The 72,089-nt window shown below is 42.7% G+C and overlaps 1 protein-coding gene and 1 long non-coding RNA gene across 3 annotated transcripts; both read left to right on the forward strand.

The window, feature by feature from the left end:
• Nucleotides 1-7,596: 7,596 nt before the first annotated feature.
• Nucleotides 7,597-26,725, forward strand: MGST1 (microsomal glutathione S-transferase 1). Of its 2 annotated transcripts, none has more exons than XM_032796032.2 (4): nucleotides 7,597-7,699; nucleotides 20,985-21,132; nucleotides 22,335-22,429; nucleotides 26,075-26,725. In XM_032796032.2, the coding sequence occupies exons 2-4, from the start codon at nucleotides 21,007-21,009 to the stop codon at nucleotides 26,319-26,321; spliced, it is 468 nt and encodes a 155-aa protein (XP_032651923.1). In that variant the 5' UTR covers nucleotides 7,597-7,699; nucleotides 20,985-21,006; the 3' UTR covers nucleotides 26,322-26,725. The 2 variants fall into 2 exon arrangements, with proteins under 2 accessions (XP_032651923.1, XP_032651922.1); XM_032796031.2 differs by lacking the exon at nucleotides 7,597-7,699 and adding an exon at nucleotides 7,771-7,969.
• A 10,207-nt stretch (nucleotides 26,726-36,932) lies between these two features.
• Nucleotides 36,933-44,451, forward strand: LOC142047339 (uncharacterized). Its single transcript, XR_012656586.1, has 3 exons — nucleotides 36,933-37,234; nucleotides 37,309-37,387; nucleotides 42,111-44,451. It is a non-coding gene; the product is annotated as an uncharacterized LOC142047339 (long non-coding RNA).
• Nucleotides 44,452-72,089: the final 27,638 nt, after the last annotated feature.

The raw sequence follows: 72,089 nt of genomic DNA on the forward strand, positions 1-72,089 counted from the left end.
AATGGGCCAGCCTTAGTGGGCCATTCGGGGAAAAAGACAATGAGAAGATGTGGATCCTGCATCTTCTGGGAGTTCGTTCCTGTAAACATTGCAAATAAACCTGATTTCATGGTTGGTTTGACACTGCAAGAGCAGATGATAATGTCACTTGATAAAAAGTACCACCTTGGACACTGCTGGTACTTTTCCACTGGAAACAAAGTCTAGTCTATAAAAAGAAATAACTGGAACTCTAAGCTACATACACTCTGCAACTTGCCTAAAACAACATTTAGGGTGAGAAATTACATTTTGTAATCTGTTTTTTGAGTGTATTAGGCCTAGTTTGCATGTTTTGTTTTATTTGCTCAGTAACCTGCTTTGTTCTGTTTGCTATCCCTTATAACAGCGTTTCTCAAACAGGGGTCACTGCTTTTCTGAGGGACGAACTGGCTGCCACTTCCAGCAGCTCCCATTGGCCCGGAGAAGCGATCTGTGGCCAGTGGGAGCTGCAATCGGCTGGACCTGCTGGACGGGGCAGGTAAACACACCAGCCCAGCCCGCCAGGGGCTTTCCCTACACAAGCAGCAACCCCTGTTTGAGAAACCCTGCCTTATAATCACTTAAAATCTACTTTTTATAGTTAACAAACTGTTGAGTTTAAAAGTGGGCTGGATGGATCCTTTGTTCTAGAAACCAGACTGGAGCTGGCTGGGAAAGATGCCTTAATGCCACTTTTTTTGCCTTCCTCTGATCAGCCTGTGAGGTAACTTACAGCAGCCACAAGGCCGTATTGCTTATGGCCCCCAGGAATCCCCAAGGCATGGGTTTTCTCTGACCATGCTTCCTTCCCCTAGTAATTCCCCAGCTACTGGGCCTGCTCCAGGGCACCTGGGGAGTCCATGAAACTATTTGAAACAATTCTCATGAAATCAGTGAAATGGGCCTTGTGGCTTCTTTGTGCCACTGGAGTGGAGCAACAGAACAGCGACAGGGCAACGATTTCTTACTGGGGTCAATCTTAGATGATTAAAATGGAAAGATTTTTTTTTTTTAAATCTCCTTTACTTTTTACCATTTTGTTTTTGCAGTTCTTTCAGTCTGAACAATGAAAACAGACTGATCAGTTTCCCAGGAGGAGAGACTTGAACTGGGAATCTCCCTTGTTCTGACCGCAGGCTATTTTGTTTTGGGCACCACTTGTTACTTACACAACCAAACACCTCTGTTGCCCTTGAACTAGATGCCTCCCTGTAGCCTAGACTTAGATAGGGTAACCAGAAAGCAAGTGTGAAAAATTAGGATGGGGTGGGGGATAATAGGAGCTTATATAGGAAAAAGACCCAAAAATCAGGACTGTCCCTATAAAATCAGGACATCTGGTCACCCTAGACTTAGATATCTATCTCAGGGGGGTTGTTGGCTTAGCAGACATCTGTCCAGTGGGGCACCTTCCATTGGCTAGCTGAGGCAGCATCCCACCTGGTGTGTAGGCTTTATGGATTGCAGACTAAGGGACCTGTCTCTCCCCATTTATTATATAGGAAATCTAGACACCTAACTCAGGAGTTGTGGATTGCAGTGTGTTCCTATGGTTTTCTAGGCACTGCAATGCCTAAGTGTCTGCTTTGTTTTGCTTTCTGCCTGGTGTGCATTATCATGATGTGGCAGCATTTTGGCCTGCAAGCACTGTATATTTGAACTTTTTTTAAAAAAAAGGTCTTTTCATTGGATTTTTTTTTTTTTAAAAGGAAAGATGTCTTATAATCTCAGTGTGTGTAAAATCTGTTTTATTAACAATTTGGCCTAAATTGACTTTCCAATGGCCTTCAATGTTCTGAAATATCTTCTCAGAACTCTCAAACTCCAACTAAAAGTGACTGCTCAGTTGGAAGAATGTTGCAGACAGTTGTGGTTGATACCACCAATGTAATTTGGGTCCTCTGGGGCCTGTAATATATCTTTCCATGAATGCTACTGTCAGCTGCAAAGATAACATTAGACCATATGCATTTTTTCTGAATTGAGACAATGACTGCTGAATGTACACTCTGCAAGCCACTAAACAAGGCAAACAGCATCCTAAACATGCATACATACAGAGAAGGCTCATCCTCCCACCTGCCACAATCACACACAGCACTGCTGATGCACCCCCCCCCCCATTTTGCAATGAAATTGGGCATTCCTGGAGAGAATAGCAATTGAAAGGTAGGAATGTGAGTGCTGTGGCAAGGAGAAAGAAGATCCTTTGGTTCCTGTATCTGGAAATGTTCTGCACTAACCAAGCTGAAGCTGCCTTCTGAATTGTTGCTCAATCAAGACTACAAGGGTCAAGTACTATAGGGAAATGATTCACAGATGTTTCCATATGATGGACTGCTTCTTACGATAACCATGTTCTTCTGGATACCTGCCTGTCCAGGCTCTTGATCTCAATTCCAGACATTCCTTACAGCAACTATAGAGCTTGCTAGAAGTGAGCAAACTATTTGCAGTGAATATTTCTTTCTCAGTTTAGCCCATTTTTAGTTTTCAAACGACTAGTAAACAGGCTTTGATTTTTATGAATGTATTCATTACTCATAATTGAACAGATAAACAGTTTGTGAACATATTTCAGCATTTGTGTTTTTTTGCAAACTATTTGCTATCATTCTGTCTTCTACAATTTGCTGTTCATTATTTGCAGTGTGTGATTGTTCACCTAAATCAGAGTATTGTTTCTGCTCCATGGTCAGATGAGTGAAACTTTATAAACCAGCTGAGAAGTGCAAATAGAAAATATCCATATTCATCTGTAAATATCATAAGGGGAGAGGTTCTCTAAACAGCTGCATGAATGAATGTTTGCTGAAAAGCGAACAAGGGCACAAACGTGGTCAAACTGAATGCCTATTAAGGATCAGAAGAAACATTTGTGAATATTATTGTTGTTTATTTTTGCATTACTGTAGTGTCTAGAAGCTCTAGGCATGGACCAGGTCTCCAGTGTGCTAGCTGCTGTACAAACAGAACAAACAGCTGGTTCTTGCCACAAAGGGCTTACAATATACATAATACCGTTTTGCAGTATTCACTCACCCTGCTATGTGGCAGCATGGAAAATGAATAGGACAGACTGAAGGAGGTAAGATGAATATGAATATGCTTAATGTTTTTAGTGCAGCTTCTTGGTGATGTTCCCTCATTTTGTATTGGTGTTTTCGCTTCCTGAGTTTCCTGTCTGACTGGCTTTACATTTATTTGTACCAAACTTCACCTTCATTGTGGGCAAGTCTCACTGTTCTCATCTCTACTGGCCTCTTTGCAGTTTGGTTCTGTCCTCCAGTGTACTGGTGATTTCTTCAGTTTCGATGTTGTTCTCAAATTTTATCATGATTGAACTGACAAGAAAAGAAACCCTGAACAAATACATCAAGCATCCACATATGGGGCAGAGAGTCACTTGGCTGTTTTTGAGCTATAAACTGATCCCAAAAGCCTCTCAACTCAAGAACAGGCCTGGACCAGGCTATGACTAATAAGAAGCATCATTAATTGAAGACAGATACATCAGCAATGTTTCAGAAGCAACTCCACAGAGTACCTGGATGGCAGACTGAGATCCTCTGAAATAGGGGTGTGTGAACCATAGTGAAATTACATCTTTTTCAACATCTTATGTGATGGCAGTATTTTTTAACTAGAGGGAGTAGGACTGCGCACTCAAGTAAATGGAGCTGTGCCAGGGATGAATTTAGTCCATTATCAAATATTTTTGCAACAGTTTTATACTCATTTGGAATTACAGTTAGTAAATATTTTGACTTAAGAGCTGAAATACTGAACCATACAGTTTTCATGATTCATACTATTTTGTAAACTATTTGTTTATTTGTTTTAAAATGTAGGAAAGATTGGCTATGTCTACACTCTGAGACTTCTGCCAGCATAGAAAATGTTCCATTCAAATTTAATTCTAAGAGTGCGAAAATAATTCTATGTATTTTTGTTTCTCCATTCTTGGGGGGGTGAGGCAGGAACTCTTAGACCTGTGGGCCCAGTTCTGCTACCCTTACTTATTGCTGAGTGACACTTACTGGCTTGAGTATTTCCATTGACTTCAAAAGGGAGTACTTGACAGAGTAGGTGCTACTCAATGTGAATGAAGATTGCAAGACTCACCCTTGAGTATCAACTTTAACAACAGGACTGCTGACTCTGCAGTCTTTTCTCAAGTGAATAGTTCCATGATTGGGTAATCACATTAGGGCTGCAAGGGCAGGTATTTTATGGGTGTAACAAGGTATACATGTGTTGCAAGGTCAGTGAATCACTGAGTACATAGACCAGCTTTTAAAGGTCTTTAGGCACCTAAACAGGTAGTTAGATACCTAAATCCACCACGTAGGCACCGCTGGCATTTTCAAAGTTGTAGCTCAGGTGCTGCCTACCCTTCCAAGATTTCCCTCTGTCCGCATTTTCAAAGCAGCCTAAGCGCTGCTGCTACCCTGCAACTAATGAACTGCTCAGAAGCCAAAGCCCGGAGGCCCAGAAGCAGAATTCTTAAACACGACAGGGTGGCTTATCTTGCCAGCAGGACTTTGTCCTGTAGGCATGCTCTGTTATCTATCGGACTTTGCAGCACCAGGGCCAGATGCAGGCCACAGATAGCTGCTGGGGCAACATAGTATCCCCACAAAAGACAACCAGGGCTTGGGGAAATATAGGGTGAATGTGAGAGGGGAGTTGGAGTTGGAGATAAATATGGGAGTGGAGGGGTTGGCTCCTAGGGCATGAGATACCTAAGTGACTTACCTAGTTTAGGCTGGTTTGTGGCTGAGGATCACGAGAAGGGGGAGGTGCCTATCTCTGGTCCATTACACAGGCGCACCAGGCCTAAGCCCCTTTCCTCTCCTCACCCCTTTCTATGGCATTTTACTCCTGGCTAGCTTACACAGCTCCTGACTCATCTGGCTGACTTCTGAGGATCCCTTTGCTAGGCGCTTAACTACCCCCATGAACTTTATAAGGAGCCTTGGTGGCATGGAGATGCCTAATTCAGGGCTGAAAATTCCACTAGGTGGCAAGCTTCCTAGGAGGTAAGCATTGGTCTGCTCAGTCCAACAACACCTAAAGCCCTTCAAAATCAGCCCCTATTTGCCTAGGACAAGTTTGACAGCAATACTGGCATTTTACGCAATGTGTCCATTTTGTACCTATTTCTGATCTGCCACATGGTGGTGAAGCTGCTTTTGAAATCTTTTTCTCCCAGAGTTAGTTCTTCTTTCTTTTTCAGTTCTTGATAGGTGGATAGACTGCAGTTTTGTTTCCTTGTTCTGACCTGGTTAGTCTGAACGCTTTGGCATAACAATGATCAGAATGACACAGTCACAGGATCATTGTCACTGATGTTGAGGGAAAAATGGAAATGAAGTTTCAAAGTCCAGTTTCTCTCTTTCTTCAAGTCCTAGTGCGCTGGCTGATAAAATCCATGGCACATGCTGAATCTCTCTTCTCTTTTTTAGTACAAGCCTTTCACTTCCTGCAAAAGCTAATTGTGAGCTACCTGTTCACTGTTTTATAAAGGAAACTTTTGCTACTGGGCAAGCTCAAGTCACTTTTGAAAATGGCAATTATGCTTCTCACTCACTCAGGGTCTTTTAAAAACATTATCCATTGTGTATTTGTAATGGAGATGGGCCCAAATTGCACCTTTTGGATTTCAACAGTCTCCCAAAATCCAGGATTGTTCAGACTGGTGTTCAGAGGGTATGATTCAGGCATCGCTCTCAAGAAACAAACTGTGAACCTCTTTATTCACACTGCAAAGATATCACTAGCTGGTGTAGTTACACTGAAGTCAGTGAGACTGCTTGTGTAGGCACCTGCCCACCAGTGGGAGTAAGGGGTTCATTCACTATATGGCATGGACTTGTAACCCAAGCATAATGGAAACATTCCCAAGGCCTGTTAAAATGCAAGGAAAACTCAAAACACCATTAACAAACTCCCAGAGAGGAATGGTGCATGCTATTGGCCAAGTGCCCGGAGAAGGACCGGGATACTATTCAGGAAGATCTGGACCACCTTGTAAACTGGAGTAATAGTAATAGGATGAAATATAATAGTGAAAAGTGCAAGGTCATGCACTTAGGGATTAATAATAAGAATTTTAGATATACGTTGGGGACGCATCAGTTGGAAACGACGGAGGAGGAGAAGGACCTTGGGGTATTGGTTGATAGCAGGATGACTATGAGCCGCCAATGTGATATGGCTGTTAAAAAAGCAAATGCGGTTTTAGGATGCATCAGGCGAGGTATTTCCAGCAAGGAGAAGGAGGTGTTAGTGCCGTTATATACGGCGCTGGTGAGACCCCACCTGGAATATTGTGTGCAGTTCTGGTGTCCCATGTTTAAGAAGGATGAATTCAAACTGGAACAGGTTCAGAGACGGGCTACTAGGATGATCCGAGGAATGGAAAATCTGCCTTATGAAAGGAGACTCAAAGAGCTTGGCTTGTTTAGCCTGGCCAAAAGAAGGCTCCGGGGGGATATGCTTGCTCTATATAAATATATCAGGGGGATTAACGTTAGGGAGGGAGAGGAATTATTTAAGCTTAGTACTAATGTAGGCACAAGGACAAATGGGTACAAACTGGATATTAGGAAGTTTAGACTTGAAATTAGACGAAGGTTTCTAACCATTAGGGGAGTGAAGTTCTGGAACAGCCTTCCGAGGGAAGTAGTGGGGGCAAAAGACTTATCTGGCTTTAAGACTAAGCTTGATAAGTATATGGAGGGGATGTTATGATGGGATAGTTTAATTTGGGCAATTGATTTTGGATTATCGGCAGATAAGTCTGCTCGATGGTCTGTGAGGGGATGTTGGATGGGATGGGAACTGAGTTACTGCAGAGAATTCTTTCTTGGGTGCTGGCTGGTGAGTCTTGCCCACATGCTCAGGGTTTAGCTGATCGCCATATTTGGGGTCGGGAAGGAATTTTCCTCCAGGGCGGATTGGCAGAGGCCCTGGAGGTTTTTCGCCTTCCTCTGCAGCGTGGGGCATGGGTCGCTTGCTGGTGGATTCTCTGCAGCTTGAGGTCTTCAAATCACAATTTTGAGGATTTCAATAACTCAGTCATGGGTTAGGGGTTGTTATAAATGTGTATGGGTAGGGTTTTGTGGCCTGCCTTGTGCAGGAGGTCAGACTAGATGATCATATTGGTCCCTTCTGACCTATGAGTCTATGAGTCTATGAGTCTAAGTTTCCTTCCTAACCTTGAAACACTGGACCTGTTACAAAAGATCCACAGCCTGCCTCTTCCCTACTTGCAACACACCCAGGGGAGTGTGATCCTCAGAGCTAAGGGGTAATCATGCTACGAAGTGAGGGAGCGGGGTGGAGGGCAGCAGGAGAACGAAGATGGGTGGAAGGGAAGGAGAAAAGGTGATAACAGGAAAGTAGGGAAGGAGCAGATCAGAGTGGTGGGGAAGAGGTAGGGAGCAGGGAGCCGGCCGAGGAAAGTATCTAGGGGGGAGGAAAAGTTGGCTGGAGTGAAGGGAACAAGCCAGGCAGGGGGGCCAGGCAGAAGGGGTGGGGAATTTAGCTAGGGGCGTGCCAGGAAGGAGGGCGAGCTGCTCCAGTGGGCGGGCCGGCCGGCAGCTGCGAGCGCAGAGCCAGAGCCGGGTCGGTGCCTAGGAACCTTTCGCCTGCCCAGCCGATCGGAAACCAGGTGCGTTTAGTGCGCCCCCTGGGCCGGGGCGCGTCGCGGGGGCGGGCAGACGGTGCGGGGTGTCTCCCCGTTGCCACTTGTGTGCTGCGGGGGCTACATGCCTCACGGAAGCCCAGCAACGCGCCTTCCCCGCATGGCTCTGAACTCCAGCCCGAGAGTCAGAGCTGGGCCCCAGGCGCAAAGTTCAGCTTCAGAGCGCAACTTCCTTCGGTTCGGGGTCCCTCCGGCCCGGCGCGAGTGGATCCCCAAAGTGGATCCTTTTGGGCCGTGGTTTGTAAGAGAAAGGGCTAGGGAGCAGCGATGAGTGAATTGTGCCGTCGCGAGACACTGATTGGCTTTGTGTTCTGCAAACCAGGCTGCTGTTTTCTTAGGGGATGATCGTGTTATCTTGTGACTGCCAGTAATGCTTTCTATCCCTGTGCACGCACTCCCATCCAGATGAAGGGGACTCCTCCTGTGTCCGATAATTTTAATGAGGCTGTTTTGCATGGGCAAAATTGCTTCCTTCCCTAGGTATTTGCAGGATTGGGACTCATGTTTGTATATTTCAAAACATAACAAACATCTAAGGTTGTGTGGACAAACTTGAAATATTTTAAGGCGATTGCAAGCTGCTTACAAATATTCAGCTCTGAAATAAACAGGGCCCCAAATGATTTAAATTACTTAAAAAACAAAACCCTCCACTGAGGATTCATTACTCACGTGGCCTGCCCCCAAATTAATTAAACTAACTTTGAAAGCTAGTGTAATTACATGTAAAACTTTGACCTGAGGAAGAACTCAGTGCTTGGGATGTTGTCAAGATGCAGGGTAAGGCAGTAATTCTTCTCATTGCTTTTTGCCATGAATGAATTACTTGTGTATTTAAAAAAAAATCAACCAAGTCAGCATGATTGTGAGTACACTGACCTATCCTTGTGCCCACTGTGTACAGGGGTGGTGCAAGGAAAAGGCTGGTAAGGTTCATTAGTATGAAATTGCAGAGTTATGGCCCTGGGCAAGTGAACTTCCTCCTTTGGAGATAAGAGGAACTTGTCAGAGCAGGAGTACTGTGCTAGAGTTGTGAAATTCTTTAGACAGATGGTAACTGTAGTGAGGTATGTGAAGTCCTTTTTTGTAGATCCATAGAATGAAAAAAGATTGAGAATCAAAATAGGTGGTATGAGGAACTGCGGGGTTGAGGGAGACCACATATCTTTATCCATGTTTGCAAGAGAGGAAAATGTTGAACCACTGCTCTTGAGATGCTGAGGCCATGTTGATATTACATGTTAAAATGTTTTTTAAATTGATTTAGATATAAAACCCACATCCGGATACTCTTAAATTAATAAATGTGTTTATCTCAATCTAGTTTTAACTGATTCTTTATTAATTCAAGATCAATTGATATAAGCCAATTTTAAACCAATTTAAATGTGTCCACACTGTGGTTTTGCCCTAGTTTAACTAAATCAAGGGTTCTCAAACTGGGGGTTGGGACCCCTCAGGGGGTCATGAGGTTATTATGGGGGGTCTCGAGCTGTCAGCCTGCACCCCAAACCCTGCTTTGCATCCAGCATTTATAATGGTGTTAAATATATAAAAGTGTATTTAATTTGAGGGGGGGGGATCACACTCAGAGGTTTGTTATGTGAAAGGGGTTGCCAGTACAGACGTTTGAGAACCACTGAACTAAATGATCTTTAAAAGAACACACATAGTTAAACTAGTGCGATATGGGTCTGATCTACATGACACAGCTTACATGGACCTAACTATGTTAGTATACACACTGCAGCATTGTTCCTGCTGATATAAGTGCCCTATGACTCCGACATAGTAACTCCACCTCCATTGAGAGGCGTAGGGATAGTCAATTTAGTACGGCAGTGCTGTGGTTAGTCTACACTATGGGATTATTCCGATTTATAAACTGGTTTTGTAAAACAGATTGTATAAAGTCGATGCACACGGCCACACTAAGCACATTAATTCGGTGGTGTGCGTCCATGTTCCGAGGCTAGTGTCAATTCTGGAGCGTTGCACTGTGGGTAGCTATTCCATAGCTATCCCATAGTTCCCGCAGTCTCCCCGCCCCTTGGAATTTGGGTTGAGATCCTGTGCCTGATAGGCAAAAATCATTTCGCAGCTGGTTCTTGGGTAAATGTCGTTAGTCATTCCTTCCTCCGGGAAAGCAACGGCAGACAATCATTTCACCCCTTTTCCTGGATTGCCCTGGCAGACCACTAGCACGGCAACCGTGGAGCCTGTTCAGCTTTTAACATTCACCGTATGTGTACTGGATGCCGCTGACAGAGGCAATACTGCAGTGCTTACACAGCAGCATTCATTTGCCTTTGCATGACAGCAGAGACGGTTATAAGTCGTTCTGTACCATCTGCTCGTCCTAAAATGACTGAGAGACGGTTATCTGTTGTTCTGTACTGTCTGCTGCTGCATGGTGCCCTGGCTGAGGTCGCTGGAGCACAAAGACAAAATGGGAATGGCTCCCCAACAAACCCTCCTTTATGGGATCTAAAAAATAGAGTCAGTCCTGCTAGAATATGGGAAAAGTGTACTAGAGAACCAGTGTATCAGAGAACCAGAGAGCACAGCTGCTCCGTGTCAGATCCCGCAGAAATGATGAGCTGCGTGCCATTCCAGGGGTGTCCCTGCAACAACCCCAACCGTTGCTTCCCTCCTCCCAGAGACCTTCCTGGCTACCGTGCAGTGTCCGCCCCTTTGTATGATGAAGTAATGAAGAATGCAGATAAGAAACACTGACTGTTAGTGAGATAAAATGAGGGGAGCAGCCTCCAGCTGCTATGATAGTTATCCAGGCAGGACGTTAAGCAGTAGTAGGGAGAGGAGCCCAGCATCCGCTGCTATGATAGTCCAGGCAGTACAGAATCTTTTCTTTACATGTGAAAGGGAAGGGCTGATGGAGCTTCAGCCCCCAGTTGCTGTGATGAGGACGGTTACCAGCCGTTCTGTACCATCTCCTGGAATGACCGGGAATCATTCCTATTTTTACCCAGGCCCCCCAGCCGGCCTCACCTGAGGCTAGCCAGGAGCACTCACGGGCGTCATGACGGGACGGCTATCAGTCCTTCTGCACTGTACCATCTGCCACCGGAGAGTAGAGAGAGAGCTACTGTTTAGTGCTGCAGCACCGTGTCTACCAGCAGCATGCAGTATACATAGGATGACATATAAAAGTCAAGAAACGATTTTTTCCCCTTTTCTATCACGGAGGGCGAGGGGGGGTAAAATTGACGAGATAGACCTGAACCCCCCAGACTATGTGTTTGAGCCCACAGGCACTGGGAGCTCAGCCAAGAATGCAAATGATTTTCGGAGACTGCGGGGACTGTGGATAGCTGGAGTCCTCAGTCCCCCCTCCCTCCCTCCATGAGCGTCCATTTGTATTCTTTTCCTTTATGCTATGCTACTTGCAGCATTGTGCTATGGACATCTATCATAGCCTGGAGATTTTTTAAATGCTTTTCATTTCGGCGTCTTCCTTTAACGAGCTCAGATATTATAGAACAGATTTCTCCCCATACAGTAGTCCAGATCTCAGCTATCTCCCATAACGAGTCCAAAGCAGGACGCTCATTTGATTGATCTTGAGGACGTATGCCAACCGTACCTGATCAGAGCTCCAATGCTGAGGTTAAAGCAAGGTAAAAATGAAAATTCGGAAGTTGCGGGGCTTTCCAGTCTACCTATGGCCAACTTGTGGCCTCCCTTCGACTTCAGACTTGCCTCCTCGAGTGAGTACCAGGCTGCAGCAGCTGCTGGGAGTCAACTCTGTTTGACGAACAACCGCGCTCCGACCGAGGCAATATCAGCCCTGCGTTGACAGAATGTTCTCTACATGAAGCTGGCCAACACTTAACCCCTATATGCGAAGTTTAATAGACCAAGATTCCTGATAAGATAAACAAAATGAGGTTGCTTGATTGCTCTTATGCTACTCCTTCGCCGTGTCGTGCAGGCAGCACTAGGTAGCCACCAGAATCCACACTGAGATATGAAAGGATGCCTTTTAGTATCCCCGCATACATAAAGGCCTCAAAGTGTGTGAGTAATCACTACCTGGAGGACGCTGATCGAGGTATCAGCGTCTTAGTATATTAGTTTTTATTATCTCGCATGCCTAAATATTCCTTGGAAGGATGATTGAACACTCTGGGTAAATGGGTAGGGGTTAGCGAGCTGCTCTGCTGTGACGTCACATGGCGACACTGCGCTTTGTACATTGGCGGTGTTGGTTATCTGTGCAATGTCAGGCTTCCACCCTGGCTCTCTACTCAAGAGAAAGTGCAGAAAGCCCAGGGGGCTGCCCCCTGCTCCCCACGGGGAAACAGAGGAGGCAAGACCGCCTGGTGAAGCAGCTGTAGGGTTCCCCTTGGAAACAGGGTGATCTGCATGGAGCTGAGAGCCTGGCTCTCAGACACTGCCCCTCTCAGTGGTGAAGCGCTGCTGGATGAGAAACACTGCACCAACCAAGAAGGAGGGGTTAGCTGTGGGAACTCAGCCCACAACATGCTCTCAATAATTACTGCTAGTAGCGACTTAAAAAGTAAGCGTGGACCTCATAAAACGTCCAACTGTTTGGCAGATAGTGAAAAGATGTGAAGTATAAGCGTGCCTTTGTAGAGTATTATGACTTAAGGGCGCCATCTCAAACAAAAACGCCACCTGCAGAACAAACAACTATATAGTCTCACCAGAGGATGGCCCCTCTTTTGGACTTCTCAACGCTGTTACTGAACCCCACTGGACTTTAAACGGGGCCGCAGTTTGCTATGCCACGGGGGCTTTGAAGCGTCAGGCCTGCAGTTTGCATCTATGCAGAAATGCAGAGACGCACGATTTATAATATATCATTCATATGCAAAAGACGGACATGCTAAAGGCTTTTTGTTCTGGGCTCCTTTGAGAACACAATCCAGGCCACTGCCACGTTTGTTTTTCTTCACACACTGTTTGTGAACTTTGATCATACTTGGTCATGAGGATTAAACATGTTTCTCAAAAGCACATACAATGACCCAGCTGTGGACAATTGTTTATACTGAGACACTTCTCTTCATCTTTGTACATCTTTTTGTTAAGGATCCTAACATTATCTATCTGAAATTCTAATCTATACTCGTTTGGATATATTTAGTTAAAGACCCTCTTACTCCCCACGCATTGTCGTACTGATCTGCTAGGGGGTGTTTTATCAGGTCTGTAGGTGTCGGTTAGTATACTTTGACGAAAAAGAGCCCTTTATATCGATATAAAGAGCCTCATTGTATGGACGGGTACAGCGTTAAATTGGTTTAACGCTGCTAAAATCGGTTTAAACGCGTAGTGTAGACCAGGCCTGTCTGTGTAGTCACAGTGCTGACACTGCGTTAGTTACATTGGCTGTTGGTTATCTTGTCAATTTCAGGGCTTCAGCCCCTGGCTCTCTACTCAGAAAAGTGAGAAGCCCAGGTGGCTGCCCCCTGCTCCCCACGGGGAACAGAGAGGCAAGAGCCTGGGAAGGCAGCTGGGTTCCTGGCAGGGTGCTGCATGGAGCTGAGAGCCCTGGCTCTCAGCACACTGCCCCTCTTCAGTTGGTGAAGCGCTGCTGATGAGAACATGCACCACCAACAGAAGGAGGGTAGCGTGGACATCAGCCACTGCAGTAATTACTGCAGTGGCAGTAAGCTGACCTAATAAAGTCAACTCAAGTGTGTAGTATTAACGTGCCTGTAGAGTATAGACAAGGCCATTCCACAAAGCACTTGAAACCATTTTCTACAGAGAGTGGCCTCCTCTTGTAGCTTCTCCCTGTACTGAACCCCACTGGACTTTAACAGGAGTGCTATGCACGGGAGGCTTGAAGCGTCAGGCCTGCAGTTTGCATCTATGCAGAATTGCAGAGAGCAAGATTTAAACCAAACAAAAACTGGACATGCTAAAGCTTCTGGCTGCAACAATATAGGCAATGGGTTGTTATTCACAATTGTTGTGGAACTGTGACAGACTGGCATGAGTTAACATGGTTCTGCTACATGCGTGGACAAGATCTCTGAGATCTTTTCACTTGAGCTTTGTGGAATCCAACCAATTCTTCGGATATGTTTACACTGTGATAAAAACCTGCCACTGGCCCACGTCGTCTGACTAGGGTTCTGGCTGTGGGGCTGTAAAACTGCAAGGTAGATGCTCAGGCTGGAGCCTGGGCTTTGAGATCCTGTGAAGGGAGAAGGTCCAAGAACCCAGGCTCCAGTCCAAGCCTGAACATCTGCCCTGCAGTTTTATAGTCATGCAGCCCAAGTCAGCTGACGTGAGCTGGCGATGGCTGTGCTGCGAGTCTTCTATCACAGTGCAGATGTACCCTAAGATTACGTCCACAGTAAGAAAAAAAGGTGTTAAAATCCTAGTAAAGACAAGGCAATTGGAGTTTTACCACAAGTTAGGAGGTCAACCCTAAACTCCTCCATAGTGTTTTCTTTGATCTGATAATACATGTGAAAACTGCAAACTGCCTTGTCTTCACTAGGATTTTAACCCGTGAGAATTCACCTTTCCTTCCATCCCTCCCAACCTCCCGCATGAAGACAAGGCCTAAACTTAATAGAAGCTTGGAGCTTCTGAAATCAGTTTGCACAAATACCGAAAATAGGTAAATACAATGTTATAATGAGCATTGGTTGTGACTCCTCTATTTAGGACTATTATGACCCTTTCTCTGAGACAGTGTCATACACTGTTAGCAACAGGTCTTGGCTGTTCAGCAGGCAGACTCTCTCAGACTGCAGAAGTGCCCTTTTTTGTTTTTCTTTCTTTTTTTTTTTTTATGGTCCCATGAAATTCTGTTAATCTTTGCTGAGAGAAATGGTTAAAGAATCACTGTTTCCTTTCTCTCACCAACGTTTCTCAAGCGACTATTGCAAGCATGCCACATTGCCTTGGGCACATCTGAGAGTTGCTGTAGTGGCGTGTTGGGGAAGGAGCTGGAATGGGCTTGGCTCCTTCACCTCCAGGTCTAGCACTTGGCCCCAGTGATCTGTACCCCAGTCTGGGAGCACTGCATAGAGTAGAGGCCCTACCACCACCTAGTGAATGTGTGGGACAATGGACAGACATTAGCTGATCTGGGTCCACCGACTGTCCCTTGGACAGAGCTGCTCATGTCCCACAAAACTAGGGATAACAATCACCTTCTACTTCTAGCTAATGCAGTCCTGTAGTTCAAGTAGAAGCAGTCTATGCTGCATTGCTGAAGGGTCAGGTCAAGATGGTTACGCATGATAGAACTTGTTTTTCTCTCTCTTTTGTAAAAAGAAAGTCTGACCCTCCGAAATCACCTACAAAAGAGCTGTGTTAAAAAAATAATAATTGCAGAGTCAAATACTTGTAAGTTAGGAAATGCCAGATTTACGGTTGCCCGAGCAACCTTAATTCGACGCCCTTATGTGTGTGTTTTATGATAAAGTCTCTAATTACAGGATCACATACCATTTTTTCTACAGGATGCCTGCCTCCTTCAGTGCATAGGTTGGTTGCATGAGGGGTCAGAATTATGGCTGCATGGGCAACCACAAATTTAACCTTCACTAACTTTCAAGTGCATGACTTTGCAACCCAAATAACGGTGGCCTTAATGTAGGTTTTTGTTGGTGGTGAGTTTTTTTTGTTTTGTTTTTTGTTTGGTTTATGGGTCCATTAAGGGTCCCCCTGATATTATAAGCCACCTGATTTTGCTCTTGTGACTTATGAACAGAAAACCTACAGCAAAATAACTCTTCAAATTATTCTTTGGGGCAGGGACTGTCTTTTACAGAGTGCTTGTACAGTGTCTAGCACAGTGGGGCTTTGATCTCATCCGAGGAGCCTAGGCACTACTGCAATACAAATGTTTTATTTAATCTTGATTATTTTATGCAACATATAGCTCTGACATAAAGTTCCATCCTCTCCAGAACATTATGCTGTTGAGAACAGTCTCCTTGGAACTCCTTTAAAAAGCCTTGGGGAAAGAATTTACAGTTGCCTATTCTTTTCTCATTAACCAACTTTTTTTTTTTTTTTTAGTGTAATCTTTTCCTGCAAATGGTGGTAAAATCTGTTCTTAAAAATTCTTTCTAAAGGGGTAAAATACTTAAACAAGTTTTGCTTTGATTACAAAGCAGGGTCAGTGCGTCCCTGAGTAGATGGAAATGAAGTGGTTACCTTCAAATATTGATAATGCACTCAAATATGTGAATAGCTTTATTGCAAAAAATGAGATACTCATGTCTATTATTTAAATATCATACTGTTAAGATGAGTTCCTGTCTGCATCCTGTAGAACTTGCCATACCGGTATTGCCCTGGCCTCTTCTTTTGTCATTCAGTGTTGAATGCATTCTACAACAATATGCATTACCTCACCTTTTGGGGGCAAAGCCAGACTTTTTGGCTCCTGCTCCCCTACTTGGTATAAACGTTGCTTGTGCCAATCAGAAACGAACACACACAGGTTTTGGGCTCCGTCCCCTATGACACTTCTGTGATGTCATAGTAAGTACTTCAGGTCGCCCTGCCATGTGCAGGCAGGGAGAGGAGAAAGAAAAACGAATCCTGTGTATCCCGTAACTGAGCCTGATCACCTCGAAGCCTCTCTCTCAGCTCACGTGTTTCAAACAGAGTTTCTACGTTTGCTGGTCGTTATGCGTTGGTTTGTGTTTGTAAGTATCAGTTATTACTAAATGCTGCATCTTTGTTTATATATATATTGTTAGTAGATATTTTAGTCATTGTGTGTTTTAAGTTCTATCAACTCTATTAGCTAATCATACGCTGCTCCCTTACGCCTTGTAACTATCCCCAATAAAACTTTAAATTGATTAATTTTAGTTGTGTGTGTCTGCAGTTTGCATCGTGGCCCATATTCTCCTTGCATCCCTTACCTATACAGTCTGTTGCCACGTGCAGCCTGGTAAATAACAGGCCTGCATTTCCTTTCGCCCCTGCGAATACGTGGCAATCTACACATACTAATACATATAGTATGTTGCTGATACTTTTAAGTAAAAATAAAATCATTCTTCAACCCAGAAGAGACCTACCATATATACTAGTTCATAAGCCGAATTTTTTTTAGTAAAAAAGGGAAGCACCAGAGAAGGGGGTCAGCTTATGAACAGGTATAGAGGGGGAGAGGTGGGACACAGCCCCTCTCCCCAACAGAGGGAGCAAGGAGAGGCACCACAGCCAGAAGGGAAGAGGCAGGGCCAGAGTCTCTCCCCTTCTGGCCACGCTGCTCTCTCCTCAGCCTCCGAAGCAGCTGCAGCTCCGGGGCTGGCAGGCTGCAGCCGTGCCGCTTGGCCCCACCCCCCAGAGCAGGCTGTGGCCACGCCGCTGGAGCACACTGCAGCCGTGCCACCTGACCCAGCCAGCTGGAACATGCTGTGGCCACACCATCCACCAGAGCAGCTCCAGTCAGGCCAGAGACATCCTCCCCAGATAAGGTGGGAAGGGATGGGATGGGGAGAGTGTAGGGGTCCTGGGGTAGGGGTGCGGGGTGATCACAGGAGTTACTCCCCTGACTCCTAGCTTCTCTCCTCTAAAAAAATTTCCCCACCAGTTGCTGTCTTGGCCCGTCAGGGTAAGCAGCTGGCACACCAGGACACTTTGTTTACTTAGATCACTCGAGGTAAACAAACCATCTCGGTCTGCCAGCGGCTTATCCTGATGGCCCGGGAGCCAAAGCTGCTGACCCCTGAATTATAGGATCGGCTTATGAACGGGTTATAAAAAATTTCCATTTTATTTATCCATCTTGGGAGGGGGGGTCAATTTTATAAATGAAGCGGCTTATGATCGAGTATATACGGTATTTCTGGCTACCATCATGTACTCTGTAACCAGTTCTGTTTCCTAAACAGTTTAAAATAAACAAATAAAAATGCCAAATCTAATGCTTCTGTTCTTTACAGCGCACAGGCAATTTATACGTGGGGAGAGGAATGGGGTGTGTGTGTGAGAGTGTGAGAGAGACACACACACACAGAGACAGGCAAACACACGAGACAGTGAATCACTAAAAGCACTAATACTTTGTTTTTAGTATAAGTGTTCATTTGTATGTATAAGTGTTTTAAGAGTGTATTGGCAGCTACCCATGACTTCCCTGCTCACACTTAAAGGTCACCAACAAAGCCAAGTGGGGGGAATGGATTAGCACCCTGCTTCTTTGCAATATATACCGAAGACTGCAATTCTCTTTTTTGGGGCGGGGGGGGGTATGGGGGAGGGGACTGGTTTAGTGCCCTTTTAAAAAAAAAAAACCAACAAAAAACCAAACATAAATAGAGTCGCAGAAATGAAGGGCTGGAAGGAATCTCAAGAGGTTATCTAGTCCATCCCACCCATCTGAGGCAGGATTCAATATACTTAGACCATCCCTAACAAGTGTTCGTCTAACCTATTCTTTAAAATCTCCAATTATGGGGATTCCACAACCTCTCTAGTTTAACCTGTTCTAGTTCTTCACTAATTTTATAGTTTTTCCTGGTATTTAACTTACGTTTTCTTACTGCAAACTAAGCTGATTACTTCTTGTCCTGCCTTCAGTGGACATGGAGAACAATTGATCACTGTCCTCTTTCTAATGACCTTTCACATATTTGAAAACTGTTATGTCCCCTCTTCGCTTTCCTTTAGGCCTCGTCTTCCAGTGTTCATGCTCTTTACCTTTGCTTTTTGTACTGTAATGACTGTACTCAGGGCCGGCTTTAGGCCGATTCCCTGGAATAGTGCCCCGTGCCTTAGGCGCCTTTTAAATTTTTTAATTCTTTTTACATACCCAGCGGCGGTGTAGGACTTCGGCGGGGGGTCCTTCACTCGCTCCAGGTCTTCAGCTTCATTTCGGCATCGGGGGCGGTCCTTCAGTGCCGCAGAAGACCTGGAGCGAGTGAAGGACCCCCCCACCACCGAAGTGCTGCCGAAGACTTGGACCACCGGGTATTCAAATCGGGCCCCGCACTTCTTAAAGCTGGTCCTGACTGTACTGGCAAGCAAGTTTACTTAAAATATCTGCTCAATTTGCAGCACCAGTCAGCAAAACTACAGAATTCTCAAACCTGGAGAAGAGCTCTGTGTAGCTTCAAAGCTTCTCTCTTTCATGAATAGAAATTGGTCCAATAAAAGATACTTATGTGGCTGCGACAATGCTGTAAACAGAATGTTAAGAACCATTTGGAAAGGGATAAATAATAAGACAGATAATATGATAATGCTGCTGTATATATATAGCTATGATACACCCACACCTTGAATAATGCATGCAGTTCTGATTGCCCCATCTCAAAAAAGATATATTTGAGTTGGAAAAGGTACAGAGAAGGGCCACAAGTATGATTATGGGTACGGAACAGCGTGCGTACAAAGAAGGGGGAAGGGATAGCTCAGTGCTTTGAGCATTAGTCTGCTAAACCCAGGGTTGTGAGTTCAATCCTTGAGGGGGAAACTTAAGGATCTGGGGCAAAAATCAGAACTTGGTCCTGCTAGTGAAGGCAGGGGGCTGAACTCAATGACCTTCCAAGGTGCCTTCCAGTTCTAGGAGATAGGTATATTTCCAATTATTATTTATTTATTTAGAGATTAAAAAGATTCAGACTGTTCAGCTTAGAAAAGAGATTGGCTATGACAGAGGTCTGTATAGTCATCAATGATGAGGAGAAAGTGAATAGGAAAGTGTGATTTACCCCTTCACAGAACATAAGAACCAGAGGTTGCCCAATGAAGTTTGTAGACAGCAGATTTAAACCAACATGAGAAAGTACTGCTTCACACGATGCATAGTCAGCCTGTGGAATTCATTGCTAGGGATGTTGTGAAGGCCCAAAGTGTAACTGGATTCAAAAAAAAAATTAGGTAAGTTCATAGAGGATACGTCTATCAGTGGCTATTGGCCAAGATGGTCAGGGATGCAACCCTATGCTCTGGGTAGCCCTAAATATCTGACTGCCAAAACCTGAGAGTGGACAACAGGGAGATGGGTCACTCGATAATTGCCCTGTTCTGTTCATTCCCTCTTAAGCATCTGGCACGCCTCGCTGGGTTATATGGATCATGAGCCTGACCCTCTACCACCATTCTTAAGATCTTGTGGATATTTATGGGAAAAACAAGTTGTAAATGAGTGTTTTTGGGAAACATATTTTGAACTTGTGGATGTAAGAACTAGTCCCAGAAATATCATGCAATAAGTTACACTTACTCAGTCAGGTAACAGACAGTACCATGTAACCAGCCATAGCAAACCAAAATATTTTGATTTATTTCCAGAAATTGTTTGGTGAATAATCTTGAATAACAAATAAATTCAATCATCCTATTTGTGAACAAAACAGAAGTGGCTAAAGTGTCAAATAGTCCACCAGAAAATATATAGCTTTGATATAGTTCTGATTTTTGCCTGGTATACTTGGTTTACCACTCCTACTCTTTAAAAATCTAAACACACAAAATAGCATGGAATCTCTGACAGAAGTGGTTAGAATTTAATACTATATAACCTCTGTAAAGAGTGACTTAGTCCTGATCTGCCACTACAGGGCCCTGTAATGCCTTGTTGGGGTATCTGTTTTGTTCTGACTCAGGTACCACCTACTGAATCCCCAGCATATAGGAGTGTTCTTCGGTGCCTCCAGTTGAAGTAGACATAAGTGTCTATGGCGTGTTCTTGATGAAAACAAGACAGATTAGATATGTTTCTTCTTCTGTCTTTTTTTCTTCCAGTGATGGTCTGGTGGAGACTTTTCATAACCCACATCTATATCCTGAGCAGGCTCAAGTGCATGCAACTTTAATTATGCCACTAGTGATAAAAGTTCATTATAGGATATTAAGTGGAAAGATAAACCTAGGACTGTCTCATTATACCCACCGAACTTTTTAGGGAAAAGACATTGAAGAAGTCAGTCTAACTTCATGCTAGGGAAAAGTCTTGACTACGTTTATAGTGCTGATGACTGAAGGTGTATTATGTTCTGTAATTAAACTGTTTTTCTTTGTGTGGTTGTTTAAATGTTTTGGCTGCATATTTTCATGACTCAATGAACAATTCCTTGAAAAGGAGAACTATAGGGCACCAAGAGGACTTTTTAGAGTTGCAGCTTAGTGAAGATAGAGGGTTTAGGCATAGAGTTATTAAGTCTCAACCTTAATTATGGCGTTGCTACAGCGCTGCTAAGGAAAGCTTTTCTAGGGATTGTGTCATCATACTTCCATTTGTTACACTCTTGGCCTAAATTTTCTCTTGTAGGTCTTCAGTGAGATACGCAGAAATGGCTGAACTTGCCCAGCTAATTGACAGCGAGGTGTTCCTGGCTTATGCTACCTACGCAACCATTGTCCTTTTAAAAATGATGCTAATGAGTGTTACAACAGCATTCTTCAGAATAACAAGAAAGGTAAAAAAAACAGGGATGTAATGTGGCAGAACCAATTGAGATTCACATTAAAATACAAAAGTATCAAAAGTATCTCTTCCCTTTTCTGCTTTAAATACTGATTATTATTGTTGTTATTATTCTAATAATATTCAGTTCCTTTCCTTAGTCTGGTGGTGCTTCATTTAATGTCACTAACAGAAAATGCCTACCACTATAAGTACAAGGGAGTCTCTTTTATAGACACATTTGAGTTACTCTATCTTTCTGCTCTTCCATTCTTGAAACTCTTCCATTCTTCTATATAGAAATCCTTTCTCACTGGTGGATTCTCTCTTGTTGCACAGAACGCGCTGTCTCTTGAGCACACACCTTATAAAGCAGATATTGTGTGATTTTTTTTGTGTCAAACTAACCAAATAATAATTGGGGGTGGTAGGGTGGGCAGGAAATGCACAGATTTCCAAGCTGTGTGTATTGCAGTATTCAGTCTGGAAGTAACAAAGGACTATATAGCTACGTGACAGGAGAGGTAGCGGCCTCCTAACTAGTTTAAAGGCAGATGGGAGGGGAGAAGCCCACCTGGCTACTGTTGCCACATGGGAATCTGAGGGAAGAAAGCAAGCAAGCTGGCAGCAATTATACCTACCATCTCTTCTAGATGGCTTCCCAGACCAATCATACCACTTCTATCTTGGCAAGGTTGAGTTTCAGTCAGTTTCCACTTTCTTCCAGCCCTCACTATAACTGAGGCCTCGTCCACACACACACAGATTGTATTGCATTAAGCTATACTGTTATAGTTAGAGCAGTACAGCTCTACTAGTGTGGACACAGATCTACTGATGCAAAGCACCTTTATACCTATATGACTATTCCCAAATGGGAATAAGCTATACTGATATAAGGCACCTTTTTTACCAGTATATTTGCTTCCACACTAGGGCGTGTAGAATTATAACTACATAGGAAAAAAAAATCCCACCCCTCACTCACGTAGTTCTAATACAAAAACTGTTATGTAGAGTAGGCTTGATTTTTTTCAGTTTTGGCATTTTACAAGGTTTTGGTGCACATATGTAACATAAGTTAGGATTACTGGGATGTTAAGGATGTTCTTTAAGAGAACACTTACACCAAGCTGCAGGAAGCTTTTATATCTTAGCAAGAAGAGCTGCATTTCTTCTAATGCATTTGGTTGAGGTGTGTGTTTGTTTGAACAGGCATTTAGTAACCCAGAAGATACAGCAACGTTTGGCAAAGGTGAGAATGCTAAGAAGTACCTGCGGACTGACCCAGACGTTGAACGTGTGCGCAGGTAATACCACAGAAGTCTATCAGAACGATTCTTGGGTAGCAGAATAAAGCTATTTTAGAGAATGAATTACAGCCCATTTTCTCTAGGTCCCATATATAATTTGTTTTGTTTATGTGGTAATCTAATGGAACAAATGTCTAAAAAGAACACAATCTGATCAGCATATGTATTGTTAATTTTATATATGTATTTAAATATTATTTATCTGGGTGAGCAAGGGCTGATTGTGAATGAAAGCCTGATCCTGAGCAATATCCAATGTGTGTATGACGTGGCGGGGCGGGGAAGATTGTAAACCAAACTTAAAAACTGGACTGAACTTCAGTGGGTGATAGTAAGTATAAATAAGCGTCTTATGCAACTTGCACACGAACGGCTGTGATTACTGACCTTTCCTTTTCAACTCTTGCTAATACAAAGGAAATGCTGGGGAAGAGGAATAGGTGTATTACCTATTCAAATCATGGAATTCAAGATAGTATCACAGGGCCCAGTCTGGCGAGGTGTTGTACGGAGTGGGAGTTGAGGCCTCTTCTCTCTTTGCATAATGGAATCCACAGTTTCCTACTGTTGCACTAGTTATACAGGAAGATGTAATCCTATATTGTGTTAAAAAAATGGTGATGTGTCACTTAGCAGTGTATTAGAATTTAAGTGTTTCCATTCTGCCATGAGCTTTTCTCTAGGGGCTGAATATTGGTTTGAAACTTTTTTTGCTTGTATTTAGCTTGCGGTGACATTCATCTATACTCTCACAAAAATATTACTTACAGATACTTTTTGACAAAACCATTACTAATCCCCCTGCTGTCCCCCCGAAAAAGGAAATTTTTCATTTCATTCAACTTTAATGAAGACTAGTGACTTATGTGATATAGTTTAAAAAAAAAAAAAGCAAAGCAAAAGGGATTTTATCAATATAAAAATGGCTAATAAACATGGCCCACAACTCTTTCTCCTAATGGCTTTAATGTGAAGTTATATCTTTATTCCTGCTGCTGGGGAGCAAGCTATCAAATGTCAGTGATGGGGAAGACTCTTTTAACATAAGCAACAAGACTCTTGGAACCATCGCTAGGAATCAAATGCATCCTTGCAAAGGTAGATTTATGTAGAGAGGATTCCATGTATCCTGATTTCCAGTTAATGGAAACATATTGCTGGGAACCAATCCCATCCCATTAACATCACTGTGAATGGGATTTGGATATTGGCACTGGTTTTACTACCAACTCTTTTGGGAAGAAAGCCCCCAGGTGAGGGAAGGTTTGTGAGGCAGCAGCCAAGGAAGGAAGTGCTGGGACACCTTCCCTCACTGCAGCCCTGCAAACTTGTGGCTGGTGCTCATCTGTTCCAGCTCCTCCTTCTGCAAACCTGCCTGCACACAGGCAGTAACAGGCTGCAGGCTGGGAAGTGAGGCTGTGGGCAGGTCAGTAGTGGGGAGAGGGGCTGTAGCCTGGATGCCAGAGATGCAGAGTGTCTGAATTCTTCGGGCTGCGCCCTGCTGCAGGGAGCTGCATGCAGGGAAGGAAGTGCTGTGATATGCTGAGCCCTAAGAGAGAGCTCAGGGAGAAGTACGGTGCAGCCCCAGTACCTCTGCTCCATGTAGAAAGCCCTGGCATCTGGACTGCAGCCTTTCTCCTTACCACTTTCTGCAGGGCTGCAGCCAGGAAAGGCATGTCCTTGCACTACCTTCTCTGGCTACAGCCTTGCAAACTCGCTGTCCACTTATTAGCAACTGCTGGATTGTAGCAATTTTTTGCTGGCCACGTAGGGATTTTTAATAAGTGGAATCTAGTGTAGTTCCTTGAAGTCTGTTCTGAGTGGCCACCAAGGAGTCCAGGGCACTTCTTTATAAGCCTGAGGGGTTTCTCTGAGGATAATGGCCAAAAGTTCCCCATCTCCCCCTCTGTTGTGCAGTGAGTTGTTTGCTAGTGTCCACTTGGATGATGTTCACAAAAGTGGCTGCATTTCAGTGAAAAGTCATTCCTGTACATGTATAGCTTCAAAAAGGTGAAAAGGGCCATGTGAAAGTAGAGTATTAACTTTGCTACCATAGTAAATTGTCCATGTAGGATACACTGTTATTTAAAAAACAAACAAACACAAACAACCTACTAGAATTACACACTCAAATCAGTGTTAAGATTCTGTCCTACGCCCTCCTCCCCCAAAGCCATAGACAGAGCCATAACTAGGCATGTTAGCACCCGGGGTGAGCAATCATATTTATAACCCCTACGGTTTTTTTCCCCCATTATTTTTCCACTCCAGCGGCTTTGCACCTGGCTTTCCACCAGGGTGGTGCCCCACTCGCCCCACCCTGGTTATGGCCCTGGCCATTGATTCCTGTGTTGCTGCTTCCACAGAACAGTTAACTCAGCCCAGTTCAACTTACTCAATTAGCATTGCTACACACATTCTTTTTACAGCAGTGGTTAACTTTATTTGGTGTTGGCAAATAGTTATTATGAGTGGTTGTTTTTTTTGCAAACTTCATGACAACTGTGAAGAATGAAGCATACTGTAAGAGTATTTATTTTCAGTTGGATTTATCAGTGTAAGAAGAGGCCTAATAACATTTCTATGTTTAATGTATATTTTTAGTGCGTTTCTGCTTTTATGATAAAAAGCAATGCAAACAGTTCCTAATCTGTTACTGACTAGCAGGCAAACCTAAAATAATTAATGGTAGTGCCAGACAGCAAAGCTCTTGTTTGAATTAAATTTTCCCAAAGTTGTGAAAGCAGAGGAAGAGTTCTACGGGAGGTGTGGAAGAGCATTTTTAGATCTGGGGTTTTGGTTTGGGCCCATTTCAGATAATTTGATTTATGGCATCAAAATAACAATGCCTGATAACTGTGTGGCCTACCAGTGGAGAAGAAACAACCAGAGGAACAAATGGGACACTCATTAGGCCAGAGTGCTCAAAAAAGAATGTTCTGCAAGATGGCTGACCGTCAGGCACTTTGATTGGAAGGAATAAACTATTTGTGCGTTGAAGTTTGTCATGAAAATGAATTCATAAAAGCAAAGCTGCAGACTATCAAGGATAGCTGAAATAATGCATATTAAAGTACTTTCTAAAGAATTCATTAGACTGACTATCCAATACAGCTTTAATATTTTGGAGTGCTTTTCAGTTAAATTGTACCTCCAGTGCACTCCAGGAATTAGACAGCTATAAAATTTAAAATACAAAATTAAAGCCAGGGGAAAGGGAAGGGAATTGAGGGACATGCCCCTAGAAAAAATGTTTTTCATATTAACTCTTTATTGAGTCTATGATTGTACATCAGGGGTTCTCAAACTGGGGGTTGGGACCCCTCAGGGGATCGTGAGGTTACTATATGGGGGGAGTCATGAGCTGTTAGCCTCTACCCCAAACTCTGCTTTGCATCCGGTATTTATAGTGGTGTTAAATTTATAAAAAAGTGTTTTTAATTTATAAGAGGGGTCATACTCAGAGGTTTGCTATGTGAAAGGGATCACCAGTACAAAACTTTGAGAACCACTGATGTACATAAAGATAAATGTGTGTTAATCTGGTCCTTACTTGTTAGCACTGCTTTGAAGATAAAGTAGAACTTTCTAAGTCTTTTTTAAACCAATGCTTTATTCTGTACAACAACTTTCTTTCCCCAGAGGCCACCTGAACGACCTTGAAAACATTGCCCCGTTTATTGGCATTGGTCTGCTCTATGCCCTGAGTGGCCCTGCTCTGTCCACAGCCTTGCTGCACTTCAGGATCTTCGTTGGGGCTAGAATCTTTCACACTATTGCATATTTGACACCTCTCCCCCAGCCCAGCAGAGCCTTGTCTTGGGCAGCTGGGTATGCAGTTACCATCTCAATGGCATACAGGGTGCTGAGAACTGGATTGTACCTGTAATTAGAACACAGCCTCATCACCCCCTCGACATTCCACACGAAGTTTCCAACAGTATACTAGATTAAACATGGCTATCTTAAATGAACTGTCAAATCTTTGTAACAATTTTTACATGGTGACTAGGGCTGCATTTTTAACAAAGAGGCTCTTCATTCCTGTTTGAAATGTTTCTCTTCAAAGCAAAAAAGTTCCCTCCCCATGTCCTCTCTATTCACAGTCTGCTCTGCCAAAAAACATTAGTTTGAATGTTCTCTCTGTGATTTGTTGAAGGCTTAAGATTCTGAACATACGACAGTGCTGTATCTATAGCATGTATGGTGATTTTCTACAGATGCACTCTTTTGGGCTGTATCTCCGAAGCCTAAATCAATAAAGACAAGAAAAAAAAAATCAGTGTGTTTGAATTTTTGTTTTTGTTTTGACTCCTCTAACTTTAGCCAGCAAATAGGATGTCACAATGAATCAGAGAGAGATTCAAATCATGCAGTTCTTTTGAGGAACGTTTACCTTAATAATAAGATATAGCAAGTAATGCTAGACCTTGCAAAGAATTTTTGATGAAATTGTTGTTGGTGTAATCCACTATGGGATTACAAAATGAAACTCCAGCAGATCAATTTTCTCAGGCTAATAGCATATTTAATATATATATATATATATATATATACACACACACACACACACACAATATATATATATATATTTTTCTGGGCTAGATTCTGTTTTGTTACACAGGTGAAAATTTTAATTAACTTGGAGTTACTGCAAATTTATGGCTGTGTAGCAGCCCTTTTGAGGAGGGGCTTCTTCATGATGCGAAAGAACCACATAAGAGAGAGAGCTAGAGTTTGCTTATGTGTATAACCGGAAGATACATAGGTGACTATCTACTGAATGCATATGTTGTGGTGTGTTTCAAAAATAGATCAGTAATTGAAGAACTTGCTCAGAAAGTGCAGGATAAAGCTTAAACTTGCTGCTGATGTTAATTTGAATGTGTGAATGTCACAAATGTTTCATAAAATACCGAAGCAGTGCTTGAATCTTTCATGTCTATTCTCTGTCAGTCTTACTCAATTAAGATCACTGGGTTCACACTCAGATGTGTTTGAAGAAGTGGCTACTTTTTTTAACCTATGGTGTGTGGGGCATAGGTTGTTACCAAGAATGAGCATAAGTTCCAGCATCAGAAGCCAATGCCTACTGTGTAACTGCTCTTTAATAGTTAACATTAGTTAATCTTGCTGCTTTACCCCAAAATGTGGTGTCTTTCTCTCTCCCACTAGAGCTGAGCCATGCTGAACAGGATAGCTCAATGGTTTGAGCATTGGCCTGCTAAACCCAGGGTTGTGAGTTCAATCCTGGAGGGGGCCATTGGGATCTGGGGCAAAAATCTGTGTAGGAATTGGTCCTGCTTTGAGCAGCGGGTTGGACTAGATGACCTCCTGAGATCCCTTCCAACTCTGATATTCTTTGGGTACATCTACACTACCCACCAGATCAATGGGTAGCGATTGATCTGTTGGGGCTTGATTTATTGCGTGTAGTGTAGACACAATAAATCAATCCCCGATTGCGATCCTATCAACTGCTGAACTCCAGCTCAGCCAGAGGCGGAAGCAAAGTCAACTGGGGAGCCGTGACAGTCTAAGATATGTCGACTTCAGCTATGCTATTCTTGTAGATGAAGTTGCGTATCTTAGATTGATTTCTCCCCACCCAGTGTAGACCAGGCCTGTGATTCTATGAAAGGAAGTCCAGGCAGTGTCCTGAGAACACTCTCTCTGCTCCCCCTTTCCAGGGACTGTTATTTCCTCTCCCTTCTGCATGGGTGAGGTTGCAGTGCTGTGATGCATGTTAATTATGGATGCTCAAGAAAATCAATAGCTTGGCAGGCAGGAGTGACTCTTGCAGCCAATTGACATTTTCCCATGTCCCCGCCCTATCTTGTGTTCTAGTTGCAAAGTGACAGAGTTGCACCATTGCTTCTGAATTGGAGTGTTCCTTGCTGCGGTGTATCCTACAGCTTCCAGGCTATTGAGCTAGTCTAATTTTGTTACACTTTGGCAAGGAGGAAAAAAGCAACAATATCGTATTCAGGAATATGATCTTTAACTCCATCTGCATCAAATTCCTGTACAGAGGTGAAACATTCTGAAGATAAATACTTAGGGCCTAGTTTTATTTCTGTGATCCTACATTTGAAACAAAAAAACTAGTTTTGAGTCCTTTCCATTTTGCTAATCAGCATCAAAGCTCTAAACACATGCTTCTTAGCTAAGAAAAAAGAGAAACTAGATACTTATGATTGTACAATATTCTTTTTCTCTTACAATTGATTATTAAAAAGTATATTTTGTCTTCCTCTCCCCCTTTCTCCCTATAAAAAGCAAAACAAAAATCTGTGTACACATAGTTGGGAGCTATGATTAACCTACAAAACCTACTTACTACTGTATCAGTTTCAAAGAAACTCCTATTTCCAACTCAATGGGAGGACCTTAAGTAGATTTTCTGGGAAGGTCTCTGCTTTCGGATATGTGATGTGCCCATGTCACTTTCACTGGAAAGATATTAAAACAATATGGATCCTTTTAAAGATAATAAGAGATCACAAGCTATGGTAGACAAATGTAGTAATTAGGTGAGCTAATTTTAACCCTTTTGGGATACAATCTATTTTACTGACTTATTGGGGACCGAAGAGTTCATAAAACCATACGTCTTTAAATCACAGTAGATAAGGTGCATAAGCTGCCTTATAGTGTATTGCATTGTTTTTATGTCCTTAAAACCACATTGCAGTGACTTCTAGTGCACTGAAGGCATTGGGATGTTGAGTTCTTCACTGATGTAACTCCTCCTACTCCCACAATTGCAGCGAAAAATGGTTTGTATAATTGGTCACTTGTAAGATAGGTCAGATCTTAGCTGACTCTGTTATTTAAATTTCAACTATTAATGTATTCAAATATCAGACAATAAGTGTCTTTTAGTACAAGATGCAAGACATCAGGGAAGGACTCCATTTGAAGTTATCCATTATTTTTAAGCAACATGACTAGCTCCTGTACCAATTTATTAGACAATAAAGCAAGAAGGATAATACTAATTCAGGCTTGCTTCTGGCTTAGATCATTTGGCTCTCTTTGGTCAGCCAAATGTGCAAAAAGTTGCAACATCTGAAAATATGGAAGGAGTGTGGCTTGTGGGTCTGGGCATCTAGCAGAGATGGCTTTTGAGGTTGGTGCTGCTAGGGTTTGCACTATACTAGGATTGAGGTAGACAATGCAACTTCTTGTGTTGGAAGCGAGACAGGGCACTGTGGTTGTCACTCTTGTCTTCTCATGAAATACCTGCATCTCTGATTGCAAGGCTAGCCATTTTGTGCAGCCAGATAAGCAGAGAGCTCATGGGAGTGGCTAGGGCCGGCTGGCCTAAACATACTCTTATTCTAGGAATGCAGTTCTTGGGTTTGCACGGAAAAAGGTGCAGCTAACTGCTCACCCATTTGACTGGCTTAAAAGAGCCAATTCTCATTGAAAGTTTCTTGCTGCCTCAAGCTCTTGCCTGTCTCTAAGGGCCGTGATGGACCCCAGAAGTCTCTTCTGTGCAAGTTTCTCATGGCATCTGAGGTACTTGCCTTTGCTTAGAGCTTGGGCAAATCCTTGAGGTGTAGCCCTGCTTCATGCTCAGGTATGGAATAAAAGTAAAAATCTTATTTACTTGAGCTGTGCAACTCCCCCTGAAGCTGATATGCTGCACAGATTTTAAAAGTGTGGATTAGTGGCCTGAGCTCAAGACCAGAGAGCTGGAAACTCCTGCACTCTGATCTCAGCTTCAGTGATGACCCCCTTTGTGACCTCAAACAAGGTTGCTTACACCTCTGTGTCTTGGTTTCCATATCTGTAAAATGAGATGATACATGCCTACCTTGTTTGTAAAATGCAATAAAGAAAGTTGCTATAAAGGTGTGACAGGATGTCCAGTCACAATGGGTGAGATTTTTAAAGGTATTTAGGCACCTACAGATACAGATGGGTGGGTGGTGGGATTTTGAAAGGGCTTAAGTGCCTAACTTCCATGGAAATCATTTCTTTTCTGCCTTCATCACTGCCTTGTTGCTTTTGAAAATCACACCAGCCCCTGTCTTCATCTTCAGGTGCCTAAATACCAAAATCTGGTCCAATCCTCCTTTTGGACATGGGCTGTTTTCTCAAGCACTTGGGGTAAACATTTCAGAAATACCTAAGTAATTTAGCCCTAGTCTACATTACAAAGTTAGGTCAACATGAGCCATCTTGTGTCAACATAGTTGTTCCTGTGTCTACACTTAAATTTGTTTCCCACCGATGTAAGCACCCCATTACAGTGGTGCAGTCAGTCCACCTCCCTGAATGGCATTGAACCATGGCTGATGTGTTGAAGTTGGCTCAGCATGAATGTAAACACTGCATTACCTGTGTTGGACCCTAACAGTCCTCCAGCAACTGTCCCACAATGCCCAACAACACTGACCACTCTGGTCACAATTGTGAACTCCACTGTCCAGGAGTCATGGATACTAGAAGGCACCCCACCCTTAAAGCACTGAATTTTTTAAATCCCTTTTCCTGATTGTCCAGTTTGGCATGCACATCTAGCTGTTCTCCATTGTTTGCACAACTGCTCAGCTGGTCATGCTGGCTACATGCATGGGATCTTGTGAAGGGGCTGGGGCACACCCTCACACTGACAGAGAAGAGACTAATGAGCACCTCTGGGCAGTTCAACGCCAACCAGGCACTTTCAAAGCTTGTTCTGCCTGAACGGGGGAACTTAAAAGGGAAAACATCATAGGAAGGGGTGATGAACAGGGAGGAGGCTGCTCTGCCTCAGACTGCTGACAGGGCCTCTCTAGGGGCTTGTCTGCACTGGCACTTTACAGTGCTGCAACTTTCTTGCTCAGGGGTCTGAAAAAACACCCCCCTGAGCGCAGCAAGTTTCAGCACTGTAAAATACCAGTGTAGACAGTGCACTAGCACTGGGAGCTAGGCCCCTCATGGAGGTGTTTGGGTTTTTTTAGAGCACTGGGAGAGCTCTCTCCTATCTCTCTGCTGTGATTACACAAGCCAAGCCAGCACTTTAACACTGCCAGTGTAGACTAGACCTAAGAGAGAGAGACCAACAAGCCTCACCATTTCCGAAGGTTTACTACCAAGCGTTAGGGCAGCATGCCCCATGAGGAAGGGCTGAAGGTGGGCCTTGTATAGACTAAGCCGTAAGGGCTGACCCAGGAAGACTGCCTGAGTTCAGGTCAATCTTGTTTCTTTTCAATTTCCCATGGACTCCCCTCTCCTAACAGGGAAGAATGAGGGGAGAGGACTTTGGTTTGTTTGCTCCCAAGAACCCCTTAGGTGTCTTCTGAAGGCCGGGGGGAGAGAAAGACATTGAAGGACCTGAAGCTTGGCCTGGAGGGAACTTGATGGGACCCCTGCCCCCCACAGGTATCCTGTGCCTGTAGGGAGAAGAGGCTTTGCCAGCACATCTACAGACCAGCCATAGATATGTGAACATCTATGAGCAGATTGCACTGGGGGATGCAGAAGAAGGGGTAAACAGAGCTGAACAGCAGTATGGCATGAAACTGCAGCAGGCATACCAGAAGGCCAGGGAGGCCAGCAATTGATCTGGTGCCAAGCTACAGACTTGACACTTTACAAAGATTTGTATGCCATACTTGGCGGAGATCCCACCACCACCTTGCAGACCACAGTGGATACCTCAGAGGAGCCTGAGATACAGGCACCTGGCATGAACAGCCAGGGAGAGGGGGAAGAGAAAGAAGAGGAGGATAGAAAACTTGCTGTGTGTTGGGGGGGAACAGTTATTCCATGAGGCAGGACCTGTTTGAGACTCCAGTTGGTCCCATCATTCAAGCACCAGCAAGACCAGTGCAGGGGAAGAAACCTCAAACAAGTGCATAAGTGTATTTCCTGTTACAGTGATGGTGCCCCCAACATAGCAGGACACAGCTATTGCCTTTTCATTAATTTACTTGTGCTAGAAGAGGTATCAGTACAACAAAGTCATAGAGTTGTTACTTGCTTCCTTTCCCCTGTAGAACTGTGGGGGAGGGTCACATGGAGAAGATTGTTTATGTACACAGGCAGCTATAACCATTGGGATACTTTTCTCCCTGAAATACAATCTTGTGAGTAAACAATGCCTCTTCAATCTACCAAAAGCATTATTCAACTGTAATTCTGCACCAGCTTTCCTTGGTGCTGTCCAGGTGCCTAATGTATGGCTTCATGAGCCAGGGGAGTAAGGGGTAGACTGGGTCCCCAGCATCATTACTGATACTTCAAGATCACTAATTTTAAGTCACCTGTCAGAAAAGAAAGTCCCTGGTAGCTTTCTGAACAGTCCTGTGTTCTTAAAGATGTGTGTCACTCACCTTCCCTGAGAGCCAACACTGATGTCATTGAAGGGTCCTCAGTGATCCACCAATGCTTGCATAACCCTGGAAAATAGCCCTTTTTGTTGTACAATGTGGCAAGGTGCTCTGGTGCCAACACACGGATATTCCTGCCATTTAATGCTCCATCACAATTCAGGAACCCCATTGCTACAAATCCATTCATTATATCTTGCACATTGATGAGAGCCGCAGTCCTGAGTACCAGGAGCCGATTAATGGCCCTGCACACTTGCATGAAAATGGCCAACTATTTACAGCTGCTCCATGAATGCCACTAATGTTCTTGAATTGGTTCTCACTATGTCCACAGCAATCTGACCCCCTGGAAATCATGATGTTCCCCACACCTCTTCTTGCAGTTTTGCAAATATGGGAGGATCGCGTGACCTGTGCTTTCTGTGCTCATGACAATAGTGCAGAGTTTTGCAGGCTCCAGGCTTCTGTCAGAGATGGTGGACACTGACAAGTCCATTGTGGGTTCATAGGATTTTCAAAAAAGACATGAAAATTATGGGATAGAGATGGCATTATGGGGTGGAGAACATTGCATGATGGGAACTTGATCCCACAGTCCCAGTCACCCCCTATGTAACTCATTTCTGCCTGACCATGCATTGCCAAAACTTCCCAAAAGACAATGTGCTGGTCGGTGGGACATGTACCCCTGGTGCTCTGCACTGTGCATTGACAAGCATTCCTGGTGAGTAAGCACACCATCGATGCAAGGAGCCAAATATGCACTCGGACAAGCGATATACTAATTGTGTCAGCTTTATGCTGACGTGACATGCATCGGCAAAAGTTTGTAGTGTAGATGTTCCCTTAGGCACCCAAGACTATATCTGTATATAGTGTACTGGCAGCAGCATGTGGTGTACACATAGCTACATGCTGCAGTGAAAAGCAGGCTGCTCCTGCACTGCAATGTGTAGCTATATGATGCAATGAAAGGCTTTGGCAGGGAGAAACTCTGGCAGGTCCCAGAGGTGGGGAAAGGCTTCTGCAACAAGGAGCTGCCAGAGCCTTTCACTGTGATAGAGATAGCAGGATACTATATTGCTAGTGTAGATGGGTGAAGGGGGCACCACTTGGGTGGTAGATCACTTAAGGGTTCAAGGGTGCATTTGCTCACCTAAGAGTGTCTTATTGTCTACACTGCTATTTGTACCTGGGGAAGGTGGCATCGCAGTGTATGTACTCTATATGATACTGTTAAGGAATGTGCAGTGTAGACATATCAATCTCAACAGAGGGCAGATTTAAGCTCCAATTGACTTAGATATTTTTTGAAAACTTTACCCATAGTAACTTGGAAGCAGAGCTAAGTGAAATTTTTCAGACAAATTTTATTTGCTGAAAAAGGCAGTTTCAGGTCCACCAATGCTATTTGTGAATTTGCATCAAATTTAGTGACTAGTTTTAGCTTGAAAAAAGAGTTACTTATGTGAGAAACTCAAATCATTTTGACTTTTTCTAACAAAATATTTTGGTTTTTCATTTCAAAATTACATTTCATTTTGAAATTTGACTAAAACTAATGTATTTTAAAAGGGTTAAACCTGAAAGCTAAACACAGCATTTCATTTGGGGATGAACAAAACATTTTGGTCGACCTGAATTTTTTGGGTGTGTGTGTGTGTGTGTGTGTGTAGAGGGAAATGTTGTTTTGCTGAAGAAAACTGAAAAACATTTGTTTTTGCTTGACCCAAAATGATTTTTTAATTATTTTTGGTACAACAAGTGAACTGACAAAAATCAATTATTCTCACAGCTTTCTTTTCTGGAAAGACCTGCTCTTGAATAATTCAGCATTTACCATATTTTTGCCCAGTTACTCACAGTAGCAACTTACACCTGCATCATTAACAATTTCTAGAAAATTTTGATTTCACAGTAGAAATTTCAAAGCCTATCCCAAACTGAAAATAGAAAAGTATAACTTGAAAAAGAGATTCCACAAAAATACCCTCATCAACTCTAGCACTTCTTAAAACTAGACAGAATTCCAACAAGAAATGCTGAAAGAAAAAAAATGTGTCAATGCTTCTTGTTTAGAAGATGTTTTCTATTATCTGTTGCAGTGCAAATATTGTGCAGTGTGAGGCGGTGGTTTTCCATGTGCTACAGGCTGTCAGTGCAACCTTTTACTGACTGCACATTAAAATAACCATATGATCAAACAACTTCAGGCATGAACACTTTGAAAAACTCCCCTTCATACTTCCATTTAAATTAGGGAGAACAATGTCCCTGAATATGCTCTGAATAATTGTTTCAAATGTCCAAAACTTTGTTAGTTACTTCCAAACTTAATAGATTTTAAGGCCAGAAGGGACCATTAGATCATCTCGTTTGACCTGTTGTGTGTGTAACATAGGCCGTAGAATTTCACATGCTTACCCCTGTAATAAGCCAATAACATGTGTTTGAGTAAAGCATATCTTCCAGAAAGGCTGCCGGTCTTGGTTTGAAGACAGCCAAGATGGAGAATCCACCACTTCTTTCAAGGAGACAAAGGCACTAGTTCTCTTTCAGGTGTATATATGTGTCAGGTTTGACATTTAAAAACAAATCTGAGTGCAAGAAAAACTTGGTAACGTTTTAAATGGACACGTTTCTCTTACCATGCATCCCTTCCTCCCCACACTCTGTTGGAAAAATGAAAACCAGCCGAACAGATTTTTGAGGAATCTTCCATACTTGCAGAAATAATACACTTCTGCTTTAAGAGACATGTCAGGTGTACCATCTCAGTTTTAAACTTTTAACATTTCTAATGCAGTACAGCATTTGGAAGTGCATATGTGAGTATTTATGCACTCATACAGGCCCATGTTATGTATTTCTTTGCACATGAGGCAACCAGCATCCCATATCATGCGTTCCCCGAGTAATAGTGTAGTGAGTGGTGCAGGACATGCCTTCGTGTGCTAGAGGCTGTACATGCTGGATCCTTTTAAAGGATTAACAACTGGCTTCCCCAGCAGAATGCTTTCAAAAATTGCTGTTGGGGTGGGGCCATAGCCCCTTATATGGCAGTTGCTTCTACAACCACAATCTACCTTTCTGAAAGTTGTCAGATTTGGGAGCCATTTATTTTTTATTGCATTAAAGGTGAAACAATTCTAACAATGGGCAGGATAGGATTACAAGTTAATGCTTTAGCTTGTTAGCCCAGCTATACTGGCGTATCCCAATTTGCATCACCACTAGTGTCAATTATTAGCCGCTTTATTTTGTGTCTTGGACATACGGATGTGCTTTTGGGAAAATGTAAATAGAAAAGGTTTCATAAAGTTAGCATTGCTTTGAAAAAAAGCATCCAATGAGGTCTAGTTTTGCTTGTTACTGTAGGTACTGTGGCTCCGCTCAGAAGGAATTAATTCATAGGGTAGTGGCAGGTCTTCAGAAAACATAACTACTAAGAAAAGAAGGGAAAAAAACATATTAATGATAACTCAGCCCAAAAGCAAATGGCCAATTTGATAAAGGGCTAGATGGCAATTATAGACTAGTAGAGTTACTTACCTGAGAAAGAAACAAAGAAACCAAATTTTTAGAAGCAGAGTTCCACTAAATGATTTTATTCCTTTTAATTAAAAGAGATATTTTTACCAAGCCAGTCTGATCACTGACATATTATTGTATAGCGTAACCATTAATACAGGACATTTAGAATATTGTTCGAACGGGAGACTTTATTTCAAATTCATGGAAAAACTGTCTTTCAAGTGACACATGACAGGCCTTCAGAGAGGAAGGATGGCCCAGGCATTAGGGTGCTATCTGGGGATTTGGGAGATCAACGTTCATATTCCTGTTTGACCACACTCCCTGAAGGATGGTGGACAAAGTCTCTCTGTGCCTCAGTTGTGCATCTGTAAAATGAAGATAATCCTTTCCTAGCTCACAGGGGCTTTGTAAAGACTAATATATTGTGCAGAGCTCAGGTACTATGGTTACAGGGGCCATATAAGTACCTAAGATGAGGCAGATCTCCTTATAGTCTAGGCACATGCCATGACTCCCATATATATATATATATCATTGTTAAACGTGCAGCAGGATGGAAAGGGGCATAAAAATGTGCACATTTTCCGGCAACTGAAGCATGCTGTGGAGCTGTTTTTAATATGTACCTTTACTGTCTATAATTATAATATTGACTCCTTATAATGTTCAAAGTACTGAGCAGTCATTTACTAGTTTACATTCACAACAGGGTTATGCACAGGTATGGTTAGTAGTATTGTTTGCATTTTTACAGATGGGGAAACCGAGGCAGGCATTGATGTGACTTGCCCAAGACCACACACAGCAAGTCGGTGTGGCAGGGCTGGGATAAGAGCACACTTCCTATCTCCCAGCCTGAGGCTCATTCCAGTGCACCACAATGACTTTCATAGTAAAATGATGGACTCCGTGGGGGCTATGCATAGTCAGAATTCTGGTAAGACACAATTGTTTATTACACATTGCTCTAAGTTCTCCTTTAGTTTATTCACACATCTGCTTGACCCACAGAAAAGCCAGCTGTAAACACTGAAACCTAATGGTGCAGTCCTCAACCCAGCTGCTGTACTCATGGGTCCTGATCCTGCGAGTTAGTGATTCTGTATGGGTGGATCCCTGCACTTGCATGTGGTTCCATTGATTTCAATAGCAGGTGTTTGCCATGTGGAGATCCATGGAGGGCCAGGACCATATTTGACAAAAAGCATCACTGTGATGGCTGAGAAGGGGCCAATTAACTGGATAGGTCACAGCTGAGGGGAAATAGGTGGCCTAAATAGTCCCCTGAATGATGATGGAACCCAACTGAGAAGGAACAGTGGGGCTAGTACAGGGGTAGGCAACCTATGGCAGGGGTGCTGAAGGTGGCACACGAGCTGATTTTCAGCGGCACTCACACTGCCCAGGTCCTGGCCACCCGTCCGGGGGCTCTGCATTTTAATTTAATTTTAAATGAAGCTTCTTAACATTTTTAAAACCTTATTTACTTTACGTAGGACAATAGTTTAGTTATATATCATAGACTTATAGAAAGAGACCTTCTAAAAACATTAAAATTATTACTGGCACGCAAAACCTTAAATCAGAGTGAATAAATGAAGACTCGGCACAGCACTTCTGAAATGTTGCCAACTCCTGGGCTACTATAAAGCCAGGAAGCTGGCAGCAGAAAGGGGCTACAGTGAGGAAGTCTGTAGCCACTCTCTGGACATTAGAGAGGGAGAAGGAGGGAAACATGCGTTGCAGGAGGATGTGGGAAGAGGCTCAGAGAAATGGCAGCAAGGTGTAAGGTGGTATAGACTTTGGCTGCTGATTAGAGGGACTCAGCTGGAACTCGGAGTACAGGGCAAGCCAGGGTTCCCCTAGCAGCTGCTGGGGAGGTGGCATTATCTGGGCAGTGAATGAGAAGACTGTTGCAGACAGTTTCTACAGAATCACTTTGATACTTTGGAAGAGGAAGACAGATAGTGACCTGACCAGAGGCGGCAGGGTGCACAACAAGTGGTGGAAGATGATGTCAGACCTGGAAAGAGCTAATCCCCAGAGCAGCCAGGAGGAGGCACCCTAGCGGTGAGTGAACTTCATTACACTTACCTTTTCTTAAGACTTTAATCTGGTCAGTATCATCCTGCTCTAGCTACAACTTCAGACCAATCCAGGTGGTATGATCAAGAACTAACCCTCATCGAATCCTTGTCTGCAGGATCATAGGTCATAGATCAGCAGGTCAGCAATGTGGATTACTTTGTGTCAAGTCTTAATTGTTAATTATTATTTGCTAAGTGCAAACAGTGTGCTTGACCCTGCCCTAAAATCTTAAAGGCAATTCTGTAGAATTTATAATACTTAATATTTGTAGAATACCTTCATTGCATAGTACTTCTCGATGGAATCTAAGTAAGATCTCTAACTGTACAATGGGGGAGGTGAGATACAGAGAGGTTGATTGACTTGACCAAGGTTACATAGTGGGTCAGGAGCAGAGTCTGGAAGAGAGCCCAACTCTCCTTACTCCCAGTCCCCTTATTCAAGGTGTTCCATGAACAGCCAAGCAGTGGGAGTGTCTGGCTAGTGGTTACAGCAGGGGACTAAGAGTCAGGATCCTGGATTTTGTTCTGCTCCCATGTGGACGTGTCATTTAGGGGCACAATTTTCCTTATATGATGCAAATGCACTAAGGCTGAAGAGGGCATAGGCTCCCCTTTCCTCTCACACCCAGCCCCCAGAAGCATACATATGTGGCAGCAGGGCCACCTAGTGCTGGGAGGCAAACCAGCTAGTAAAGCTGCTGGCCCAGCAGAATCCCACAAGGTTTATTTTCTGTTGCAAAGGGGTGAAGCTGGGACCTAGTGGGTTAGCATAGATGCTGTGGCACATCATATGTTAGCTTGGAAGTGCCTGCTGTTGCTCTTTAAAACATCCATACCCCATTATTCATTTCCCCTGTTATCCTGGAGCTAGCCCTGCTCAGTAAGTCTTCAGCAAGAAAAGATAGGAATTAACCTCTCCATGTCCCCATCTGTGAAATGGATCTAATACTACTTACGAGTATCACAGTGTGTCATGAGGCTTTTCACTCATATGTGTCAAGCAGTTTGTGATCCTCTGATGCAGGGATCATAGTGCATATTTTAAGGTATGCTTTGGATTTTGTCTCTCTGTGGCTTTAGAAAGTCCTGTCAATCTGGTATGTAATCGAAGATCCTGCTGTGTTCCAGAAAGCTGTTAATTAGGTTTGAGATACTATGTTGTTCCAAAGCAGATGAAATAAGTTGTGCTGGCCTTCCCTCCACCGGATTAGTCTGAGGGCAGGCACCTCAAGTACTGTGGAATCCCTTCCTCACCGTCTGCTGGAGTTCCCCCATCCAGTAGTTGTGCTTAAGGCTTTTCTATCTGGGATCAGTTCATCTTTGTCCATTTTGTCTGCCTTTATCCAGATTTAATCTTTTTTCACTAGCCCTCCTCTTTGTCTTGTATGATTGTTTTTAAATGCATTAGACTGGCTCAGTTTTTAGGGGCCATCACCTTTAGCAGTAGACATATTGTTCTAATTTCAAACCACTTCCCCTGGTCTCCTGAGGTGTCCATTAGAAAATATTAAAATAAGCAGTTGTTTTAAAAAAAAAAAACTTTACAGCAATTCCATGCCTTCTTATTATTATTAGTAGGGACAAATGAAGTTCTTCTTGCTCACCGTTCCGTAGGTACAACAATTTTTCTCCCCTTGGCTACCTACATGGTTATTTTTGTGTCAATTGCTGATGTTATGTAGCCACTAGATGTCCCTCTTTGGCTTTTCTTTTGGAAACCAGTATTGCAACCAAAGTCAATCTGTAAAGAGCAAAACAGTGCTGTTCTGCTGTCCTGGCAGATTGGGTTGTAGGAAACAAATATTTCGCTTGCTGCAAAGAACAAATTCGTAACAGACGTCAAGGCAAATTGGTGCCTGGCTACAGTAGCGTTATACTGAAGAATATTAGGAGAAGGCTTTTGTGTAGGGAAAAAATGGAAAAATATTTTTAATTTATAGCTGACGCTCTAGACCAATTTTAAATTTGCCATTAAATGAGTAAAATAATAAGTAACTGAAAAGTATAACTTCTTTTATCTGAGGCTCTTAGTGTACAAATCTTTATTAAAAAAAAAAGCCTCACAATATCTCTGAGAAGTAAATAAATGTGGCACATATTTAGCGGTGGGGTAAAGCAAAGGACACAGAGGAAAAAAGGACTTGTCTAAAATCCAACAGCACGTCAGAGTCAGAAATAGAACCCAGGAGTTCTGCCTCAGTCTCCCTGGCTTTTAGTGCCAGATTATGAGGAGAAAGTCTTTTCTATAATGGTTTCATTAGAAGAATCTGGCCATACACAGAGTTCAAGCTGGAGAATTTAAAGATAATGTAAAAAAAATGACTTGAGTCTTTGTAAAATGAAACTGCCCTTTAATATAGTGTATGTGTAGCAGATTTACCTGTCTCACCAAATGCCAAATAAAGTGGCTGGGGGCATCTTTGAGTGAGCTACTTGGCAGAGGGATGCAACACAGTGTCAAGATAATGAATAGGACCTGGCTGGATTGAGGGAAAATATCTAAAATTGAGTTTTTTATTTAATGGATTTGAACTTTTCGTGGCCAATTACCTGTTCACTGTAAGAGAACAAAATTATAATAAAAAAGTGCAAAGGTTCATTTTTAGTTCTTCTAGAAAGGGAAGAGGTATCATGGAGGGCTTTTTCCCCCCTGCCCCCCGCTCTGAAACAGTTCATCCAACCCTAGTATGGATCTACCTCATGAGGAAGTCCCATAGAATGTACCGAATGAAACAGATAGGGGTCTATGGATACTATTCTAAAAACACACACATTTACTAAAGAATGACATCCATTCAATAGGAGTAATAGAATTCTTTAGAGGAGATTTAAAAAAAAGCAACCTACAGACTAGTTATAATTTTCTATTAAATTCTACAGAGCTTTCCCATTTGAAATAGCATCCTGAGTTCATGCAGCTCTGATTGTAGTATTTTTTTGAGCCCCATGCATATGTGCTTTCAAGAAGAGAAGTGTGGCCCAGAAAAGTGTCACTCTATGCAAGACACAAGTTTGGTGAGGTAATAGTTATTTACCTCACTCACCTCGTCTCACTCATAACCTGTGACCAACACAGCTACAGCACTGCAAATAACTACATGCAAAAAAAATCACACATTTTACCATGATAAATCTGTTATATTCTGAAAAAATACAAAACTGAGCTAAGTTCCCATCACCGTGGACGTTTTCACCTTGGATCTGATTCAAAGACCAGTTAATTCATTGAAAAAACTCCCACTGATTTCAGTGAGATTAGGATCTAGCCCAGCATTCTAGACTGTATTCCCTTTATTCATATAATGCTAAAATATCTTTACCACATACAGCAATGCACGGACAAGATATTAGATTGTGAAATCTCAGTTGAAACTTGTAATGGAGTCTCCACCCCCTCTGAGCTTTACCTGGGTTTTAATTGCTGTTACTAGAAATCCAGTCCATTTTCATATTTTTGATCTCAGCAAGTGGCCTTTGGTTATGTTACTGATGGGGCATATCTCAGCAGGGGTCAGGAGAGACTGCTACTTGAAAATGTACCCTTCTGGTTATGTGGAGCTGTTTTGTTCTGTACAATGTTACAGGGACACTCTCAACTTGATATTAACAACAAGCCAAATGTAGTTTCAGGTTCTACCCCTGAATCCTTGTGCCAATTTTTATGGGATTGCAATTAGATATTTCAATTTTTTTAAAATGCTTCTTTCTCTCCTCTATTTTTAGGTGCAAGAACAAACCATGCTAAAAGGGAGACTAACTCGTTCATGGAATCTTGTATCACAGGCCACCACACCATCCAGCCACCCACACACTAAACCCGCCAACTGAAATTAGACCAAAGTATTTACAATGCTTGGAAGACTAAGGTGTTGTGTGAATTAACTTACCTGAGAGGAGAAACTGAATCTGACTAGACACAGGTTATGTCTATGCTTCAAGCTGAGGATGTGATTCCTGGCTCAAGTAGACACACCTATGCTAGCTCTGATCAAGCTAGCACACTAAAAATAGAATGTAGCTGCAGTGGTTCAAGCTACAGGAGGAGTGAGCTGCGAGTATAGCTAGGACAGGGACATACTCTGGTTGCTAGCCCCTCCCATTGAGAGACTGCTATCAAGAGAAACCAGGAAGACAGGGCAGGGGAAAAGGTGAACAAAGAGTGGATGGGTGGAACAAAGGCAGGGACCAGTGTCACTGAGAACTGAGGGGAGGATCTGAGGAACAGCTTGGCTTGAGGCTTGGTGAGAGAAAGGAATGTCTGTAGGGAGACAGGGACTAACGTGAGGCAGTTGGGGAACCTGGAGTTAGAGAAGAAACTGAGGAGTGAACTGGAGGTAGACAGTGGAGCTGGGGAAGGGGTAAGATGGGGTAGGGTGGAGAAGAAGTAAGAGTTTGGGAGCAGGAGAGACAGGAGTTGAGAGATGGAGAATTTGGACGAGGCAGGGAATTGGGAAGCTTGCATGGGTAGTAAATTGTCTGGAATGGTGTGTGGAGAGAATGATTTGTAGGGAGAGAATGGACTGTGGGAGAACTGAATTTGTGTGCTGGTGAAGTGATGGAGTGTAGGGTTGGCATGGGTTTGTTTACTTGATACTGTGGTGTTGCAAACTGGATTGTGATTGCAGTTGGGAGAAGAGCTGGTCCTGCAAGGTGGTTCAGTGATGAGCAAGAAGATAGAGTCATGTAAAAACATGCACTTGGAGAGAGATTGAAAAGACTGGAACTAAATGGTAGTCAACACAATGGAAAAGTTTGGAGCCCCTGCTCTAACGAGTCTTCCATATTACCTCTCCTACTTATATGCGTTTACTGTTACCTGATGTTTCCTGGTAGGAGCAATATAAACAGGAATCCATTTGCAATGTACAACCAAGACTTTATTGGTCCTACAAACTTATAAACATGACAGTTAATTGTGCTATACGTACCTCGCTACTATCTACATATAGTCACATATCGCTATATCTCTCTCTGTCTCTTGGGTATACAACTCCTGTAACAGCTCCCAAACTGTGATCCGTAGATAACTGTGCATTCTAATGTGCAGTGGAGCTCAGGGTGCAGCCAGAAGCATTCAAGATTACTCAAAACTGGTCTTTGGTGTAGCTCTACAAGCTCCATTGTAAGTCAGACTGTAGCTCTGTACTGGGGCTCATCATGGAAGCTGGTCTCTGAGTTCTTCATTAAGGGATCAATTCTGCAAATAGCTGAGTGCCATTAGTTCCCATGAACTTCAGTGCGAGTTGATGGCACTCAGCACTCTGCAGGAGCAAGACCAAAGCGCCTAGCCCTGCAAGGTGTTGAATGCCTCTTGTAGGTTGCCTAGTGCCCTCAACTTCTTTGGGAACAGAAGACATATAAACTCATAGACTTTAAGGCCTGAAGGAACCATCATGATCATCTAGTCTGACCTCTTGCACATTGTAAGTCACAGAACTTCACCCACCCACTCCTGTGGTAGGTCTGTAATCTCTGGCTGAGTTATCGAAGTCCTCAAACCTTGACTGAAAGACTTAAAGTTACAGAGAATCTACTATTTACTCTAGTTCAAACCATCAAGTGATCCATGCCCTATCCTGCAGAGGAAAGTAAAAACAAACAAACAAAAAATTCCCAGGGTCTCTCCTAATCTGACCTGAGGAGAAATTTCTTCCTGACCCCAATATAGTGATCAGTTAGTCCCTGTGCATGCGGCCAAGACTCCTCAGCCAGGTCCCATCTCTGGCCACTGGAAATATTTGCTAATATAAGTCACAGATGGGCCATGTGCCATTGTAGGCAGTATCATCAGAACATCCCCTGCACAAACTTAGCAAGCTCAGTCTTGAATTAGGTTTTGCCCCCACTGCTCCCCTTGGAAGGCTGTTCCAGAGCTTCACTCCTTTAGTTAGAAACCTTTCTCTAATTTCAAGCCTAAACTTATTGGTGATCAGTTCATAGGTTCCTACTCCAAGGGTGCTCCAAGACTGGAGCACTCATGGAAAAAATTAGCAAGTGCTTAGTACACACTGGCAGCCACCTCCCCACCCCCAGCACCTCCCGCCTGTCATGGAACAGCTGTTTCACAGCATGCAGGAGGCGGTGGGAGGGAGGAGCAGGGATGGGGTGCACTTGGGAGAGGAGGCAGAACTGTGTGGGAAGATGCAGGGTGGGGTAGAGCAGGGGCAGGAAGAAGCAGGTTCGAGGAAAGGTGTCATAAACAGATAGCTAAGGGTTAATGTCTCTTTCACCTGTAAAGGTTAACAAACAGTGACCTGCAACACCTGACCAGAGGACCAATCAGGAAACAAGATACTTTCAAATCTGGGTGGAGGGAAGTTTGGGTGTGAGTTCTTTGTCTTTGTCTGTTTCTCTCTGGGCTCTGAGAGTGACCACACGTATCTATAGGCTCTCTAATCTTCTGTTTCCAATTTGTAAGTACAAAGGTAGAAAGACAGTATAGTCTTTTAAATTGTTTTTCTGTATTTGCAAATGTGTAGTTTGCTGGAAATATTTTAAATTGTATTTTTTCTGGATAAGGCTGTTTATCCATTTTCTATAAGCTAAAACCCCTGTAATATTCCATCTTAAATTACAAATTATTTTACTCTTTTTGTCTTTTATTAAAAAACTTCTTTTTTAAAACCTAAGATTTTTTACTCCTTGTTAGTAAGGTATTGAGTCTGTACTCCCCAAGGAACTTGTGGAGAAAGGAAAATTCCTCTTTGTGTCAGATCACGGATCTTGAATCTTATTGCCTCTGGAATGAGGGAAAGGGAGAGAAACCTATGCTCTCTGTGCTTTTTCAAGCGAGTGAATCACGTAATCTCCTGTCACCATGCAGAAAATCTGCAGGAGTAAAGAGGGAAGGAAATGTTTATTTCCCTTGTTGTGAACTCAAGGGATTTGGTGCTTGGGTCCCCCAGGGAAGTTGGGAACCAGAGTTTATCAGGTACTCAGAATCCTGATTGGTGGCAGCATATCAGATCTAAGCTGGTAATTAAGCTTAGAGGATTTCATGCTAGTACCTCATTTTTTGGACTCTAAGGTTCAGATTGAGAAAAGAATACTGTGACATGGTGTCAGCGGTGGGATAGATAAGAATCCAAAAGCCAGTAAGATTATTATTTTTCTTTTTCTTTGCTAGCTGCTAGTAAGCAGAGAGAAGGGGGTTTTCAAACCTACAGCCAGAAATTTTTTTTTCCTTTCTCCTTTCTGGCTGTGCATAGAGATTGCCTCAGGCAGGGCCATTAAGGTTTAACGAGGTCATTTGTTAAACAATAGGACTCCAGCTGTAAGTCAACTACACCAGCAAAACACATCTGCAAATGAAAGGGTCTTTTATTTCTTTTACTTTACGTAAAAGGTTAGTGAAAAAAGTTAGAAAGGCACTGTTGCTAGGTAACCCCACGACGCCAACAAATAAGCAGCAGTTCAGGCAATAAACACCAGAAGGCACCCCAACACAAGAAAGCAGAACCCATGACTACCAAGGATGCCCTGAAACAGGAACGGGCAAGACTGGAAGCAAAGGAACAAATCAAAGACGCAGACCACAAGTGAGACTTGAAAAAAAAAACGAAATAAAAATAAGAAAAAAAAAGGTGGAGCTGAGAAAAAGAAAAAAAAACTAAAGAGGCGGCGCACAAAAAAAGAACAAGAAGCCAAAGATGCAGGCCACCAACGAGAGAGGGAGAAACACCAACAAGAGATGGAAAAACAACAAAAAGAGATGGAACTCCAGAGGGAGGCCTACCAACAGGCCCTGGCATTAGAACAAGCTAAGCAACAGAACACAGCCAATCCTAACAACCCTTCGCCAATATTTGTTCCACAGCACAAGCAATTTCCCACCTACAAGGCAGGTGATGACACTGAGGCCTTCTTAGAAAATTTTGAAAGGGCCTGCCTTGGGTACAGCATCTCTGAAGACCAGTACATGGTAGAACTGAGGCCACAGCTCAGTGGACCCTTAGCAGAGGTGGTGGCTGAAATGCCTAAGGAGAACATGAACAATTATAAACTTTTTCAGACCAAGGCCAAATACAGAATGGGGATAACACCTGAACATGCCCATCGGCGGTTCAGAACCCTAAAATGGAAACCAGATGTGTCATTCCCCCGACACACCTACCACATTGCAAAGAATTATGAAGCCTGGATATCAGAAACAAAGGTTAACAATATGGACGAGCTGCACCTCCTAATACAAATAAAGCAGTTCTTAGATGGTGTTCCTGAGGAAATAGAGAGGTACATCCTAAATGGAAAAGCCAAAACGGTAATCGAGGTGGGGGAGATTGGAGCCAAATGGATGGAAGTGACAAAAAAGAAAAAAGCTATTGTCAAGGGGAACGAATACCCCAGGGGGCACACTGACAATAAACCCTACTATGACAGAAGGTATGGAATAAGGCAGAGTCTGGGACTGAGCAGGGGTTGAACACCCCTGGGGAAAGTTGGAAGCTGAAGCCTGTGATCCAGTTTCTATCTATTTGTTCTTGTGACAATTTTGGCCCTTAACTTAAATAACTCCTCTTTATCCTTGGTATTTATCCCTCTGATATGTTTATAGAGAGCAATCATATCTCCCCTCAGCCTTCATTTTGTTAGGCTAAACAAGCCAAGCTCCTTAAATCTCCCCTTATAAGATAGGTTCTCTACTCCTCTTTATCATCTTAGTAGCCCTTCTCTGCACCTGTCCCAGTTTGAAGTCATCTTTCTTAAACATGGGAGACCAGAACTGCACACAGTATTCCAGATGAAGTCTCACCAGTGTCTTGTATAAAGGTAATAATACTTCCTTATCTCTACTGGAAATACCTCTCCTACTGCATCCTAGGATTGCAGTGGTCTTTTTTCATGGCTGCATCACAATGGCAACTCATGGTCATCCTGTGATCAACAATTATAACCAGGCCTTTCCTTTCCTCTGTCATTTCCAAATGGTACTCCCCAGCTTATAGCAAAAAATAATGTAGTAAGTCCCTAAGTGAATGACCTTACACTATTAAATTTTATCCCATATCTATTAGTCTAGTTTTCAAGGTCAAAGAAATTTTCTTAAATGATATTCTGGTCCACCTCTGTATTGGCAATGCCTCCCAACTTTGTGTCATCTGAAAATTTTATTAGCACGCATCACTTTTTGCACTAAGTTCATTAATGAAAAATGACTGATCCTTGAGGAACTTCACTAGTAACCTCCCTCCAGCCAGACAGTTCACCTTTCAGTGTGATCTGTTGCAATCTCCCCATTAACCAGTTCCTTACATATCTTTAGATTCTTGTATTAATCCCCATCTTCTCAAAAGTAACTAATAATTTCCCATGTGGAACTGTATCAAATGCTTTACTGAAATCCAGATAGATTAGATCAACTGATTTTCTAGACTAAGGAAATGCAGAAATCTTCTAAAAAAAGAGATCAAGTTGGTATGGCACAACCTACCTTTTGTAAAACTATGTTGTATTTTATCCCAATTACCATTTACCTCTATATCCTTAACTACTCTCTTTTCAAAATTTTGTTCAAGATGTTGCATACAATTGAGGTCAAACTAACAGGCCTCTAGTTTCCCAGATCACTTTTTTCCTTTCTTAAATATAGGTGGTTGTGATGGGGTGTACCTATGCTGCTGTGGCCCAGAAAGAGTAACTGCACATTGCAGGCTGAGGAGGCCACACCCCTCTGCCCCTCCAGGGCATGTTCAGCCTGGAGATAGGATATAAAAGGGAAGCAGCCCAACTAGTCTGGGCAGGCTGCTGAAGGGGAAGGATGCAGACTGCAAGCTCTCTTCTGAAAGCTGCTACAGGCCCTGACTGCAGCGCCAAGGCATGTCGAGCCCAAGATGGATCCCAGGCTGCCTGTGGAACTCACAGAGGGGACCGAACCATAAGGAGTTGCACAAGCCAAGGACCCCAGAGACCCAGAGGAACCATGGATCACTGCAGCGGAAGACAAGGTAGGAAGCAGCACTGGGGACTTAGAGATTGTCCGGATGTAGAACCTGGGAACAAGTGAGCATATTTCGGGGGGATCCCTGCTGACTCAGTTGCGAACACCATTGCCACTGCCAGGGCCCTGGGCTGGGACTCAGAGGAGCAGGGAGGGCCTGAGTCCTCCTATCCTGGATGTCACACACTCCTAGGTGGTGTCCCTCTTCCCTGATGGGCCAATAGGCCACACAGCCCCATGCAGGTAGGCAACTTTATGGACTGAAGCCAATAGGCCATACAGCCCCATAGAGGGAATGGGGCAACTTTAGTGACTCTGGCCAATAGGCCAACACAGCCCTGTAAGGAAGGGCTATCTAGTGACTTGGGCCATCATGCCACGCTGCCCTGAGAGTGAGGGCAGTCCAAGAGACTCTGACCACTAGACCATAATAACCCTCTTTATAGTCACGGTCACCAGTACAGAATCTAGTCGCCACCAGCACATCCCTTGTTTTTGACCGTCCATGACTTGACACCCGTGATGAGGCGTATCTACCCTGCGACAGTGGTACTTGGAAAGCGCAAACCCTAAGCTAGCGAGGTAGCATGCAGAAGGAATAATAAGGGTAGAAAAGAATGGCCAGACAAGTACTAATGACAAAAGCTGCACAATCAGTGCACAAATTGTTGCTGGTTCTTCATAGAATTTAACACCCCCAGCCTCTTCTGTTCTGGAGCAATATCTGACTTCCTTTAGGGTTTCCTTTAATGGGACCTGTATAACAACGGGCCCACCCCAAATGTTTGATATAAAATAGTTTCTTAACTGCTAATGTAGAAGTTTTTTCTTTTAAAGTAAGGACTATAAACTTTTTCTCTCAAGTGTTTTAAAGTATTAAAGTGAGAAATAGCAAGCATGCTGCACAGTAGCACTAAGATCCTCACATTCTCCAAGGACTCTTTGCTGCCAGTGAACTTGGTGTTGGCAATGGAAAGTCCATTGCAGCCCTAGCAGACCTGGTTGATGGAGTGGTTAATGATGCAACCTTTTTTTAAGTAATGTGTCTCATTTGGACACCACAGCACATCCTGTTTGTATTTCATCTCCTTTCCCTGGCACTTTATCTATGTCCACTCCTGTTGCGTTTCAACCCTAGGGACTTTGTTTTAATCATTTGCTGTTCCTAGCTGAACTTTCTTATACATATATAATATTACTTTACTTGGAGACTTGAACATATGGAAGAGATATTTTTAATTCTCACAGTTAGGCTTGATTGCTTAGGAGACATTTTTTTTCTTTTGAGAGGAGAAAGCATTTAAAATCCCCTATATTTTCACTTGCTACCCAGGAGAGGGACACTTAGAATCAAGCAGGAATGCATATAAAATAAAGTTATTTGATTGCTTCTGTTTTGCTTCGTCTTTTTGAACTGTGTGGGGTTTTTGTTGTTGTATAGTTGTGGTGGGTTGTGTGTGTGTGTGTTTTAAACAACAAGCACCAGCAAGGTCATTTGTGACCTTGGACAAGTGACTGTGGGCCAGATCCAGAGCCCTTCGAAGAGAATGGAAAGACTTCCATTCATTTAGGGGCTAATCTGTATGTGCCTCGCTTCCCCTTATGTAAAACAGGGCTAATACTACTTTTTTCCCTTCATCTTTGTTTGTTTTGTCTATTTAGATTATAAGATCTGTGAGGCAGGTACAGTTACTTTTTCTGTATATGTAGCACAATGGTACTCTTAGGTACTACCACAATACTACTAATAGAATAGCAATAACAACACTTTGTCAATACACAATGTATGCATTTCACTATGGTTTAAATGCCACACAGTATACATTTCACAATGTAATATATTTACTGTTTAATATACAGAAGGTCTTTCTTTGTGTGGTCCGTACAGATTCAGGATATAATTATGTTTACTCAGTATTGCACATGAAATGTGTTTTAACAACCCCCCTTAAAATATATTTCTCTGTATCATAATAACATCTTTGGGAAACAAACATTTTGATTTTTGCACCACCCAAAATTGCTTTAATACAATGCTTTATACAAATGGAGAGCATAGTTAAAAAGTATTGTGTAAAATGGCAGGGATTATTATGTTTATTTCTTAAATTGCACAGTGCTTTTACATTAGGATCAATTTTAAAATACAGGGTTAGCTACAGTAACTACTGACAGTTTTGGTGCCTTGTTATCTCCTATTACATTCCAAAATAATTTTCTTTTATTTAATTCTGGTTTTGTTTTGTTTTTCTTTTCTTTTTTCAATCAGTCTTGTCTCAGTTTGGAGGAATCTGGTTGGCACTTGCTGTGTCCTGTGTTGAGGAAGAATGGTTATTAAGTGATTCAATGGCTTGTTTAGTCCCTAGATTATTCCAAGACTCTCACTGCTTAATTTAACAACAGTACTCTTTTTTTTTAATTGTTTTCAGAGTGCTCAACTTCCTTTGGGTAATCAGTCAGCATGCTAGACTTCAAAGAACTGTTACAGTAGGCCAATTTGGTAATATGCTAATTTAGACCTATTTTTATATCTTTCTACGTTGTTTCTATGTATACACAGACCATTTTGGATATTAGCTAAAGAGTAGGGTGTTTTGAGGCTCTTTAGTTCCCTAGTTATTGTTGGAGAAATGAAAGTGACTGAATCACTGAAGTTAGAGATGGAAAAGACCTATTAGGTGCTATTTAATGCAGCCCTGTGCCAATATAGGATTGTTTGCTACAATATATTTACTAATGCTTTGTCCAACCTAATTTTAGGCCCCATTTCACTAACTGGAGCCACCTCCAATGGAGCTCAGCATTGGTGAGGAGATCTGACTTCAGGATCAGGTTCTTAAAGATCTGAGGCAGGTACTCAGCTGAGGACAACGTAATCTGTCATAGCTCCACTGAAAGGCAGTACAATTTACACTAGCGGAAGATGTGCCCCAACGGGAGGTTCCATAGGGCAAAACTCCCATTGACTTCAGTAGGGCCTGGATTTCACTCCATGTGCAATATCATATGCTTGTCCCCCACATGTAGGCTTGGAAAAGGAATTTCTCTATTGATTTTCCATTGCAGGGAGATTGCAAACCCTCTGTACTCCCAGTAGAATATGGAGGGGTAAATGGTTCTCAAGATCCATGTGGATTTTGGAGGAGCTGCTGTGATTAGTTGCCTGCAGGATCCATGCTATCCTCTTACCTATATCCCCTTTCCCTAATTCCCTTGGAGTGCAGGCTATGTGTCCTCAAGGTCAATAGTTTGGGAAGGTTATGTTTACAAGAGGACTTTCTATCTTTGAGGTGGTTAAGAAATCTGAGTTCCATTGTGCTGAACATTTCTGTGGCATGTAATAAAGTAGGTATCTATGCTAGTTAAATGAGGATAGGCCACAAATCCTATGTTGGCTACCCTATAACCTTCAGAGTTTCTCTTGCATCTCAGGCAAAACTTTTTCCATAACAGGAACAGCAAAGAAAGTGTTTTTCCTCTTTTGGACCCACTAATTTCAAGGAGCTCTTTTCTGTGCAGTGAATCACAGGAGTCACATGAGGCTGTTTCAGTAGTGTTTATGAGAAGCTCAGATTGAGAGTATTTCCTTTCACTAGGATGCCAAATCAAGCCGTGCGGGTGTTGGAAATTGGATTTAGAGGGGCCAGATCCTTTAACCTATTAAGTCTATATTGTGCGCTCCAGTAGAGCAAAACAGACTGAAAGCTGGCTTAAGCATCCAGCTGAGGATTCTCCTTCTCTAATTCTCTGGTATGGTAGAGCTAGACCTCCACCAATCATGGTGTAGGGGACATGGCGAAGGGGCATGCACTCTTGCACTCTGGTGATCCTTAGTTACCATCGCAGCTGATCTGACTTCAAACAGCCCTGAGATGGCTCTAAATTTCTTCCTGCAACTGGCCCAGTGTCTGTTGGCCTGAGGATGAAAAGTCTGCAAAGGTCACCTACAAACTGACCCCAGGCTCTGCTAAATGGTCACGCCTGAGGTTCTGGACAAGACAAGATGTCTCTGGAGACGTGGGTTCAAATTGTATAAAGGGCATGAGGTAGAAATGAATATGACATCTCATGGTATTGAACATCTTCTTATTAGGCAAAGCCATATAACTTTGGTTGCCTGGGATATGAGTGTTCTAGAATGAGGGCTGGTCTACACTGGGAACTTATATCAGCATAGCTTCATTTCTCATGGCAGGAGCAATGGAAACTCCCTAAAAGTGAGGAGGCCACTGGCACCTGAACCATGGCCCTATACCCCTGTGCCACCCCTTCTCCCCAAGCCCCCGCCCTTGCACTGCCACTTCCCCAGAGATTCCACCCTGCACCACCTCTTCCCCCCAAGACCCTGCCTCCCACTCGCTCCTCTTCACCCTCTCCATCCATCACTCATGCTTACAGACAGTAAAAAGTGATGGGGCCATGACCTTCTCACCCCCCTGTTCCAGAGCCCCTGTCTCAGGGATGTGATCCTTGAGAGATGCAGCTATGCTGACTTATCCCCCAGCATAGAGAGCGCTATGTGCATGGAAGAATTCTTCCGCTACCTAGCTACTGCTTTTCAGAGAGGTGGATTACCTATGCCAGTGGGAGAACCCCTTCAGTCAGCATACATAGTGTTGCCATTCTAGCAGTTTAGGCTTGTCTACACTACCTGGTAGTATAGATGTGATACAGCGACTGCTGAGTGCTCTCCCGTCAACTCCAGTACTCCACCAGAATGAGGAGTGCAAGCGGAGTCAATGGGAGAGCATCAGCTGTCGACTTACCACAGTGAAGACACTGCAGTAAGTAGATCTAAGTACATCGACTTCAGCTATGCTAATCACGTAGCTGATGTTGCCTATCTTAAATTGACCTCGCACAGTAGTGTAGACAAGTCCTTAGTGTACACATACCCTTAGATACTTTGTCAGAGCCATGGGAAGAAAGTTGCAGTTTCTCACTGCGCTAACCTCTGTGCTAATCCTTCATTTCATGAGCATCAAAACTCCATCAGTATCTTATATAGCTGAAAAAAAATCTACGATAACTTTATTCAGGAACTTAACTAAACTGTTTGGGCCTACAAAAATTCTAGGGACAGGAAAATAGGTCTAAGGTGAATGTAGATCAAAAGTTTAGGTTTTAAACGTTAGCCAGAGAATTGCTTGACCAATCTGACATACAGTTATTGACACTATGCCTGTGTATTGTCATAATTACCAATTTACACAACCAATGACCTGCAGGTGCAAATTATGTGCACATTTTTCACATGCAGTTGTATGCTTAACTGTTTAAAGGGACATGGCTTAAAAACGTAGTCTGTCTAAATATGTTTTACTAATACAATTACAAGTTACTTAGACTATTTAACTGAAAATGATTAGAGATAAAATATTTATCTATCTTCTGTGTTTGACACCACGTTGTGAATGAGCAGTTCAACTGTTTCCACTTATGGGGCTTAGTCCTGCAAAGTGCCAAGTGGTCTGGCCTTACTCCATCAAAGCAGTTAAGCCCCTGCTTAACTTTAAGCATGTGAATAGCCTTATTAAGTAAATGGGACTATTCATATGCTTAAAGTTAAGCACATGTTTAGTTGCTTTGGTACATTAAGGCCACAGAGCTTGGTAATCAAGCCCAGAGTCTTTTAGCTAGTCAGTTTCTCCTAATATTTCTGTGGGTTTGTCATATAACAGAGAGTAAGAAAAAACACCTTTAAAATAGGAGAATGGCATTGTATAAAACAAATCTGGTAGGGAAACTTGGGGGTGAGGGAGGATAGATCCTGAAATGACTTTTAGTTCATATTTTGAAGTAGATGACATTTCATGCTGATAGTGTCCCTTTCAAAAATCAGGTTCAAATAGTTATATTAATATTACTAAAACTGTAGAGGGGAGATAAATATATCTGTCTGTTTTATATCTTTTTCTAATAATAATTTTAAGAACAGAATATTTTTTACCATTGATGCTGTTTACTTTTTGTTGCCTTTCACTCAGCTTTGACAGAGTCTCACTAATCTTGCACACTGACACACTTTCTGTGGCTCCCTTATACTAGCATAAGCTGCACTGTTTGACAATTCAGCATTGACAGGAGGGTGTAGGGGAATGTTTACATGCACCCCCTCACCCCCGCAAAAAAAAGGTACATATGATTTTATACAACATTTTAAATAGAGTACATGGATTTTCATCAAAACTACTTGATTACAAGAAGAGCAATAGTAAAATATTTAACTGGTTTGGTTTTTCAGCCGAAAAAAATGGTGGTGGGGTGAAATTCCCATTGGCATCAATGAATCCTTATGGTATTAGCAATCTACTCCTTTCCAGTCCACCTTTGTGGTAATTTAATTAATGACACTGGCCCAAAATGGCACTGATTGTTATTCAAAAGGAGACTCTTGTACACAAGAAAATGATCCAACCTCTCTTATTCAGATATTCATTTTTCATAATCAAACTGAAGAATTAGTTTTCAAAATTAAGTCTCCATTTGAAGAAGGCACTTCTGTGGTAGAGAACTTCAGAAATGAATGGAGAGGCTTTAATGTAGTCAGCAGAGGCACTGCTTATAAGGGGCCGAGAATGATCACATTATGAAGTGTTATCAGGAATCTTATACATACTATATAATTTTATTTGAGCCGATCGAGTGAACTTCAGCTCCATCTGGAGTGCCAGTACAAGGACCCTTGTGTGGGGTATTGCAGGGTCTGAGCTATAGGCTAAGCAAATATGCAGCGGGGCCTCTGCATAATCTACACATTGTGGAGGGAGCATCATGAAGGTTCTGAATAGATGACCAACACAGAGGGTAGATTTGGAGGATGTCCAGTCACAAGCTGAACTACTATATTGATCTTGTGGCCCAAATCCCCTGGCCAAGCTTGAAGGTGCTTAGGTAAACCGAATCTGAATTCTCTACCATTGGAGAGTCACCCAAGTTTAGAAAGAGCTAATTTCTAGCTATCTGACTTCTGCAAAGTGTCTGTTGCTGTAGAATCTAATCGTACCTGTTAGTATGGGTGTGACTAGCTGTGTTTCTTAAACAGGCAGCTTCTGTTTGTGAATGTTAATATGTAGTAGCACATTTTACAAGGTGGGGCAATGCCCAGATCTACAGGAAGGATCAAGCCTTAAGAGTATCTTTGGAAAGGACGGTAGCACTACCATCAATCCCATTGTCTTCCTAGTAGCCCTCATCAGCTGAAGTGTGTGATTATTTGTAAGGGTATGGTTACACTGTAGTCTTAGCCTGTGGTCCTAATTCCCCTACCATTTGCACAGATAATCCTCAATCACATGCTTATTTGAGCTTTGAACCCATGCTTGCTTGGATGGCAAACCCATGCTTGCTTGGATGGCGAGGAACATGGGCTACAGACCAAGCTATGATTAGCTAGAACCTGGAACCTGCCCACTTTGCAGTCAGGATACAGGCAAGATAACTCAAGTGTGGATAGTCCTCCAATGCCTTTCCTAGAGTTTCAGCACAAAGAACCATGAGCTGTTCTCCCAGAAATACTTGGGTGAGTATAGAAACAGTCATACCCATTAACACAGGTACGTCTTTTCAGCGGGCATGCTCATACTGTGGCTAGGCTAACCAGAATGCTCCATCTCAGATGCCAATCGTCCAGATAAACTGTGCAGTGTAAGCATAGCCTAAGAGGCTGGATTTCTGAATACTACAGAAGATGTGGATTTCTACAGCTGGGATGAAGGAGAAAAATGCAGAAGAAAAAATGCATTCCACAAAATCATGAACACTAGTCACTGAGGCAAAACTAAATGAGACTTGAAGAATTGTTTTGCATTTCAAGTTGAGATGGGTATGAATGAAAATCCTAGATCCAAACATCCCCGAAGTCTGAGGATGTTTGGATTTGAATCTGAACTTTGTAGCTTGGGCTCATATTTCTAAGTAGCCTTGATGTTTGAACTGAAATATGTGGCAATAAAACTTGCAGCTTAATAGGCAAATCATTTTGGATCCTGGTTGTAATTCCAAGGAAAGGCTTTTGGAAATTGCTGAGCAGAGGAGCTTTTTCAAGATTTGGGGGCGGGGGGGAGAAATTGTCTGTATCACTTTTTGTCTGTCAATCTCACATAAATCAGAAGGAGAAAAAATAACACACTTTTTGAGCACAAACATAAAGAAAATATTTGTTATAAAAAATAAAACTTTTTTTCTTATAGTAAAAATTTGGATCTTATCCAGTATGCATACTTGTTTGTTAAATCTTGCTATATTGATTTCTGAATCTATCTTTCTAGTGCATCACACATTTCAGTAGAAACTCTTTTGGGTTAAGAGGTCAAAATGAATTCTTTGCATGGCTTATCTCTGCACTAGGAAGTCAGAGACTCAGAAGTGAGTTAGTTGTGCCTACATGAAGCAGCAGTGACTCTTTGATGCCTCTCTTAATGTGCTGGGTTTAGATTCCTTTGCGAGTACAAAAGGAAAATACTATCCCTGGTGAGAAGGATTTGTCCCCGGTATAGATTTTTAATGGGGCAGACACAACATGAAGATTTGTCAAACACAACATACAACCATCTCGAGGCTGAAATTCACCTTTCTGCGCAAAGCCTGAGTGATCCAGACACCCTCCACAGACAGCTTGTGGGGCTACGACACAGCCTTCCTGGCTTGTATTCTCATCTCTGGACTGAAATAGCATCTGTAACCTTCTGCATGTCCTCTGTGGTTATTTTGAATCATTGGACTCACAGAGATTCACGGAGTGTGGCTCCTTAAGGGTATGTCTACACTGCAGTTAGACACCTGTGGCTGGCCTGTGCCAGCTGATTTGGTTTAACGTGCTATGTAAGAGCATTGTAGACATTCAGACTCATACTGGAGTCTGGGCTATAGGACCCTAAGAAGTGGAAGAGTCCCAGAGCTTAGACTGCAGCCTGAACCCAAATGTCTACACTGCAATAGACAGCCCTGCAGCCCATGTCAGCTGGTGGCACAGGCCAGCTGTGGGCATCTAATTGCAGTGTAGACATACCCTAACTTAGCAAACATCCAACTCCCTGCATGCCAGCCTACTCCTAATGTAATAGTTCTACTTCAGTCCCCTGTTCCACTATTTTTGGAAGCAGGCTTGTTAAGCAAAATTTCTTCTTTATAAACCCTGGCTGCTTATACCTCCTGGTTCTACTATCCTCTAGGGCCAACATCTTCATGTGCAGGTTCCTAAAGCTAAGCACCTAGATCCATATTTAGCCTTCTGAAGAAGCGGCGAGATTGCAGGGTCAGGCTTTTAGCTATGATGACACAATGACATTACAGGCTGTGCTTAGCCCTGCCCTAGTGTGCAACGTGGGGAGGACTTAAGCAACAGTCCCCTCCACCCTCCTTGGGGGGCTTGGCACAACCTTAGAATCATGGAAGTGTGGGACCGGAAGTGATCTCATGAGGTCAGCTAGTCCAGTCCTATGGCAGGACTATGTAATAACTAGACCATTCCTGACAGGTGTTTGTCTAACTTGTTCTTAAAATCCTCCAATGAGGGAAATTCCACAATCTCCTTGGGCAATTTGTTCCAGTGCTTAAAGCTCTGTCCTTGTCTCTGTGGGTCCCATGTTTCCTGGTGGATTTTGCTAGCCTCAGAGGCTCACTGTGACCCTCCACATAGCCCTTCTCTTTCTAGAAGCAAGGATCACAGCCTACTGAGCCATTTTCATCATAAACCAGCAAGGGAGGTGAGGAGAAGCTACCCTCCCTCCCATTCTCTGTTGTCTCCCAGTCTCTGTGGGATAGTGTTACACTGTTGACTCATATTTAGCTTGTGATCCACTATGACCCCCAGATCCCTTTCTGCAGTACTCCTTCCTGGGCAGTCATTTCCCATTTTGTATGTGTGTAGCTGTTGCAATGCCTAAATGAGTTGGGAGCCTAAATTTCATTTTCAGAAGGGAATTAGGCACTTAGGAGCCTAAAATTCCATTGACTATGAATGGGCTCTTAGTTCCTGCATGCCTAAATCCCTTTTGAAACTGAGATTTAGCCTCCGAAATCAGTTAGGTGTCAAAATGCTGAGGGTAGCAATGCCTGAATAAATACCTTTTTAAAAATCTGGGTCCTAGGATTTTAATCACAGTTACATTAGAGTAAATCGGAAGTAGTTAATGCTGAAATCAGTGGAGCTACTCCAGATTTATACTAGTGTACAGAATGGAGATCAAAACCTGGCCTCAGCTTGTTTCCCCATTCTACAAACCGTGGGAGATTAATAACTTACAGATTGTTGGGCTTTTTAAGTAGCAATGTAACATTGCACCATATGGATTAAGGATTTGTTGGACTAATTTTGCATCTTTCTTTCAAGAAATCCACAAATCTTTAAAATAACATATTGCTTTTAAACTTGAAAGAGCCTTAAAATCTACCCAGTAGAGAGGATGCATGTTATTTGTGACTTTCCTCAATGTCTTAAGAACTTCAAATATTTAAAAGCACTAATGACTGAAAAATGACAGCTGTGATTTTTGGAGGACTCAAAAACCATAGTAAATTTACAGATACGAATTTGTTGGTACCATGACAATGGGTCCTCAGTAATGACTGGCCAAATCCTGAGATTATTATGCAGGCCCAAATTGTTCCTTTTGGCTCCACATACACCCTATGCATCTAGAGTTCCCCTTCTCTACTGCAGATTTCTTTTGCCTGGGGCTAACACCAGCCCTATGATAGAAAGGGTGGGCGGAGGGGTGAATCAGAGCCATCCCCCTTTCCGGGGTGCCATGAAGGGCTCTGCATGGATCTAAGGAACTATGAGTAAGGAAGAGGTGGGCAGGCCAAAGAAGGAGTGGGTGAGCTGGTCTGGAATTGTGGGGGACATGTATCATCCCTCCTGTGAGCCCAGCAGACAATGCAGAGGAAAGTTAATGCAACCCAAAGCTGAAGATTTAATGCAGGTCAGAAGCCCCACACTTTTTAATGGGACCCCATGCCTGTCATCAGCTGCGGAGACTGGCAGTATAACCACACTGCCGAAAAACAGGGGCAGTGCTATACAGGGCTCAGAACCCATTCAGTGGTCCTGTGCCCTCCACACCTCCCAGGGAATGCATGACCTTTGTGGCCCAGATTGCTACCACAAGAGGGCAAATGCTATTCTCTTCGCAGAAGAAACTACATGAAGAGACCTTGGTGGAGTTTCCTGGCCATGTGGAAGCTATATCTGCGTAGGGGTACCATTTAGCCCTCAGTCCTTCTTCTGCAAGCACACTGCAAGGTCAATGCGAGTTTGCTTAACTGAAAATTGAGGACAAATGGCATGAAGATGTCAGAATTAATATTCTGTTGTTCATGCGAGGTGCTAGCCTACTTGACATCCTGCACAGGGAAAGGGCCCACCCACAGAAAACAAGCAGCTGACCCCTCAGAGAGGGAAGGAGCCAAAAAGAAGCTGAGATCAACTCATTTCTTGGGACCAATCTAAAGGGCAGGGGCAGATGCAATAATAGGAGAGAACAAGTAAGGGATACTGGCCTGTGCCTACTGCTCAAGAGATCGAGGAAGTCAGTGGGTGCTTCCCGGTGGAACTCTGCCCAGATGCACATATGAATGAGTGCTAGGAAAATGGCTCCACAGTCACAGAGAGCCTGAAAAGTGCTAGATTGACAACCGTGGAGTCTGAACTCATCACTATGGCAATAAAACAACCACTGCATAGCCAGCAACGAAGCAGGCTTCTCCATGCTGTCCTACAGATATGTTTCATCCCTGACTTGCAGGGACCTCTTCTAGGAGTAAGAGGATAGCTTACTCCATGTGTGGTCATTCAGTTTTTGGCCTCTGTACTGAGACTGACAATAAGTTACCACTGTTGGTGGTGGGTTTTATGATGTGGACACTTGCTCACTGGAATCTGGAGTGAGACCCCCAAATTCATGTCATTTATGTGTCTTAAAAGCCAGCGTAAGTATTAATAGCTTGCACTTCAATCATCTTTTTCTCTGAAGGATCTAAAAGTGCATAACAATGTTTACAAACAGTCCATAAAGAGATGAATGTCTACAACTGAAATGCAGCTGCTTCTGGGGTGAAATGTGATAGTGCAGAATAACATTCCACAACAGTTTAAGATATACAGTGATTAACAACTTATTCAACAATTGAAACTGCAGGGTGGAATTTAGGTAGACAGACAGTAATTAGTCAAAGCCTGAGCCTGCTGTTGCTCCAAGTACAAACTCCCCATTGCCATGATATTTCCCAAATTTCCATACAGTGCCCACCAAACTCAAAAGACATTTTTGGAGTATCGGTTGTCTCGTGATTGAAACATAGCCAATTTCTCTTCTGTTGTTGTGTAATGACTTGGCTAATTCAGTGGCTTTCAATCTTTCCAGACTACTGTACCCCTTTCAGGAGTCTGATTTGTCTTTTGTATCCCCAAGTTTCACCTCACTTAAAAACTACTTGTTTACAAAAGCAGACAAAAATACAAGTGTCACAGCACACTATTACTGAAAATTTGCTTACTTTCTCATTTTTTTTCCAAATAATTATAAAATAAATCAATTGGAATATAAATATTGTACTTACATTTCAGTATATAGTTTATGGAGCAGTATAAAGAAGTCGTTGTCTACCTGAAATTTTAGTTTGTATTGACTTTGCTAGTGCTTTTTATGTAGCCTGCTGTAAAACTAGGCAAATACCTAGATGAGTTGCTGTACCTCCTGTAAGACCTCTGCGTACCCCTGGTGGAGAACCACTGTGGTCATTTATATGTACCACTAATCTCTGAAGAATGGAATCAGAAGTGCCATACCATTTGTCATATGCTCCATAGGGATAATAGCTAATGGAGAGTCTGCTTTCAGTTAAGTAGTAAGGGCCTGTGCTTTGGGCCTAGGAGGACCTAGTTTCTATCTTAGCTGCTGTTGGTAGCTTCTGAATGGCCACAGTCTTCTGCTCCAGGTCAGGCTGTAAACAACTTACTCAGACTGGTGAGCAGTTACTCACAGGAATCACTGTTGACCTGCATGTGAATTACTGTTCGCCATTGTGAGTAAAGGGTTCACAATCTGGTCTAGCCTGATGAACGTGACGCCTTCGGTGGCAGGAGTTGATCTGAATATATTTGAATGGGTCATTTCAAAGCTGTTACGAACTTCTAGGTTATTTTTGTGACTAAGACTCTTTAGTAAGTTTTTATTTGTTATTTATAAAGTCACACATTCATCTTACAATGATACACAGACTATTATCATCCATCTGACTTTGGCAGTTACCGATTACACTATGTTAAAATATTTCAATAAATAATCAGTTCAGCTTCCAGTATGCTGATTTAGTTCAGATTTCATTCCTTGCCTTGTATTTATTTTTGTGGGGAGTGTTGTCCATCTTACTCTCAAACTGCCCTTTTTGCATTAGCCATTTTAGGATAAAATACATTTAAGATTTGCATTTAAAAAATATACTAAAAGCACTGGACCCCCTCCAGCCAGAAACATGTAATTATGCCATTTGTATTGCAAGCAGAAGTGGCTGTAAAATATCAGCTTACCTTTTTTTAAAGATTGATACTTTTAAGCAGTGGTATATTACATATAAACTGACATGCTTGGGAGAGAGAATAAATCAGGACAGTGTATGAATTCCTCAGAACCTTAGATAAGGGCAGACGTTGACACGGGGCTGTGGTTTAAACAGGATCTCAGTTACAGTTTGCTCCTTATAATTCTTGCCTCTTATTTTCATAATATCATAAGTATTCAAGGTAGGAAAAAACACTGGCCCTTTTCTACAGTCGAAAAGGCGTTTCTGGTATAGCTCCACTAGTATAGCTTATACATCAAACCGTTCTAGTGGAGATGCATTTTATACAAGAGTTCTTTTGCCGACATAGCTTATACCATGTCCCCAAATGAAATAATCCATACCGGCAAAAGGGCTTTTATGCCACTATATCTACATAGCGGCTTTTGCCAGCATAGCTATGTTGGTCAAGGGTGTGATTTTTCTAACCTATACCACTATGCTGGCTAGGGTGACCATATTTCCCTATGCTGAATATGGGACACCTGGTAAAATTACTTGTATTCAAGTGAGTTTAATGGCAATCAAAACTATGCAGTGAAACATTCAAATTAACGTCAAGTTGACTATGCCCTCCATGCCTGGCTGGGCCCCCAGGGCAGAGCAGCATCTCCTGGTACCTGGTGCCTGAGGCATTTTCCTGAGACAACACATGGGGGGCGGGCATGCAGACTCACATGCCCCCACCCTCCAGATTTCTGTCAGGGTCCACAGCAGAATGTGGCCAGCAGCAGCCTTTGGCACTGTGCAGGAAGGAAGGGACGGGAGCTGCTTCCAGCCATGGGGGAGGAGGAGAAGAGATGACCTGGCCTGTATCTTTGCAGAGTTCATCTTTCTCCACCTCCACCCCCATCACCTGGGGCTGAAAGCAGCTTGACCCTCCCTGCCTGCACAGTGTTGAAAGGTAGCTAACACCTCCAGGCTGCTGCTGGCCATCGATGTAACCCAGCCGCCTCCTATCTCCTGGCTACAGCACAGGTAGGAAGAGGTTAAGCCCAAAGGATACATTGTGCACTAGGGCCAAGGGAACCTGACTGCAGGGGCTTCAGTGAAACTGGCCAGAGAGGTGGCTCAGCAGGGGATGGTGCTTAGGGGATGGAGCTCCCTGGGGGCAGAACTCAGGGCAGTGGGAAGGGAGATGGATGAAGAGGTGCTAAGCCCCCTTCCCACAGGGTTTCTGTGGCGTCTGCAGGGTCGGGGCGTGAACAGGCTGAAAATCGCTTCCCTGCCCCTGCCACTCCAGAGCTTAGCTGAGCGGTGGAGAGACTTCCCTGTGCCAGCCCTATGCATGGCCTTGGCACATACAGGGCTTGGCTCCTCTTGGCCAGCACCCCAGGCTGGAAGGTCTTGGGCTTTCCCAGGGCACCAGCCCAGCCAGAGGCAGTGAGGGAAGGAAGGAGCCTGCTGGCCAAGCTGCTAGTGAGCTGAGCGCTCCAACCAGGGGCTGGTTCTCTGCACAGCGCTGGGAGTGGGCCGCAGCAGGGCTGGGGGTGTGTGAAGGAGCAAAGTAGGGAGTGGACAGCAAGAGGGGGAGCACATAAATAACAGATGGGTGGGCAGCAGAGGCGACACTTAACCTGCTGTCTCCTGGCACCAGCCCTTACTCACCAGCCACCGCAGCATGCAGCCGGTGCCCGGCTGAAAATGGGATGGGGGTGGGCCCTGCTGGCCAAGAGCCAGCCCACAGCCGGGGCTGCGCTGATGGACCAGCAGGGGGAGCAGCTGGCCCCACGTGCTGCAGCTTCGCCCCACCACCATCATTGCACACCCTCCCCCACCATCGGCTACTGGATCTCCCCTACTCAACGCTGATGGGTGGGCATCTTGTGAGCAGGGATCCAGCCAGCAGCAGAACTCACCAGTTCTAATGGGGTGGGAGACAGAAAATACACGAAAATTTGCCCATTTTTAAGAAAAAGTTGGGACACTTGTAGGAGGGCTTAAATATGGGACTGTCCTTTTGAAAACAAGACATTTGGTCACCCTAATGCTAGCAAAATTTTAAGTTTAGCCCAGGTCTGAGGTCCATCCCCCAGTGGGAGCAGTGTATTCTAGTGATGAACATAGGCAGTTAGGGAGCCTGGTCTTTTGGATTCTGGGCCTGACTGTGCCACTGACTTTGTGTGAATTTGAGAAAGACACATAGGCCAGTATCTACAAATGTGCTTCTAATATGATTGCTTTATTTTCTGGGTGCCCAGCCTGAGACAACTGGGCCTGATTTTCAGAACTCCTGAGTACCCTCAGCGCCCATTGTGTTATGAATGCTCAGCACCTCGGATAACCACGTCTTAAGTATATCAAGTTGGACACCCAAAACTTTGTGAATGCTTTTGAATTTTCCTCCTTCATCTCCCAAGCCCCAATCAGCACAACATTTAAGTACCTGCTCAAAACCATCCCTATTCAACAAAGCACATAAGTGTGTGCTTAACTCTAAGTGCGCGTAGAAGTCCCATTGAAGCTAGTGCTTAAGTGCTTTGCTGAATAGTGATGGATTGTTGAATCAGGACCTTGGTGTCTCAGTTTCCCCATCCATAAAATCGGGGCAAGAATGCTTCCCGACTTCAAAAAAGGTGCTGTGAGTTTTGGTTAAGGTTTTTACAATGCTTTGAAATTCTTGGAGGAAAAGGGCTGCGTAAGTGGAAAAGTATTATTTCTTCTAGCAGTAATTATACCATTGGCTGGTTTTGCATGGTATGGTGACTAAAAATAAGGTACATGTTTTTAATGGTGAAGGTAACTAACCATTGGAACACCTTATCTAGGGATGTGGTAGATTCTCCATCACTTTAAGTCTTTAAATCAAAACTGGATGGCTTTTTAAAAGGTATACTCCAGTTCAAACAGAAGTTATGGTCGTGATTCAGAAAATGACTGGGAGAGGTTCTGTGGCCTGTGTTATTCAGGAGATCATACTAGATGGTCCTAGTGGTACCTTCTGGCCTTAAAAATCTATGAATCCATGAAAGAATCTATGAATTGTTCCTCCTCCCTGATTGTATGACTGAAATGTTTTAAACAGGAGAATAATGAATAGCAAAGATACAAAGGTTCAGAAAAGGCATCTTTCATGCTAAAATTCACACAGGTTTTTATGAATCTCAACTATGAAATGTTTTGCATTTTTTTTGGTTACTCCTGAAAAACAAATACTATGACCTCATGAACTAATGAACTGACCTTGGCATTTTTAACAGTGAAAATATTCTCAAATGAGTTTTTTAAAAACTATTCATCTAACTCTAGTCCTAAGTAAGGTCCATAGGATTTGGACCAGAGTTTTAAATTATGCAAAACTTACTGAGGTGTAACATGAATAATAGTAAATGAGAGTGTTAATTAAATCCCATATCTGTCCGCTGACTCTGTGGCAATTGTTCTTACATCTTCTTAAAATAAAGCTTGTGGGGCTTTTATTTTTGTGTGTAACAAACTTTACATTAGAGTTGGTCAATCTATTATATTGGCAGAAGGGGATTGTCATTGATCGCTTTCCCTCTATTTGCCTTTTTTTCCCGCCTTCTCTAAACCCTTGTGCCATAATGCAGAAGATTTATTGTCAATGATTTATTAAAATGTAATTCTAAGTTGACTCCTTATTGTGAAAGTAATCTGCAGGCTATCTTTGTTTAAACTTGTAACCTACTTTGTTAAAGAAAACAGCCTACGAAATGTTCATTGTAATAGACAGGTTTTTATAAAGAACTGGGAAATGCTATAATGACCAAAAACAAATTGTTAAAAAACTTATGCATAGAAACAATGTGTTGGTTAATTGTATTTTTTTTCCAGAGGGGAGGCAATTCTATTTAATGGTTGCATTTTTCAGTACTATTAATTAATTTGAATTACCCAATATCACTTAATTTTTTCCTAGGAAAGCTTCTGCTTGCCTGAGCAATATTGTAACTGCTAATTCAATTACACTGAAATTGTTTAATAGAAAATATAATTGCTTATTCATACAGAATATCCATTAAAGAAGTGCAAAGGCCTATACCTCAGCATTACTGAATATTAGTACTTTGGGAATTCAGATGGGAATGTTGGATAGGGAATGTTGGATAGGGATAATCTTTAATTGTTCATCACCTGCCTCCAAAATAATATGAATGGACCGAGACTAAATGACCACTCATTACAAGTTTCAATTTAGGAACTTGGCTGGGGTCAGCAGATTGCTTATGCTGATCGCAATGATTTGAAGTTGTGATTACCATAAGCAATTTAAATTTTATTGATCTACCCTTCTGAAAGTTGTAATTGAGCATAGATGTTGGACCCGTAGCTCTCCAGACTAAATTGTACTCTGAAGCCCTTGCTGGATTATTGAAAGAATCAATAAGCAGTCAGTCACATTAGCAATGAAATAGCTCCATTAACGTACAGTGCTATTGGTGAAACTTTATTTAGAAAAGGAGTTAGTTCACTTCATTGTTTTATCAATGAAACTTGGTTGTACAAGGAAAAGTATTGCTTTTGTATATCTAGTCAGCTTACATAATAATAGCGATCATATATGCTCTATATATGAGCGCTTGCATAGCGAAGAAAGATATTTTTTTTACCAATTTGCTTTAATATAAACAGAGGTCCCATATAACGGGCATGCCAGTTTGTTAATTGCAATGCACTGAACCAATTTAGGAGTTTCAGTAAAAACTATAGTATTATCTCAGCTCACTATAAGAAGGTTCCAAACATGGGGTCAAATTTCCTCATGTGAGTAGTCCAGTGGATATATATATATATATATATATTTGGAAGTTTCATACTTCCAGCATTGATGTTAGTGGTCAGCTTATTAAACAAACACTTACCGTACTTCCGTGACTTCCCTGAAGACACTGTGCCAGTTGTGAGAGAACAGCAAGGTGCTTCAGTACACACTAGAAGAGTAGAAACAGAGGGCAGGAGAGTATGGATGAGCTGTAGGTAAGTGGGTGAAGGGGCTTCTCTTGTTCTGGACTTGTAGGGTTGTTTGTTCTTCCCATCTGACAGCTGGTTGATTTGCTTGTGTTTGTTCATTTCTACTGAAAAGCAGGACTGACCCAGGACATGCATGGGAGCTTGGAAGAGGACAATGCCCAAAGATAAATTCAGTGGTTTAAAACAGGGGTGAGTTAGCGTCAACCTTTGAAACACAGGAGTGGAACTCAAATTTTAGTACATCTGTTCCTTCCCTGCAGCCTGTGGCTGTCTCTGTTTTTACAATATCCACTATGTTACTAGATCTATTCATGACACCCATTCAGAGTACCTTTATTATCACTATTTATTCGTATTACTGTGGAGCCTAGAAGCCCTAGTCATGCACCGGAACCCTTTTGTGCTAGGCATTGTATCAACATGGGACAAAAAGACAGGCCTAGCCAGGAGTTTACAATCTAATTATAAGACACAACAGATGGATACAGACAGACAGATGGGGAAGTACAAGGAAACAATGAGACAATATTGGTAAGCATGTTCAACAGTGGTATCAGCCTGACCCCCACAAGCTATAGTGGAGTAATCCTGAGCCTGGGAAAGTACCACCATTTCCCTCCAATCTAGCCCACCAAAAAGTGACAATAGTGGAACTATCATGTTTAGTAGTTTATGTGCACCAACTAAATAAGTGTCTGCTTGTGTACTACATACAGAACTGCTCATTTCAAAAGATTCAAAACACTGTAAAACCATTCAGTGAGATCCTGGCCCACTGACTGCAGTGGTTCAAGACTTCAACCATTAAGGCTAGATTGTAAAAAGGTGGTTGAAATCCTGGCTCCATTGCGAAGTCAATGGGAAAGTTTCTGTTTACTTCAATAGGGGTTAGGATTTCAGCCATAACATGCATGTGCTCGCATTCATACTTTTTGTGTGCTTCTAACTTGTGTGTGCAAATATGTGAAGAATGGGAACAAACCAGGCATTTCCACCAGGCTAGTAACTGTCTAAATAGCCAAGTTGAATACACAGACATCTGACTTTGTGTGTACTCAGAAGATATTTTGGATGCTTATGTTTGGCATGCATAAATATGTGTGCAACTGAACAAAACTAACTTTCAAAACCTATGTATAAGTTACTTTGCTCCTAGCAATATGGCCATCTCTTATCAAAAAAATTGTATACAAATTGACATGGATAAACCAATAGGATTCTACAGTAATTGAATAGGGATTAGTAGAAATTACTTTAATATTCTATAAAACTGAGTAGAAAATTATAACCCTTCCATAGGCTTTTTAAACTATCCTATATATTCCTACAGAGGGAAAATATACTTCTATATTAAAATGTATAGATGGTTAATTACAGACAGGGCTAGCAGTGTATGGAACCACACATTGAACAATGAGAATACAACAAAATATTGAGTAAGCACTGTTCATCCTATGCATGAATGAGGTAAGAGTCATGTGGAAAAAATAGTATGTGATCATATAATTAAAGTCTGTATCATAATGCATTTGCATGGGGGGGTTGACTGAAGGTTAAACTGGCAACCTTAATTATGGCATTTCCTAACTTTGGCATGTTTGATTTTGTAACCTCGATAATGATCATGGTCTCTCTTTGTATATATATATATACACATGCACACATCTGCGCACGCACACACACAGAGACTATGTTAAAAGAACATTATATAGAGATGATCACCATCTTTTATAAAGTTCCGTAGGAGTTTTTCACAATGGATCTTGGGAGTAGAACATGGCAACATGACACACTCAGAACAGGAAAAATACTACATTTAACTGAAGCTGCAGGGGCAATTTCCCAACTGAAATTTCACAAGACACGGGGAGCTAACATCCCTATGCCTGTTATCTATCAGGGGGTACATTTACATTGACTAGCTATGGATACCATTACCATGACTTTAGGAAAGTTCTTGATATTGTACAGCAAAAGAATCTAATAATGAATCGTTAAATTGGAGCCACTTGAATGAATGAAAACTTGGCTAGGAGCAGAGGATACTTGTTGATAGTAAAGTTTCAGGATGGTGGGAGGTGCCTAGTAGAAGAATCAGCATTAACTTTGATTCCTTATGTAACCCACGCACCTCCTGGTTGTGGTGTTCTGTTCCCACTAGTGGCAACAAAACCACCTAGAAATTAATGAGTCTGCTACAGCCTCAGCTAAGAGCCAGGTGGCTTTTGGCTCATGTAGTAAAGACTTACGCATTTAGTTCCAAAGATCCCAACTTCAATCCTGCCCACCGCTACCGAGGGTCTGTTGGTGTTACCTTTGCACTTCATATTGTAACACTCCCGAATGGGTAGTTGACAGCAGTGATCAAACCTGGGTGTTCTGCATCTAAATGCATGAGCCTCTACTGCCTCAGCTAAAAGGGCCTGCTCACTGTAGCAGGATCATCTACTTCCATATGTGGTCAAGCCACAACTAGAGGGGAACAGAGCACATACTGAATAGGTGAGAATTACAATACCAGTGACCTGGAGAAGAGTAAGAGGCAGGAAATAGATAAAATTATTATGATGATATAAAATGGAGTGAAGGGGGATCAGATGTTTAAAGTTTATGATTTCAATTTGCTCATGAAAAAGTGAATGGTAGAAACTTAGTACAGTGGCCCTGGTATAAGCACTAGTAAAATCCGCAGCTGGGCAGATGCCTCCCTTTTTTAAGATAGTTTTCAGTAGAGATGGGTGAACCTCCTGGAGGTTCCATTCACATAGACACCCAACATCCAAAAATGCTTAAAGTACAGTCATGCAAACCCTTCAGGGTAAGTTTGTGAAGAAGTTTGTTCTCTAGAGATTGGCAGTGACCATTTTCTGCAGGTTTGGACATAGATTCAAGCTGAGCTTGAGCTGAGCTCCCTGGAAGCTGACCCATCATGGAGGGGAATACACCCTTCTAGAGGTGTGTTTTCCCAGAATATTGGCAAGGACTGGTTTTCAGTGCACAATGCTTCCCACGGCCTCTCCTGTTGCTCCCCATTGCCCCCCAACACAAACTAATGCTTTAATAGCACAATCTAGCCTCTCGTGAGATCAGATGATGCTATGAGATTTCTGCCTTGAGTAGTGGCAGTTTAACAGGTTCAATTGTTTTCTCATGATTTCTGCCACTATGGAACACATCTGAACAGATCTGGAAAACAGGCCACTTCCTGGTTTTGATCTACCATGAGACAAATCCCCAGAAGCAGGGTCATCTCCATTAGTCTGAAGAATTCAATGTTCCTCTCAAAAATTCAAGTAGAGTATTGTGTTAGAGGTTCCAGTTCAGGCCTACCTCTATTGATACAGGCTAGGAATGACAGCAGACTGCAATAATCTGTTCTGCTTAGTTCTGATGAGCTGCTACCCTCAGCGTGTGAAAACCACTGCATGAAGACGTCTTGGCCATTTAAAAAGAAATCCGGTCTTTTGCAAAACTCAAAAGCAGAGCCAAGTTCAGGTTTTAATCAAGTTTGTTTAGCTCTTGGGTTCCAATTCAGGTCCATTTCTAACAGTAAATGGGAGAAAATGCACCTGATTGATCTATACCCCTTATAAAATCTCATGCCTTGGTACCAGGGAAATTCCACCTGTACAGTTTAAGTGCTATATTGAAAGGGTGAAGAATTCTCTGATATGATAGCATGATTAAAAGAGACTGTACATTGGGATAAGACTGTACATTGGGGTAAGAGAATTCTCTTAATTCTGGAGATTCTGATCTCTTTATCCTTTCTATAATGTCAAGGAGCATTACGGTTTTCAGGTAGTTTCCAGTTTTCAATATTTTTGAAAACCTTTTAACTGAGAGCCTTTACACTAAAACAATTAAGTTTTGAGATCCATTTAAATTTTACTTGTTTTAAGCACCATCATAAACATCTGCCATCTGGCACGGAAATTGCTTCATATGGCAGGTGGAAAGATGAGATTGATTTAAAAGTTCTATGTCTTTGTTACTTTTCCCTGCTGTATTTTTCAGTGGAGTAATTTGTACCTGATGGTATTTAAATAACCATTTATTGCCATAATGGAAGAGTATAGTAAAAAATACATACAATAATTGCTGTCATTCCAGTACAGGAAAATAGCATTTGCCATAATGGAGCATTGCTTTGTCTAGCCTGGCTTTCTGCCCCTAACAGTGGCCAATACCTAGATCATTCAGAAGAAGGTGAAATAACTTTTACCTCTACTCCTCCATGCATACCTAATACATAGGACTATTTGTGCTACTCCTAGACTGAAAATAAAATCTCATCTTTCCCCTTTAGATAACTATTTTAAACCCAAAAGCAGGGCTGGATTACTCTGAGGGAACGTTTTCACTGCACAGTTAACCCAGGTTCTTACTTGGGTTTTAGCCCAAACCCCCACCTCCCTACCATCCACACAGAAAAACTTCTGATCCAGGTTTGGAAGTGCTTTAAGCCCAGGCTAGCTGACCTAACTGGGGTGTAGATTAGAGCTGTGGTTTAAGTCATTTTGGAACAATCATGTTGCAGAGAGGATGCAGGTAAAATCATACAAGTGATTCCAACAATGACCCCTACAGTACAAAGAGTTGACACAACTGACTCGGAAAGAATTCTAGAGCGACTCAGCACATAGAACATGTCCCCAGACACACATGGGCAAGTGCAGAACAGTGAGGACACATTAACATGGGTAAGGTTTTAACAGTGTGCTAGGCTAACCCAGGTGCTCAGACCTGGTTGTCAATCACCTGGTTAGCTATGCAGTGAAAATATGCTTTGGGTATATTAGTTTGCATACAAAGTCAGAACTAGTTTTTGAAGAGTCCTCTGTGACACACCATCTGCAAATCCTACTCTGAGCCTCCTCCCTCCCTACGACTGTCTTTGTGCCTATATACTTATTAGATATTTATTTAGTCCCATAAGGTTGCAGAACACTTTGGTGAAGCCTAGATCCTCAGAGGTATGTAGGTGCCCAACGCCTATTGAAATCAATGGGAGTTAGGCACCTAAATACCTTTGAAGAGCTGGGCTGTAGTCCCTATCGTGAAGAGAGAATTATTAGCATAAGGCAATAAATAACAAGGGTGGTGAGAAATACCAGGTGTGGGGGTGGAAAGGGAAGGAAGGACAAGGTTAACAAAAATAAGACCATGTGATTGTGATAACACTTTCTCCCTGCCTTGGCTACCTCCTCTATGCCTGCAATTGCCATCAGGCTATGAACTACCACCCCCATTTGATTAGTGTGTGAGAC

Source organism: Chelonoidis abingdonii, chromosome 1 (assembly GCF_003597395.2).
Source record: "Chelonoidis abingdonii isolate Lonesome George chromosome 1, CheloAbing_2.0, whole genome shotgun sequence".
NCBI lineage: Eukaryota > Metazoa > Chordata > Testudines > Testudinidae > Chelonoidis > Chelonoidis abingdonii.

Coding starts and splice junctions, on each gene's coding strand:
- MGST1 (XM_032796031.2), top strand. CDS start 7,797: ATGCCTCACGGAAGCCCAGCAACGCGCCTTCCCCGCATGGCTCTGAAC. Junction 7,970..20,984: donor GTGGATCCTTTTGGGCCGTG/GTTTGTAAGAGA, acceptor TTTCTCTTGTAG/GTCTTCAGTGAGATACGCAG. Junction 22,430..26,074: donor GACGTTGAACGTGTGCGCAG/GTAATACCACAG, acceptor TTCTTTCCCCAG/AGGCCACCTGAACGACCTTG.